The sequence below is a fragment of the Chrysoperla carnea genome, chromosome 5 (assembly GCF_905475395.1).
Source record: "Chrysoperla carnea chromosome 5, inChrCarn1.1, whole genome shotgun sequence".
NCBI lineage: Eukaryota > Metazoa > Arthropoda > Insecta > Neuroptera > Chrysopidae > Chrysoperla > Chrysoperla carnea.
Window position 1 is genome coordinate 59,607,684 of NC_058341.1, and position 72,089 is coordinate 59,679,772.

Consider the following 72,089-nt stretch of genomic DNA (forward strand, 5'->3'; position numbering starts at 1 on the left):
GTGTAAATTCTGTGTTGTAAATTTATTTTTTTAAAGTGTAAATTATACATTGAACTGTCACCAATTGACAGATCACGTACATATACGTCATCAACAGAAAGCGCCAAAAAACTGCATTTAAATATCTCAAAATTATGATGTATTTTAAATATTTTTTTACACTCAATTACAGCATTTTTAAGCAGTATTTATATTTTTACTTTGTTATAACGGTGTAAACAATGAATTAAAAATATTAAAAAATACATGAATATTCCCTATTGAACACACAAAAATATATACCAGTTCAGCCAAATAAATATTTGTTTTAAGTTGGTTAAACATGGAATCTTGGGTGGTCCCTGAGGTCCCCATAATATTATTTTTGGACTGTGGTCATTGCAAACGAAAAAGATATGAAACTCTTGTTATCGATTTTCGAGATGAAAACAATAAAATTATATCATCTCGATTTGTTTATATGTGTATATGCATTGCATATATGTATACATTTATATACAATGAATTAACAAAAGTGGAAATATGATTGACATATACATTTTAGTTGACATCTGTCATAATTCAGAACAATAACAATTTTCTATGCTTATCAGATTTCTCAAAACGTTTTTATATTTATGTAGCACATTTAAATAACATCTACTCTTCTTAATTCGTACATCATATACCGGGTATTTCATCATAGCTAGTCTAAGGCGTCTTTTAAGGAGGTGTCATAAGATAACATACAACTATATTTTATACCATGTAAATGAAATACATCAAGGTATGCTAAGTTTAGTACCAAGTTGGGCACGCTTAAAAATATTGATACGAACAAATATTTGGTAAATGTGTTCATAAAATCACCCAAAGAATCCATTTCCGGTTGTCTGTCTCTCCGTCTGCCCGTCCGTTAACATGATAAACTCAAAAACGAAAAGAGATATCAAGCTGAAATTTCTATAACGTGCTCAGAACGTAAAAACTGAGAGTGAGTTAGTAAATGAGCAACAAAGGTCAATTGGGTTTTGGGCCCGTACCAATCTTGTAAACCGTTAGAGATAGAACAAAAGTACAAACTAAATAAAATTTTGTTCGAAATTTTTATTCGTAAACATCACTGTTTGCCCGTGAAGGTTATAATATTATATAGTATGTATTATATGAGAATATCAGGTACAGTTATATATCTTTCTTTACTTACATGCCGTATAAAAAAAACAAACGATTGCGTAATCAACACTGTCTATACATGGCATTTCTACAATTAACTTAGTCAATTGTTTGTTTTCCCTTATTTTTATTATATATTTACATTGCAATGTGTAAAAAACAAATCATGTAATACAAGCTTATAAAAAACTGTAAAATTATTTAATTGTTTGGTCAAATACCACTTTTTATATTTTTGCAAGAAAACATTAGATTATTAGTAAAAACACAAATTACGGCACAATAGGTGTGGGTTGTTTTGTTTACGTTAAATTAAAACCATGCCTATAGTGGCGTAGTTTGTTTCTTACTAATAATCTAATGTTTTCTTGCAAAAATATAATAAGAATATAAAAAGTGGGATTTGACCAAACCAATTATCTAATTTTATAGTTTTTTTTAAATATTTTCTCAAAATAATATAATCCAATGAAATCAATTTAGGAGCTCACGGGTAAACAGTGATGCTCTTGAAAAACTATTTCAAGCGAAATTTGTTTATTTTTTTATAATAACATTTCTTGCATTTAAACTTTTGTTCTATCACTAAGAGTTAACAATATGGGTCCTAAGGACCCAAGACCCAATTGACTTATGTCGCTAATTTGCGAACTCGACCTAACTTTTCACGTCCTGAGCACGTTGTAAAAGTTACAGCCTGATATCTTTTTTCGTTTTTGAGTTCGTGATCGTGTTGTCAGGCAGACAGACAGATAGACAGAGAACCGGAAATGAACTAATTAGGTGATTCTATAAGCACCTATACCAAAATTTTGTTCGTATCATTAATATTTTTAAGCGTTACAAACTTGGGGCTAAACTTAATTAGTATACCTTGGTATATTTCATATACAGGGTGTAAAAATATGGTTTTATGTTATCTTATGACGCCTCCTTAAAAAAAACGCCTCAGGCTATAGCTATTGTGAAATACTCTGTACATACATATAATACACATTTGATTTTTTAAACTTAAATGTTATTTATTGTACTTATGCTTCACGCATGCATTTGATTGAATGATTATTTTTATGATAGCTCAATGAGAGGGGTGAATATGAACTACTAATAAATAAATGAAAGGACTGCAATATTCAGTTATGTGTATATAAAAAGTCGTATAGCTATGTTCTCAGAGGACCTTACCTTCGAACTTTCTGATCAATCTAATTATTTTATCCATTAAGTAACGGTTATTGCAAAAATCACTTTTGAGAGGAAACAGTCAATATATACAAAAAAAGTTTTCGAAAAAAATAAAAATAATGTCTTTATCGTTGGATAATTCGAAAAAAAAATAAAGTTACAAAAAAAAGTGTAGTAAATAAAATATTTTACTAGAAATTTTTTTCTGTAACTTTATTATTTTTCGAGTTATTTAACAATAAAGAAATTTTTTTGTATTTTTCGAAAAAAATTTTGGTCTTTTAGTTGCAAAATTTGAAAAAACATATTTATCCAAAACTGCTAGAACTTTTTTATCGAGTTGCCAGTACCTAAATAAAGTTAATTGGTAAGCAGCAAGCATTAATTTTAATTCCTGTGGTAAATTCATCATTTTTTGTACTGAATAAAACATAAAAAGAAACGTCCGATAAACTTTATTTTCATCGTAACTCCGTTAATTTTCATTGCAAATGACTTGCAACTTTTTTTCATTTTCAAGATTTTTTGAAGTACTTAAAAAATTGTACGATATACTTTATACTCAAAAAACGTCAAATTTTTATATTATTTGACGTTAAATACTCCGAATTTCAATCGCCAATAACTAAAAAAAGTATTGACATTCGAAATATGACACATTTTGCTTAGATTTCATTGACACATTTTGCTTAGATTTCATTCTTATATCGATTGCCGTTGTCATTTTCAGCATAAATATTTCCATTGCTGAGAAGGGGTGGCATCCCCCCCCTGGGCAAGATCGCACAAATTTTGACCCAAACAGATGAACGCACATTTATACATCCCTATATATTCTAAATGTGAAAGTAAGCACGTTTGTTTGTTTGTTTGTTACGCTTTCACGAAAATTTCACGCATGATTTTTAATGAAGCAATATAGCTCATACATCAGAATAGCCCCGGAGCTATAAATTATAAATAAAAAATAAAAAAATTAAATTTAATCTGACATTTACTATTTTAAATTTTTACAGAAATCTATAATTTATGGTTCAAAATTATGATCACAGATGGAGCAAAATGATCATCATTTTGAACGAAAAATTAGAGATTTCTGTAAAAATTTAAAGCAATAAATGTCACAATTCATGGCCACCTTTCTGATATACTCAAAGAATTGTGACTATTTTACAATTAAAAAAATTGAAAACTGGAGGCTAAAAAGCGGTGGTTTTCACTTTTAAGCCCAGTGAAGCAGGCGAGTATGAAGTTAGTATATGTATAACACGCGTATAGATAATATACTTTCAACACATTACAAATTGGCCATTAAGTTGTTGTTATTTTTAGTTTCATATTGGGCGTGGCTGTGTACCAACACATTTTGTGTCAATTTATACACATTATAGACACGTATGTACGTACGTTACGTTACGTCTGTGCTGTGATGCGTAGATGATGATGGAAAATTAACAATTTGTCGTCTGATCAAATGTTGATCACACACATAACTCGTTAAAATTATTTGGTTAAAATTTATTTTATTTATTTTGTATGGAAACTGTACAGAATGTATTAAATGAAGACAATGTTATGTTATAAAGTGAAATCTGTGAGAGTCCTCCGTAACTGGAACTCATACTGAGGTCGCAACACTGGCACCTTTCTTAGTACGACGAAGCAAACCTCTATATCTTGGATTCGTTTTTTCGATTTTATCGTTATAGTTACTTCTATAACTGAGACCGCGATAGAATTTTATATGCATTAACCTCTGTAACTGAGAACTGAGAGAACATCGTTTTGTTTGTTTACTTCCTTATTTTATTATCGCAAATTCCACACTTAACTAATTTTGAGCCTCAATAGCCTTTAGTTTTAGTATTGATTTACTATATAATACGGATGTTTATTTGAAAAATGCCGAAACGAAGGCTCAAATCGTTATCAATACGTAAAAAAATTGAAGTTAATATCCGTTTATGAAAAAATTTACTTTTTGTAGAATAATTCGGAATAAAGAAAAATTCCGTTACAATGTTCTGAAGGACAAGGAAAATTAAAACGTGTATGTTTATCAGAATATCCTGAACTTGAACAGTGTTTGCACATGAGTCAAGCAACTTCATTACAAAGACGTTCCGGTAAATGGACCGATTATAAAAGAAAAGGCCCAAGATTTGGCGCAAAGACTCGGTATTAATAATTTTTGTAGCAGCAATGATATTGATCATACGTTATTTTATTTAATAATCACACCTTTTTAACTGAAAGAACCTGCAAGATATCAAGTTGAAATTTTTACAGCGTGCTTAGGACGTAAAAAGTAAGGTCGAGCTCGTAAATGAGCAACATATGTCAATTGAGTTTTTGGTTCGTAGGACACATCTTGTCCTAAATGTTGATGCTTAGATACATAACGTACTCTGCAATATTAGATGTTTTTATAAAAATTTATTACACAATATTATTTTATGCGATACATTCCGTACTAAATGTGTTAAAGTTATGTAGTCATTTTTTATATTCAAACTATTAAAAAAAAGTGTAATTTTTTTTTAAATTTATTTATGAAGTGTAAGAAGGTTGTAAGTGTTTGTCTGTTGTAATTACAATTTGTATAACAAATATTTTAAATGATCATCAACAACAGAAGAGATCAAACGAATATCTTATTAAACATCTTACAAAAATACATTTTGACAATGTAATTTTATGGACCAATAAAAAAAATTTAAAAATTACTGCATATAATTAAATGTACAAAGTCTCCCATATGACAATATTGTATTCCACTACTTTTGAAAAAGTACTTCAAAATGTTGATTTTGCTAATAAAAAGCCACCAAAGATTTATTTCGGAAAAATACACACGCTTTCTTGTCAAAAACTTAAATTAAATTTTAAACTGTCAAAAACGCGGGAATCCAATTTGATGACGTAATATCGGTATCATTATACGAAATAACACAAATAAGTTTGACAGGTATATTCATAGACATCTGATTATAATAAATATAAATACTTATTATCTAGGGATATATTATACCCTGCTGTCTACACTGAACTAACTGATGGTCTATGGTTCATACCGATATGACATCACACCAGGGCTTACCCGCGTTTTAGGTCACGTGATATGCAGTTTAAAAATTACGATTTATAATTTTAATATCATAAAAGAAAAGTGATAAGTGCTTTTATGACTCCAAATCAGAATATTTAAGTTTATTTTTACATAAATTTTCACTTTTTTCAAATTTCATAATTTATTTTTGACTAACGATAATACCCTATTGACTCTAAAATAACGGTAACCAAGCTTGTAGCTTCGCAAAAACTTTTTCATTCGATAGTCCGAAGTTTCTACTTTAAGGTATTTCCAGTATGAATGCACTTGTGGAAGATTTTGCCCATTTTTTTTTCAGACCCAGAATATTGTTAGCTATGAGATTCCGAAGTTAAAACAGTTTTTTTTGATTGGTTCTATCACTTATAAATATTATAACGAAGTAGTGATGTGATTGGGACTTTGAATCAAATTTTTTTGACAAAAATGGAAAGGAAATTTTAAAGTTACAAACAGTTTTAAAAGAGCTTTTCATAAAAGAAACGAAAACGCCCGACAAAAAGAATGTTCTTAAGACATCGTTGTGACGTAATAATGTTAATTGAATAGTAACTATACACAGTATACAATTTATTAATTAACATTATGACGTTACACGATCTTTTGCGAACATTTTTTTTTGTTGGGCGTTTTGTTTCTTTTTTGAAAAGTTCTTTTAAAACTGTCTGTAACTTGAAAATTATCATGAAAAAATAAAAAATAAAAACAGTTTTGTTATAAAACATATATGATATTTCCATTTTCGTCAAAAATGTCAAAAATCCCAATTTAAATTATATTTCTATCCTTGGAATAGAAATTAGGATTATTTAAAAAAAATTAGATATCTGTCGACTTAAAATAGCGACCTATATTTGATTTTAGTCTCATGGCATCAAAACATATAGAGGCGTAAGTTTATCTGTTTCTTCTGTAATGAATTTCGTTTCTGAAGCGGAACTCAGAGAAATGATTACAAAAAGAATCCTGATTCACGAAGTTTCTCTTTTTTCGAAGTTTATGGTACACACTGTATATATATGAAAATAATCGTTTCTTAGTAATAATTTGATAGCGATGAATAATAATGTTTATTTCTTGTTCGTTAATTCATTTATTCAAGTTCCAAAAAGTTAAACAACTGATGAGTCTTTTTAATTACTTGGTATGCAAAATTCTACGGTCAATATCCTATATCGTTAATTTCAAATCAATGATAGTTTTCAAGAGTAAATAGAAAAATGAAGAAAAAGTTTGTAAATGCTGTAATCAAAATCTGAATGTATAATTATTCTATTACTACCTACAGAATTATTTTTAGAGCATAAACTTTATTGGCTGGACATTTCAACTAAACCATTGTTTTAGTAATTAATTACTTTTTAATTACTTAAAATTAATGAATAAAAGTACAAATTCAGATTTTTAAGCGGACGTGACATCATAATACTGGCTTGTCAAATTTGTTGCCATACTATATGGCATTAGTTACTAACATTTTGCATGGTATTACCAAGTATTATATTGATTTCTATTATTCTACGGCTTTTTATTAGAAAACTTAATGATAACGAGTGTTAATTCTGTGTAGTAAATTCATTTTTTTAAAGTGTAAATTATACATTGAACTGTCACCAATTGACAGATCACGTACGTCATCAACAGGGAGCGCCAAAAAACTGCGTTTAAATATCTCAAAACTATAATGTATTTTAAATATTTTTTTACACTTAAATACAGCATTTTTAAGCAGTATTTATATTTTTACTTTGTTATAACGGTGCAAACAATGAATTAAAAATATAAAAAAAATACATTAATATTCCCTATTAGGAAGTAAGACTTGCACGTAAAAACGTTAAACAAAAATCTGAAAAAAGTTTTTATCATCACCTATGTAAAATCTTTATTCAAGATTTAAGTAACAAACTGTCTTGTCTCAAATGGTTTACATTGTACGAATATCAATCCATGTTTATTATACCATGTATATATGAAATATACATAGTATTATAAGTTTAGTCCCAAGTTTGTAACGCCTAAAAATATTGATGCTACAAAAAAAAATTGGTATAGGTGTTCATAAAATCACCTAATTAATCCATTTGCGGTTGTCCGTCCGTCCGTCCGTCTGTGATCACGATTACTCAAAAACGAAAAGAGATATCAAGCTGAAATTTTTACAGCGTGCTTAGGACGTAAAAAGTGAGGTCAAGTTCGTAAATGAGCAACATGAGTCAATTGGGTCATGGGTCCGTAGTACCCATCTTGTAAACCGTTAGAGATAGAATAAAAGTTTAAATGTAAAAAATGTTCCTTACAAAAAAATAAACAACTTTTGTTTGAAACATTTTTTTGTAAACATCACTGTTTACCCACGAGGGCGTTAATTAGGTACAAATTTTATAGTATGTATTAATATAGGAATATCAAAGTGAATATCTTTTGTTATTTACATGACGTCAAAAAAAACAAACGATTGCGCATCAACACTTGCGCATTATATGAGAATATCAGTTAAATATGTCAGATATGTATGTATGTGAAATGTGACAGAGTTATCAACACTGCCTATACATGGTATTTCAACAATTAACTCAGTCAATTGTTTGTTTTCACTTGTTTTATAATCATTTCAAATATTTTAAATTGACAATTATATCGATAGTTAATTTATTTTTTATAATTATAATGCCAACTTCTTGTTAATTAAAAATTAAATAAATTAATTACTAACTACTAAATGTACCAACCTATGGTACTGCAGTAAACAAAAATAAAATGAATATTATCATAAAATGGAGGCCAATGGCCATTTAAAATTATTTATAACATTTAATTATCATTAATTATAATTACTTTCTGTAAATACGTTGTAGATAGTTAATGTCGTTTAAGTTTTAATGGCGATCGCATTGCAACGGTGGCGGTGCTGATACGATTAATTTAATGTTAAAGCACCTGGTGTTTTCAAGTTAAATAAATATACAAAAATAAATTAAATTTAACGATTAATTAATTTTCTAATGGAAAGTTGTTTTCACATTGAAAACCGAAATCAGAAATTGTATTAACTTTTCTTTTTATGTCTACAATAGAGAAGTTGCATTAATTTTTATTTGCCACAAATTCATTATATGTATAAATTAAATAACAATTCATTAAAAGTATATTTAAATAACTTTTTTCTTTTTGTTAATTAATTAATTTTTTAATTAATCCCATTTTTTATAATTTATTAATAAAAAATAGTTATATTTTTGTATAAAATATTAACTTGTGATTGGTTGTAACGTCTTTGTATCGGTTGAGGCTGTGAGCCAATCGAAATCACGCTAAATTCACATTTTTTGGCTTGTTTCCATGTAAAATCCTGATATAATTTAGTGAAAATAAGTTGAGAGACAAACCGTTTATCATCCTGCATGTTATTTTGTCATTCGTCACGTTTGAATATACACTTAAGAAAAATCATTTTCAATATTAACTAAAATTAAATGAATTTTTTTTTAAATTTTTATACCATGCATATGCAAGCTATACTAAGTTTAGACCCAAGTTTATAACGCTTAAAAATATTGATGCTAGGCACAAAATTTTGACATAGGTGTTCATACAATCATCTAATTAGTCCATTTTCGGTTGTCCGTCCGTCGGCCTGTCTGTCAACACGATAACTCAAAAATGAAAAAAGATATAAAGCTGAAATTTTTCAAGCGTACTTAGGACGTAAAAAGTGAAGTCGAGTTCGCAAATGAGCAACAACGGTCAATTGGGTCTTGGTTCCGTAGGACCCATCTTGTAAACCGTTAGAGATAGAACAAAAATAATTCTTATAAAAAAATAACCAACTTTTGTTTGAAACATTTTTTCTTAAACATCACTGTTTACCCGTGAGATCGCAAATTAGGCGTAAATTTTATAGTATGTACCAATTATATGGAGATTTCAGTTATATATGTGTGACATGTATATATGTGTAATGCGATAGAGTAATCAACACTGTCTATGTATGGTATTTTAACAATAAACTCAGTCAATTGTTTGTTTTCACTTGTTCTTACTAATATTTAGTAAGCTTTCGAAAAAAAATTAAAAGACATGCAACTCCTCTATTAGTATTAGAATCCTTGGAAATTGTACGAAAAAGTTTATTTCATGATGTCTGAATTTGATAGAGATGAGACATACGACTATCACGTGAGAGCACTTACTACGCTTATTTGTGTACATTTAATCTTCACCGCTTTGCTGATTTTAAAAACCTTTTAAGACAATTTTTAAAACAATCAATTTTCAGAAAAGTTTATAATTTTACAAAAACTTCTTCAGTTTTGTCCAATTGTTAACACGATGCAAAATTTCTGAAAATTTTAAGAAAGATAAAAAATTTATGTAATTTATAATTAATTTCCGGCATGTAACCTCTCAGAAATAAGAAAACCCCATGGGCGGGGGGGGGGGGATGTTGTGTGTTGAAAATTATATGTTTTGTTTTAACCTTAATGTGAAACGCCATAAAAATGGAATACATAGAAAGAAATCAAGAAGGATAATTTTTTGGATGTTTTTCTAATTTTCTACTAAGCGCATTTTCCGGTATAGTGTATCCGAAAATAAATTGTGGGCAATTTTTTTTTTTTTTTTTGCTTGAATATAACGTCTGAGTACAAGAATATGATTTCAATTGATTGAATAAAATTTCTAATCAATTAAGTTATCTTTTCCATTTAAGCGATCAAGGAAATTTTCAAACGATGAATCGATATTAAACCAAATATGTAAAAATATACTCTAGTGTAAGTTATTGATGTCTCATTTAATTTGATTTTGCATAAATAATCATGAAGAATTTATTTAGTATGTATAATGTATATCAAATAACAACAAAAAAAACCTATTCCAGACAGGGTACGCCTTATAACTAGAATATTATAATAAAAAATATGTTAAAAAATTTAAACAAACGGTTTAGTAATGAGTTAATTATACATTTATATCCATCAACAATATAAAAATCGCATCTGTTTTATAATTGGAAAGTAAATTCGATAAATAATTTACACTTTTAATTATAAATAATGATGCTATTAAACAAATAAAATCAATATTAAAAATTTTTAATTTTACAAACTATAATTTATATAAAAAGTTGAGCAATAATAAAAAATAATTATAAACCAATTACAATTATTTTAGTAATATTAATATTGGTGAAATGTTTTGTATTTTTACCGACGTATTGAATAATAGCCGTTTCCAGCTTACGTCGCTAGTCAAGTCTCGAGTTGTTAGTTCTACATCCTTCCTAGTAGGGTGAACATAACACTACTTACTCCTTCCCTTTTCGCGGAGACTTTCAGCTTCTGCCTTCCGGTTTTAATGCTTCGATCGAAAGAGGTTGATTTTCCTTAACGGTCCCTTTTGCTCATCCTTACTGGTGTGTACTCATAAAAGGATATACCTCTAAAAAGTTTTTTAATCTTTGCATAACACAGTGTAATATAGGTAGTCATTCCTATCTAATTGGGTGAAATTTTTAATTTTTATCTTTTTAATTGCGGAAAAATCAACGATTTTCAATGTTTTCCCACAATTTTTGCAATTTATGCTTTTATTATACAGTCCAGAATTGCGGAGCGTAAAATTTCCGATCGATTTGAATACAAACTTTTTATTATCTTTCATATTTTCAAAAAAATCTACATCAATGTACAATTTTCTGTGGTTTGGTGTTTTTATACCATGCATATATATGTAATATGCAAGGTATACTTTAGCCCCAAGTTTGTAACGCTTAAAAATATTGATGCTACGAAAAAAATTTTGGTATAGTTGTTCATAGAATCACCTAATTAGTACATTTCCGGTTGTCTGTCCGTCTGTCGTCTGTCTGCCAACACGATAACTCAAAAACGAAAAGAGATATCAAGGTGAAATTTTTATAGCGTACCCAGGACGTAAAAAGTGAATCGAGTTCGTAAATGAGCAACATAGGTCAACTGGGTCTTGGGTCCGTAGGATCCATCTTGTAAACCGTTAAGGATAGAACAAGAGTTTAAGGGTAAAAATGTTCCTTATAAAAAACAAAACAACTTTTTTTTGATACATTTTTTCGTAAACATCACTGTTTACCCGTGAGGGTGCAAATTAGGCGTAAATTTTATAGTATGTATTTGGGAATATCAGTTATATTAGTTATGTATGTGTATACCTATATATGTATATGTGTAATGTGATAGAGTAATCAACACTGTCTATTCATGGTATTTCAACAATTAACTCAATCATTTGTTTGTTTTCACTTGTTTTTTCTTAAAAACCGTACATTTTAGGAAAAAATATACTTTGAATAAAAGTTATTAAGCACGAAATTTCAAACTGATCTGTATCTTTTGATTGTTTCCAATGTTTCAAATAGAAATAATAGAAACTTCAATGGTAATGAATTCTTTAAAGTGACAACTCCTTCATGAAGAAGACCTAGTAAGTCACTTCAACGGACGGAACATTGACTTCAATGTTACATATGTTAACTTGCTAGAATACAGTTACTTATTTCAAAACGCAACAACACAATTTGCTACTAATAAATAGTATATTATACATCTAAAGAGCAAAATTAAAGAATGCCTCGAATCTCATGTTCATGATCTGAGACATTTTTTACTTGCTCCCGTGGTGTGTATACTATTTTTCTCTCCGACGGAGGCAGAGAGCGGCAACTTCGTTTTGCAAAGCGGGATGAAAAATGACACTTTCTGCACTTAGGGTATAGAAGTAACTTGACAGGGGTCTCCAAGTTATAACAGCATAACTTCATCAAATGGTAGATAAATAACAAAATTATACACTTATAGTCCGAAAGGATAACTTTTTTTTAAAAAATATCCTTTTTTTCAAAAATTTCACCAGCTTGTATTTAGAAAAGAGCGCGCTTTCCCATGTATTGAGAAATTATCATTATTTTAATATTATCATTTGATGTCCCTCTATTATAAGTAAGACCACCCTGTATATTATTATCTAACTAATCACATGTATTATGTACTTAATGTCTATTAGTTAAAAAGCTTTAGATGTAAATCTCTCCACAAATATGTTGTGTTGTATATCTATCTATAACTTACTGGGGTTACCATATTTACATATAAAATAGATTAATAATAATAATAATAATAATAATAGTGATAATAAAGTAATGAGCACGGCTCAAATAAACGTGTCTGTATCATAATATTATATACCATACAAAGTGTTGCATAAAAGCGAACAAAAAAGCAAAAAATTAACTGATTATTTATGTATGCCTCGGTTAAAAAAGAAAAATCTAAATTATTGACCATTGTTAAGGCATAGTAACGTAAAATTAAACAATTTTAATGCTGTACAGAAACAACTATATTAGAACATTGTGGTTGTGGCAGAAATAAATATAGTAGAAGTTAATAAACAACTAATTCCTCACTAAGTATTGTATCTGTACACACTTACACAGTTATGTGGTACAGTATACACAAAAAGTATACTTGATTTCCTCCACTTCAGCATAGTTAAGGATATACGAGCACAGGGCAATTTTGAATAAAAGGCTTGATTTTTTTAAAATATGAAGTTGGAAGTTGGATTAAAATTTGAAGTCTAAATCAATTCTGAAAATTTTAGAGATGATTACCCGATTATTTAAATAAATAAATGACATAGTAGGCATATTTAACATTGGTCTTTTTTTTTTGTCAATTTTGTTTTTTTAATCAAAAAAATTTCAAGGAGTGGTCGCTGCTTTTGCAGGTAAGAAGGCAAATTATTCATTGCTAATTATGTCACTAACATTAACTTTTTTTATATATTTCTAGAATTTTTATCATTGCGCTATGTACACTTCTTTTTTATTAATCTTGCACCCGGTTTTAGAAAATTTATAGATTTAAAAGTTAAGATATTATCATTTTTTTGTTTAAACAAAAATTCGAAGACATATCGATCAAACAATCAATAAATAAATCGTTATAGTCGTATAAGTCATAAAATATAGGTATTTGTCCATTCTTTATATTCATTTCGATCATTATTTTGGAAGTAAGAATTTTCAATCGGAGCAGACCAATAACAGCTTGTCATATAATAATAGTAGCTATAAGTAATGTAATGGTAATTGATATAATAATCAAAACATATATAATATAATACTATTTAATGGTTGTCAAACATTTTAATATGTATAATAGAATATAATATAAATATAATTCAATACAATACCTATACTACCTCATATAATAATATATAACAAGTAATTTTAACTAAACGGCTGCTGACGAAACATATCATATAGTATTTATATTGGGTGCTATAAAAAAAATATGTTTAGTTCATAAAATGATAAAATTGGGTAAATGACTGATACTAAATTTGATGACATATCAAATTGTAAATCTAGACGAAGGATATACGAAGAAGTTGCTATATATCTGTCTTACGAAACGAATTTTTATATGATGTCTTTATGGCGATTTGTTGAAGTGAGATCAATTCTATTATATCGATGCCTTTTTTCTAATCCAGAAAAAAGTTAGGATCCAGAAAAAAGTTAGGACATTAAAGGTCAAGTGCCTCCCGAGTAGGTATCATTAATATTCCGGTTCGGTTTGGGATGTGAAATACAAATCATACTTACAGAATTCCCTCAGACTTCTGTAACTGAAATACGAGTAAGACAGTGACAACCTAACCAGTAACAACCAAAAATACGAGTAAGACAAAGAGACAACATTTTTTTTTCTATTTATCTCATTACTATTAGAATAACCGAGATAGGTAGAAGAGTCGTATACTCGTCTGGCTTCCTCCTGTATGAGCAAGGCGGACTTGGATAAAGAGACACACAATAAAGTTTATGTCACACAATAAAGTTATAACAATGGCGACTTCGACTTAAAATAACTCGCCCATACCTTACTTAGATGAAGTATATACATAAAATTCTAAACTGTACTTTAGGTACGTAAGTAAAGCTAAAAAATTTTCTTAGTTGAATAGATATTTCACTATAGTCCAATAAATTAACTTTTAAACAACCAGGCGCAGAAAGTAAGTTATTTTTGTCTTCTTTCGAATAAATTCTTCTTACTTTCTTGTACTTTTAGTAGGCTTCTTTCCATAATAATAATAATAATAACTAAGCCTATTAACTATTGAGCCCACTACAGGGTAAAGACCTCCCCCAAATCTCGCCACTTGTCACGATCAGTGGCGAGTTTTTTCCACATTCCTCCTGAGTAGCTCACAAAACTATACCTCCATCGTTTAATCTGGCGTCCCTTCCTTCTTTTGCAATTGTATGGCGTCCAGTTTGTGGTGCGCACTGTCCAGTGATCGTCTACCAGTCTAGCTATGTGCCCAGCCCATTTCCACTTTAATTTGTTTGCGCAAACCGTAACGTCTTTTAGTTTGGTTTTGCTGCGTATAGATAACGATCTTATTTTGTCCCTCAGTTTTATTTGACACATGCTCCTCTCCAGGATTCGCTGACATGTTCTAAGTTTTTTAAAGTCAGAGGTATTGTAAGCTAGGGTCTGAGCGCCGTATGTGAGGATTGGGAGAATGCAACTGTCAAATACTTTGCGTTTCAGGGCCAAAGGTAAATTGCTCTTGAAGATGTAATTCAAGGACCAATACTTTCGCCACGCATTAGTTGTTCTTTGCTGAGCCTTCATAGATGTGCTATTCTTGAAAGATACCAGCTGTCTTAAGTATTTGTAGCTGGTTACATTTTCGATTATTTGACCATTGAGGGTAATAATTGAGTGTTCTCCTGTATTGGACATTATCTTAGTCTTCTCGATATTTATGTGTAGCCCGACTCGGTTACTATAAGTATTTAGTTTATCGAGTGAAGTTTGGAGTGATGTGATGCTCTCAGAGATCAAAACCATGTCGTCTGCAAAACGTAAGTTAAACAATTTTTCACCGTCAATTCTAATGCCAACATCTTCAAGATTCATTAAATGGAAGATACATTCGAGGACAGCATTGAACAACTTGCGACAGTGGATCTACCTGTTTGACTCCTCTTTTGACTAGAAATACTAGTACCAAACGTTCTAATTTTATTTGCGTTGTGTTATTGTCATACAGTGCTTTAATAACGCGTATAAATTTGTCATCAACACTAAAAAATTTAAGCGACTGCCAGATGTATGCGTGTTCGATGGAATCAAATGCTTTGGTATAGTCGATAAATAACAAGAACAGCGGTTTTTGGTATTCATTGCACTTTTCGATTAGTTGGTTTAGTGTTTGTAGGTGGTCCATTGTAGAAAAGCATCGGCGGAAACCAGCTTGTTCTATCGGCTGATGAAAATCCAAAGTTTTTTCAATTATTTTCAGCAAAATTTGAGAGAAAAGGTTGTATATGTTTGACGTGATACTAATTGGTCCGTAGTTATTAATTGATGACGCCCCCCCCCCCTTTCTTGTATATTAAAGATATTGATGCGTGCATCCATTGTTGAGGGAAGCATTCTTCTTTCCATAGCTTTCTGGCAACTGACCAGTTTGCTTTTAATATAAGTGTTGTAGGTGCTCGTCTGACAACCAAAAATGTGAAAATCGGAAAAATGCATGTATCCATCTCTGTTTTCTTTAAGTGGAGCGGGTAGTCGCCTTTCATAATTTTCTCATTCTTCGCATCTGTCTTCGAATGATAATTCTTTTCCTAGATATATATATTGATTAACATATTAAAGTGTCATTCCTTTGAGTTTTATTGTAAGTTCATGGCTGTTTGTCATAAGTTTTTTTTAATCATTTTTTCTAGTTTACTGCTGCTTTTTGCAAAAAGGACTATGTGATCCGCAAATTTAAGGTGACTGAAATACCGGTTACCCAATTTGTTTCCCTCATTTTCTCATTTAATCCGAGATCTCCTTGCCTCACTCTTCGTTGAATTGATATTTCTAGTCCTTGTTTCTCTAGTTTCTTACAATGTTTTTGACAGGATATAATCCATTTCATTTTTTGTTTTTTCGTTTGGGCAGATTTACGTTCAATTGCGATTATGTGTCATTTTGAAATATGTATTCATATGCTGCAAATACACATGTACAAAAGTTATTATTTACAATCCAAAGGAAACCGGTTTTTAAAGAGCACTCCATACATAAAAACTGACACCGACAATTTACACACAATTATAACAGAACACCACTTTCTATAATACATGAACTCCTGCAAGCATATCTCCCAATACAACTGTATATACAATCATTGGCTTAATAGCACAACCAATCGTGGCACGATTCAGGCGGAGTTTTATGAAAATATATCAAAATAAACTCCACCTAGAATATAATACTTCAAGCATTCTACTGTTTTCTTGTACCTATCTATATCTATCTCTTGTAAACTACAATCTACGAGTTCCCCCAAAAAAAATTCAGTTTACCATGAACATTTGTTCCATCATCAACCAAAACATCATTAAATCCATAAACGGCGCAAAGAAATTGTATTTATTTTGTAAATCTATCTCGTGTTTCTCTATTGTGCTTTTAGTGCGTTTTATCTAAAACAATCGTGACTCTTTAAATTTTTTTGTCAGTCAATATTGTGTGCATTTAGTTAATTAGTTCCAAAAATGTCCGAGTGTACGACGGCAACAACTGGACCCGATGAAATAACACAGACTAAACAAACAAAAGTGTTACCGAAACCTTTTTCAATTGAAGCAATTATTTCAAAAGAAAGCTCAGTGGAAACTCAACAAAATACACCTAGTGAAAAATTATCACCAGCTACATCCTTCAATCATTTATTAAATCAATTAAGTACCGTGGATCAACATCAGAAACAAACAAATTTTTACGCTCATGCTCAAGTTGCACAGATTAGTGCAGCCATGCAACATTTTTATCATCATCCATGGATGCAAGCTGCAGCTTTAGGACATTATAATCGTGCGGTGTTCGAACAATCATTGCCCGGATTATATTTAGATCCATCTAGTTTAGCAGTGGCTGCCGCCGCAGTACAGGGTGCTACAGGATTTAATACAACAAATGTGAACAATAATAATAATAATAATAGTGTTGATGAACAGAATTTGTTTAATGCTGCAGCGGTATTTCGTTCGGCATCGTCGGCGGGTGATTCGCGTGCAGGGGATTTAAGTCCAAATCGTGTAGATGGACGGCGTGATTTAAATCGTGATCAAAACGATTTATTAAGTGATGACGAATCGATTGATGGATGCAGTGATGATCATCGTAGTTGTAGTTTATCGCCAACGGTACATGATTTATCGGGGAAAAATAATCGTATGTATTTATTTTTAAACAATTTAGTTTTATAAATGTATATAATACGTCAGTCCGATTCTTCATTAAAAAGCTGCTTTTTTGGTGCCTATGGTATTTGAAACCTTGGAAAGTGGAGTGTAAAACTACGTTTTGCAAGAAAAAAAAATTTGTGCTCCAAATTTTCGGACTTTTTTCTGTTTTTCACCTATTACGCAGGTAGCATAACTTTTTTATGCTTAAAACTTGGTTTCAAGGTATTTTCTAGAAAACATTTTATTTTCTCAAAAAATTGTTCACAAGACTCACTAGTTGAAGCTACATACAAATTTTCATCACTCTATCTTTTATATTTTTGGAGGAAATGAACACCAAGTGTAGCCCTAATATGCCCCCTCATGAGAAAACAATGATATTTATGAAAAATTGTTTCAATCAATCAAAGTTTTTTATCTTTTTATAAGGAATAGTTTTTATATTTAAATTTATTTCTATCTCTAACGGTTTAACACAAGCAAAACTTAAAATTTTATCATTTCTGAAACCATGTAAATTTTTCAAGCATCATATCTCAAAAATTATAGACATACATACGGTTCTGTGGTTTGACTTCAATTGTTTCAAATGTATTATACTTTCAAAATGATATAGTGGCAACTAATGTCAAAGAGTCGTAGTTTTTTAATTATCCTGCAAAAACAAAAAAGTCCGAAAATTTTGCAGCTTTTCACGGATTATGAAGGTAGCACAACTTTTTTTTGTTTGCAAAATGTGGTTTCACACTCCTCTAAGGGGTCCAAATAACATTCCAAAAAAACATCGCTTTGCATCGCGTTTTGCGATAGTTGTTATTTTTGTTTGCGATGGTTGAATTTTACTGGCGCATAATTTATAAGCCTTGATGTAAAATATTTAACTTCGGCATTAAAATTTTTTTATATTTCTATGAAACAAAATGGAAAATTATCAATGAATAAATTCGATATACCTACTTACTTCAATTTATTGAATTTAGAATTGAAGAATTATTGAAAAGTTTCTATTCTTATACATATAAAAAACTTTGCCCTATAAATGACTGACTGGCGGAACAACGCACAGACTGAACCGTTGATCGTAGAGACCTGAAACTTGGAAGGTATGTTATGTGTATGACGTAGGCATCCGATAATAAAGGATTATCCGAAATTCTACCAACAACGGAGTAAAAAAAGCAAATTTTGTATGGGATAACGTGATTTCTTGGTCTAGTATACTTCAAATTTTGCATGAACATTCTTTAACAGAATTGATGTGAATCGTGTTGCGTATTTTATTGAAACTCATCGCCTAACGGGGTTGAAAAGAGGTAAAGTATATTGTTGGGGGTGATTTGCATCGAAGTTGATATCAATACTCCATAGGAATTTTGATTTAAATTACAGGCGATAACGCAGCATTCATTGTTTTCTAAGTTGAAATTACCCAGCGAAGCGGGTGAAAATTGTTAGTATTTTCATAAAATTGGTATTGTCATATTTTGATTGTTAACAGTTAAAATTCACAATTGCTGTTGCCATAAACCCTGTGTTGTATTTAAGTTAAACAAGTTAGATATTATCGCTTAAAACTTGTAATCCTTTAGTAATATATTTTCGGGACAAGCTGTATACATAATTCAATTATTCACAGTTGCAACAAGAAATTATGCGCCACTTTGAGAAATAATGTGTATAAATTGCGACTATAATTTCAGAAAATACAGAAAATACCTCACGAAAACCGTGAAGTTTAAGTGAGGTAAATCTTGATGAAAATTTATTCTGAATGTAGAACTCGAAAATGAAATAATAAAAAGGGTTCATTTAAAAAATTTCAACTTTGATACATTTCGCGTTTTCCGGTCACTCTATATATCATGAAAATAATTTTAAAATGTTCAGACAATAACCCTCTATCTATTCCCGAAAGAAAATTTTGTTAAAATCAAGCCGTTTAGATATTTCTTACCATAGCAACGTAATGGTGCGATTTAGGAAATTTCATTGGTCGAATGCAAAACCGTCGGAACTTTGTGAACGTTGGATTTATAAAATATTTATGGGTATTATGAATTTTTTATGAGAATTAAAATATTTTTAACCAAATATCTTAAAAATCAAAATTAATTTTCTACTTAATTATAGCATTATAGAAATATCATAGAAACATTAACTATATATTCAATTTTTCCCCAAAATACATTTACGATCTATGTAAAATTTTAAACAAGAACAAAATTTTTTTAAATCTTCGGCGCAAACTTGTTAAAATAAAATGAACTAACTAATATTTAAGAATCTAGCGAAAAAAAATACCCGAAGAAAGTAGCGAAGAAAAAAGTAAAAAAATAGACCCGGAATAAATAACGACTATTTTTGCATACAAGAGCTAAAAGCTTCAGAATCCAATCAACTCCTCTATAGGTGTATTTTTTCCGTCGCTATTATTGCAGGGACTGTTTTTCCCGATTGCCAATATTTTAACATTTTAGCATCATTGTAAGAAACTGTAACACACAATTGTTTATTCAAAATACAATCATGGTTTGTAATATTATTGAAGTTTTTAAGCGCAAAATCCAGGTAGTTAATATATTATACATTTTTGTTGGTAAAACTTACAAAACTTTCCATATAAAAATACTGCAATTTTTTCTAAATTATTATGAAATATATAATATCAAGGTTTACTAACTTTAGTCCCAAGTTTGTAACGCTTAGAATTATTGATGATACTAATAAAGTTTTTGTATAGGTGTCCATGAAATCACGTAATTAATCCTTTTCGGTAGGCCTGTTCGTCTATCAGCATGATAACTCAAGAAGAAGGAAAAGATATATCGAGTTGAAATTTTAATAGCGTGCTCATGACGTTAAAATTGAGTTTGAGTTCGGAAATGAGCAACATAGATCATGTGAGTATTGGGTCCTTAGGACCCATCTTGTAAACGTAAAAGGTAGAACAAAAGTTTAAACGAAAAAAATGTTCGATTTGGAAAAAAAAACTTTATCTGAAATTTTTTTGTAAATATCATTGTTTTCTCATGAGGACGTAATTTAGGTCCAAACTTGGTGTCCATATTCTCCAAAACTATATAAGATAGAGAGATGAACATTTGTAGCTTCAATTAGTACGTATTGTAAAAGGTTTTACAGTACAAACTCTTTACAGTGAAATCTACACATATCTACCTTGAAATTACTAAACACCCAAAACCAAAAAGGAATAGTTGCTCTATTCGCGATTTTGTTTCTCAAACTCTATATCAGAAAACCGCAATAATGAAAGATGGTGTGGTCAGCATGATGATGAGCATTTGTTGCTCTAAGATTCCGCTATAACATTTCCTCAAGTGATATTTTTTGTTTAACTTGCGCGGATAATTTTAAAGCATGTTTCATAGAAATATTTAAAAGTATTTTATATTTAAGTATTTAAGGCTTTTTAGGCCTTTTATACTTCTGATTTTTCTTGAAATCATTTTTATTTTATTTTTCACATAAAATTTATGAGATTGTTTCCTGAAATATCTTCATATATACAGTTAAAATTTTAAATTTATTTGACAAATATTTGGCCAAAGATGGTTTAAGTTCGCCGTGCTAAATATCGCAAAAAGTATATATGAGAATTAGTTGTTATTTTGTTGCTATAAGAATACACCATGCAATTAAACAAACATTTTTATAGCTTTTCAAGCATTAAAAATATCATATAAGTGAAATTTACAAAATTTAAAAACCTCCCGACAAATGCGATTTATTTTTTATAAACCGATTTTGAAAAACTTAGCTATAAATGTTCTCAATCAAGTCAGTTCGACCGTTTAAGATAACGATGTCACTAAGAAACACACGGACGCACACATAAATACTTTAAACTCCTTCTTTAATCAATATCAAAGTGATGGTTAAGGACATCAGATGAGATGAAAAGGATACTTAGAGAGCTATCATTTTTTGGGTGAAATTTTGGAAATAATATTTTAATTGAAATTGTTGAGTTGACTTAGTTCTTGAATTATTGTTTTGAATTACCTTATTGTTTTACCATTTCTTAATGAATTGAGTCATGTTTATTTCACCATTCATTTCCATAGTAATTATTTATATGTTAAAATTATATATGTCATGCCTTTTCCAAACTGAATCGAATTTGAAGATCATCGTCAATTTTTTAATTTTTTTGGGTACAAAACTAAAAGCTCGCACTTGAATCATGGCTAAGAACACTCTCCGTTAAATTACCTTTTCAATGAAACCCAAAAAATTAAAATCAGTTCATCCGTATAGGCGCTACGATGCCACAGACAGACAAACACACAGACACACACAAATAGGGGTCAAACTTATAACACCCCTTATTTTAGTTAAAAAGAAAGAAAAACAATAACTTTATCAGTTAAGTTAAAAAGTAAAACTTTGTGGACAGGCTCATTTAAATACCCCGTCAGTTTTGTAAAACATATCGCTGCTCTGAGTTGTATTTAAATAACATTATTGAAATCATCCAAGAAAATAAAAAACCCATTAATATTTCATCATAAAAACGATAAACACAATTTTTTTTTGCATATCTGTAATCAAATTGAATGGTATACTAATGAACCCCTTAATAAAATAATGTCATATTATTAACAATAGCCAAAAAAGAAGCCTTAAGGGGTTGTTTAAATACAAAAAAAATAAAATTATAAGAAATTATTGGTTTATTTGGGGGTGTATGTGTGTGTGTGATATTAATAAAATATTTAAAATAACACAATCAATTTAAATTCATTGATATGATACCATATATTTAAGTGCAGTTATACAATTTTATATGGGGTTCATGTTTGAATAAAAAAAAAATGCGTACCACATATAAAACGATACTTTATACCGGGTGGTCATATCAAATTGATACAATTTGCATGTAGCTTTAGTAAAAATATTTGTTAATATTTGAATGGAATTTTAATGCTAAGATGTCAGTGCCACCAACAAAAAATAAAGATAGTCTGTCATGGGGATTGTCGACGGAATTGAAAACTTAAAACTTTGAAATAACTAGCCTTTAGCCTGCCAGGAGATTCCAGCAGTGGAGCTCACTGCGCTCGCATATAGCTCTAATAAATACCTATTCAACCTATTCAAATACTTGAATAATAGTCTAGATATCTAAATACTATTCAAATAGCGGTTGACAAATGTAGATAAATATGGTGGGAGCGCAAATAAATACATTTGAATAGTTAGATTTAATGTAATATTTTTTTTTATATTTATATGCTCGCATCCACACACACAGTTTTATCAAAATCAGTCCATCCGTTTAGGAGAAGTTCAATTAAAAACACCGATGACGCAAGTTTCATGATTTTTGTTCACCCAATAAGTGCTCAACATGCCAAAAAAAGTTTTCACTTCAAAAAATGTAAACCAATTTGGTTAGACTCAGGTGATTTTTTCATTGAATTAAAAGACAAAAGAAAGCTAGGGTAGACCGGAGCTAGTTTAGCAGGATTTGGCTTTTAAAGTTGTACGACTAATCATACATTTATTTCATGCATATATCGATAAATAGTCAATCTCTGCCTTAAAAAAATGCCTTTTGGGCCAATTTCAATATCTTTTATAGTTTAGAAGAGAACTAACTTTAAGTGACGATGGTTGTAATTGCTCAACTTACCCCACTATTGGGTCCGATAACAATAAGTCCGATAGCAAAAATTGTTTCAAACAAAAGTTTGATCATTTGAAAGCGTCGATCAATGGAAATGCATGTTAATTTTTAGGAAGACAGGTTTTAGGTTAAATGGTGGTTAACTTCTTTTTTTCAAATGGAATCCTATATTTTTTTTGTAGGTGATTCGCATTTTATTGGGGAAAAAATATTTGTTTAATGTATCTGAGCAAAAAATAACAAATATTTTGATTTCTTATGCAAGAACCATTGTTTTTTAAAAAAATTTTTAGAATGTGAAGAAGTATTTTTAAAAACACTCTATAAAGAGTATATAAAAGTAAGTGGACCACTTTTGAGAAAATTCTTGTAGATTGTTAATAATTTATACAAAATACTAACAGAATTTGTGGTTTAAGCGAGCTTTTGATGTGACATATTCCATTTATGTTGAAAAATACTTATACGAATTATATGGGAATCGTCAGATAAAGGCAAAAATAGTCTATTAGTAGGTATCCATCTGATAACCAGATGAGACATATTTTTTATGAAATTTGACTGATTTTTAAACACGCCTACCATAGGTTTCTATCGAAAAATGTTCATGGCTATATTTAATTCAATTAATTTTAATCAATTTTTTCCCTCAACGGTTTTTTTCAGGCACGACATTACTTTTATTTTCGTAATTAAATTATTATCTTTCTTCAGATATTAATTTCGATTGGCCATATGACCAAGAAAGTCAATATAGGTAACCACACCGATATGTTAACCAATCGAAATTGGTATCAAAAGGAAAATGATTCAATTACGAAAATAAAGAGATAGGCCTGCCGGAAAAAAAACCGTTCATGGAAAAAATTGACGAAAATTAATGGAATTAAAAATAGCCATGTGCACTTTTCGATAGAAAAACTATGATAGGAGTGTTGAAAATCAATAAAATTGCCTAAAAAATATGTCTCATCAGATGGGTGAAAATCGATCTTATGTAGTGTCGGCCTCGAATCTGTTATTTTATTTTCGATTTGGCTGGCCGTACCAGCCTCCTCCAAACCTTTTATTCAGAGAGGTCAGACACATCGGGTATGGTATCTAGCAGATTTTTGTATTGCGTCGTAGGAAAGGACTTTTTAACAGTCAGAATATTTGTCAATTTCATATTATTATTCTTGATATTTAAATTGAACAGCGCGCGTATTTTCACCAGCATGGATTTCATTTGGAAAGGACCACTTTGTCGATACGACCCTCGTATATCATATGAAATCACCCCCGTAAATATTGAATGTTTATTGTTAAATGTACTTATACATTAAATCTATAACATACATGCATAACAATATTTATATCTGTACTAATTTAATTAAATTAAGTAAAAATTTTTATATGATAATTTGTTTAACATTATAAAAGTCATTTTCATAACATTACGAATGGGTTTAAAGGGCTTATCAAAATTTGATTTAATGTATGCTAATACTTAATTGAATGTTATTTATTATTATATGATATAAATGACAATGTGTTTGAGGATAAAGTGCCAATATATTTCAGTACATGGTAGAAAATTATCGAAAGTATTGTCTAGAATATTTTTTTGCGTTTTTAGAGAATGTTTCACAATATCACTAGTTGAAGCTACCTGCAAATTTGAAGCTACCACTAGTTAAAGCTACCTACAACTGCCTATCATTTATAGTTTTGGAGAAAATCGACTACAAAATTTTGCCCTCATTGGCACCCTCATGGGTACACAAGTAATGTTTACGAAAAAATGTTTAGAACAAAAGTTGTTTATTTTATAATAGGAAACATTTTAAACTATTATTCTATCACTTACTAACTAAGTTGGTCATTTACGAACTCAAACTCACTTTTTCGTCTTGACCAAGCTATAAAATTTTAGGTTGATATCTCTTTTCGTTTTCGAGTTATCATGATCACGGACGGGCAGACGGACAGATTGCCGAAAATGGACTAATGAGATGATTTTATGCATATCTTTACCATAATTCGTAGCATAAATATTTTTAAGCGTTACAAACTTCTAGCGGGACTAAACTTAGTAAGAGATAGAATAACACTTATGATGCTGATCTTCATAAAAAAATTAACATCTGTTATCTAAACTATTTTTTCGAAAATCGTCAGTTTTCGGAGAAAATGCGATTTAAATATATATTATTATTGCATCGAAAGAAAATACGTAAGCTACGTAAAAATGCTTTAGCCAAAAGTTGTCAGGGACAATAGAGATCATTCACCTGTATCCATGACTTTCACCTACAATAATCGATAAACTTTAAGCGTATATTCTTTCGATTAAATTCAATAATAACATATTTTTCAGTCGTATTCCGACCGAAAGTTAATTGTAATTTAAAATGTTATTCTATCTCTTACCGATTAGGATCTAAATTGACTATTAAAGCAACCCGAAGAACTAAGTCCAATCTAATGTCAAAACTTGAAGGCCAACATCAAATTCTTTAAAGTTTCTTCAGTTATTCTTTTATTGGTTAACGTATGAATTAAGGATCCTTTATGATTTAAAACTTATGATCAGTGTTGCCAGATCTCCCGTTAAAACGGCAAAATTACCATGTTTTGATTAATTATATCGTTATGCCATATTTTTCTTCATCAAACGATTTTATTATTTCTCTCATCATATTGTTTGGAAATTTTCCGTTTTTCATTACTTTTCGCACGTTGACGGATATTTCCATTTAAATTAGGTAAAAATAATTTTTGTAATTTTATAGCATTAATTTTTCGAATTATGAATTTTTGAATTCGGTAAAAATTCGAGTCTATCGTACATTTACCGAATCTACCGTTTTTTATAGGTACCATCTACCGTTCTTCTTGTAAATGTTCTGGCAACATTACTTATGGTTCTAAATTAAAAAACCAGCGGTGGAGAAATAGGTGTTCCTTAACCCTATATCTCCATCGCTGGTTTCTCAGTTTCCAATTTTGAGTGATGTAATAGATTTTTGAAGCTGGGTTAAAAAACACCCATATCTACACCACTGGTTTTCGATAGTTATGACTTAAAGTTTTAAGTACATGAAGGATGCTTAGAGGTCATGGGAAAGAAAGGGTGTTTTGTTAAATGATTTATACATACTTCGTTAGTGACCTTTTGGAAAGTCCGCCAAATTTTCTCTGAACGACTTTTCCCGAAAGTGCTGCGTTTTCAAATGAGCAAGATAACGTCATACTTAAGCTATCGGTCTGAGAAAACGCAGGAGGTAATTTGTCGGACACATGACCACTTGATAACAAGCAATAAAATATTTTGTCCGACTAAAAGACCAATATCTTAAATATGTCGTTATCATGCTCATTTGAAAACGTACCACTTTCAGAAAAAGTCGTCCAGGGAAAGTTTGGCAGACTTGGCAAAAACAAGTCACTTACGAAGTTTCAAGTATGTATTAATCATTTAACAAAGCACCTTTATGAGAATACTCATAAAAATGTAATTTATTTTCCAAAATTTCAATACCATGTATTTACAAAATAAGGGTTTCCAGGCTTTAAAAGTATGAGTAATTTTCATAATTTTAACCTTATTTACCATTTGCTGTAGTCCTGCTGTTATAAATTGGACTACCTTGTATATTGGCAAAGATAAAATTCAAAAATTGTCAGTTTTAGGATTAGATGTCTAAATAAGTTATTTTTAATATTTTATGGCAAGCATCCAAAATAAATGGTGGAAGCGCATTTAAGTATAATACAGCATTTTAATAGGGCTATGTAAGATCGATCATATACAGGTGCTTTTTTTAAAGGTTCCGCCCTTATATTTCCATAGATATTTGCACAAGGTGTGTGTGTGTAGCACGAGTTCGTAACTTTCGAACTAACTTTTGAATCAACAAATTCCCAACAACTTTTACTATTAACTTTTTTTCTAAAATTAATATTTTTGAAATAATAACACGTTCAATATTGCATTACAACTATAGGTAATTGAGAATTTTTTCTTGCACTAAATTACAGGAGGTTTTATTATGAATCTGTTTAGTATCTCCTACTGAATGTAAGTTACAAAATCCTAACAAATTTGGAGGGCGGAAGTGCCGCCGTTTTGAGAAAAACCATTTCGCCCTCCACTTGTCTTCTGCAGTTTAACTCGATTAAAATAATAAAGTAGTTCCCCTAATTTAGTGAAATGCAAAATTGTCAATTCGCTGACATTTTTGCAATTTTTGTTTTTTAACGTCTAAAATTTAAATGAAATTGTAAGGATTTCGTACAGCCCTTTTTTACCTGACTATCATTTCATGTTTTTAATATATGGAAATGAGCTTCTATTTATATTTGACACAAAATGAAATCATTACGAACCGATTTAAAAATCGCGCACAATCAATTTCCGTACTTAAATAATAATTAATTTCCTAGAAATATTATTCATATATTATGAAGTTATTGGACGCGGTACCTTATTTGTTAAACTCGGAAATAATAATTTGCAATAAGTATAATAATTATTTTCAATCAGTTTAATAATATAATTATATTAATTTAATTATATAATTAGTATAATTAATAGAAATAGATTGTTATCAAAGCATTACACACATTTGAATCACATAAATTGTTTTGAAATACATTGGATTCCAAATTTGGAAATTTTATGTAACAGGTTGGTTCGAAAAGCTCCAAATATTACTAAAAATAAGTTAGAACAGGTTTAAGGAAGCCAGTGATAGTCATGTTTTCGACAATACTGAAAAGTAAAGGATTTTTAAGCTTTAATATTAATCCATGATGTTAAATTTTGGTTTTATGCGTAACCTAGTGACTTCAATTATCCAACCCGATCCTAATCTACAGGACATGATACCACACAAATTCTTTAAATTTTCACAATTTAGTAGCATTGTTTTGGTGGCTAAGGTCTATTTGTGGTGAACATAGAACAAAATCACTCTCTGCCCATTATTCAAGTCAGTAATGATGCTCACATGCCCAAAATCATATTTAAACAGAAATGCGCCGCTTTTGTCAATCTTTTCAGCAAGTTTTGATTCGTGTAAATATAGAATTTATTACTTTTCATTCATGAGAAATCGTGAAAAAAAAATGCGTCCGAATTGTACCTACGCACAAATGTAAATATACGTATACAGACATCAATCTAAAAGTGGTCTTAATACATTGTCTTGGCTATCAAACGTAAAGAGAACTAACCTTTGAGAAATGAAAAAATCATAACAAAGTTGTAGAAAATAAATTTTAATATTAATTTATTATAATAGAATAGTCTAAACTTTTTGTCTGCATGTGGCTATTTGGTGCAGAAAATAAGTACTCTCTTCCGGTTTTTCAACGGGATATTTAGTAGAAAAATAGTAGGTAGTTTTTAAAGAAATATATTTGGGAAAAATCGGTGTGTAAGAAGTTGCTTAAAAAGAATAAAGGAAAAAGGATTTTGAACAGAATAAATAGAGGGTTCTAGAGCTAAAACAAAAAGTGAAAAAAATTAAACTAGCTGCATAGTCTAATACGTTCGAAACTTTGCAAGAAAACACGTAAATCCGTTCGAGTCTAAAATTTTAGCTTTCAATGGTAGGTTTCTTTGTGAAAAAAACTTCCGTAACAAAATAATATGAGGTTACCGCACAATTTGCGAAAATGCAAAAATAGGTACGTCGTGCACGATTAGTAACGAATCATTCAATGGCAATTTAAGGACGTTCATGCGTCAACGATATTAGTAGAGAAATTAAAAACAATATGATAAAGCGATAGTTTAAATGATTTTCTATGATTTAAAACAGGAAAAATATCCTGTTATCGAATTAATTTCATTAAATTTTAAGTTTAAAAAGTGACTAAAAAGTAAGGTTTAACATGAGACTAAATGGAAAATATAAATCGATATTTTTCAAAAATTATATCGATAACCATACTTGAAACTTTTACCAGTTAACTATTATTTAAACGTTTAATAGAATTTCAAAAAAAATTTCTATTTTCTACTAATTTAAAATTCTATAAAATTTACATACTGTTTCCCTATGAACGCACATAACAAAACAGGTACAGGCATGAACGTCCTTAAAAAAAACTCTTCTTCATTATGAGTTTCGCGTAAATGCGTGACGAAACCGTGAAAACTCAAAGAAAAACGATAATTTACCAACTATAATGTATAACACATACAATATAATTATACCATGCATATATGTAATATGCAAGGTATACTAAGTTTAGTCCCAAGTTTGTAACGCTTAAAAATATTGATGCCACGCAAAAAATTTTGCTATAGGTGTTCATAGAATCACCTAATTAGTCCATTTCCGGTTGTCCGTTCGTCTGTGGACACGATAACTCAAAAACGAAAAAATATATCGAGCTGAAATTTTTACAACGTACTCGGGACGTAAAAAGTGAGATCGAGTTCGTAAATGAGCATCATAAGTCAATTGGGTCTTGGGTCCGTAGGATCCATCTTGTAAACCGTTAGAGATAGAACAAAAGTTTAAATGCAAAAAATGTTCCTTATCAAAAAATAATCAACTTTTGCTTGAAACATTTTTTCGTAAACATCACTGTTTACCCGTGAGGGCGCCAATTAGGCGGAAATTTTATAGCACGTACCATACTTGAATATCAGTTATGTATGTGTCACATGTATGTATTATGTGTTATGTGATAAAGAAATCAACACTGACTGTGCATGGTATTTCAACAATTAATTCAGTCAATTGTTTGTTTTCACTTGTTTATTTTAATTTTTTTAGTTTTTTTAATTTTTTTAAAATTGTGCCAAAGTTCGTATAATAAATTTTTCTTTACTCTTATTATTGAGAATATGTAAAATATCACTAACTATAAATAAAGGTTGTACCCATCCACTTTGAATGGATGCTTGTTTAACACAACTTTCCTGTTATAATAAATATTATTAAAAATTATATTTAAAAATAAATATTTACATATGAATTAATAATTATAGAAGTTACACGTGCTTTAAGGTATATTAAATTACAAATTGGTTTATAATTTCCTAATTCAAACACTTAATTGCTATGTAAACAAACAATAATGTATTTAATAGGTACATATATTTTATCTTACTCATTACACCCAGTGTTGCAAAATTATACCATTGCAAGGGCAAAAAATATAAACTAACTATAATTCATTAGTCGCCCTATTAGCTCAGTTGTTTAAGACGTAATCAATTTCGTCCGCGGTATGATTAGGGTTGCGGGTTCGATTACACACGATATACATGAAGGAGGTGCACTCAGCCTCTGAAATTGAGGATCTGATAAATGAAATTATCAGCGGAAAGGTGGTAAAACACATATATGGTATCACAACGGGCTCTATAGCCTAAGTGTGTCCTTCGTGGACAGGCAATATACCTAGCCTAACCTAACCTAGTGTTTATACCAAAAAAAAGTTTTTCAGTTTTATGCACAGCTCTTAATTTTGGTATGATTTTGAAGCTTCAAACTTGAGGAATATTGATACAAGTTTTTTATGTAAATGTTAAAACATTTTTGAAAACGCTTATTGATGAAAAAAAATCAATATTTATGACGGCTTTTTCATATACCACCTTGTAAAAAGGGCTCATTAATACTCATGAATTGACACAAAAAATTACAGTTTTTTGGTAACACTTTCGTTTCGTTTTTGGAAAGCCTTAAGCGTATAAACATTTGCAAGATTCCATCACAAGTACCTAAATTCTCCCTTACCACCTATGGAAGCCTATTATGCAATTAAAGCCGTATGTCGTGACGCATATTGGACGCATGCGCAAATAAATAAAGCCATTGATCGATTCCTAAATTCATTTCATGTTCATGATCAATTCCTATATTCATTCTATATTCAAAAGAAACAAAGTACATTGAGAAATGATATAAAAAATTTATGATTAGCAATTAAATGAAGTAAATGAAGAAAAAAATAATTTAACATAATTATTCAATATAATTGAACATCATTATTAAAAAAAAAAAAAATATTCCCAGATATTATCCATAATTTTCATTAATTAATTAACCATATTATACAAAAAAGTTTTATTAGTAGAAAAGTTTTTTTATATACATTTTTTCTAATTTTCTGTATTGTATTTATAATATAAGGTATAATAATTGTTAATTAGATGTATTTAATTATTAATTCTATTAATAATGAATTGAATTGTTAAGTTAGAAACGTACTAGCTTACCCGATTACGCGTTGCCGTGGCTCATACTAACGCGGCTATAGCCTTCACTTCCTGCCGTCACCAATCCATAGGTTTTAATTTTTTGGTGCGGAATCCTACTTTTTATGTGATATTAGCCCATGTTATTTCTTGGCAATGTAGCATTTTATAAACGAAGGAATTTTTAAAATCGGTTTAGTAAAGAGATTCAAAATGATTTATGGATTAAAGGGATTTATGTCATCTCTTTTTGGGGAGAGGTGGTAAAAAATTATTCTATATTTTAAGTTGGACCACATTGTTTTTAATGACGAAATTTAATCAAAAGCGGCTTTGAAGTTTCGGAGTTCATTCCGAATAAACTTGTGACACGAGATTTTTATATATATATAAAGGAAGATTATACAATCAAAACAGGTCATAACAAAAATGAAAGGTTCATACCTAATGCTTCGGGTATAATGACATCGATTATAACGACTATCGGTTAAAGCGATCACTTTTGTTACATGTACCATCTAATTTTTCAGTTAATTTGATCATAATAAACTTTATTATGAATATTATTGAATTTATTTTTCAACTTACTCAAATATCGGTTATAGCGACCATTGTAATTAACCTGAAATAACGACTAATATGTCGCGGAGTGCTATTAAATGAGAGGATGGAAATTGAAGATAGGAGTTAAAAAGTACTTCTTTTAGTTTTTTTCAAATAGCTCGTAATTTGAGGAAAATTGCGAAAAATTTTACACATAAATTTTTGTAGAGAATCAAATTTTCCATCATGCCAAAATAGTTGAAACAGGCAGAAAAAAAACGAAAATTTCTATTTGTTTGCCTGTATCTTTTTTTTTTCGAACTGAGATAGGTATCTTTAATTGTTTATAATTTTTGCAAGTTTTTATGTGTTGAAAACGCTTCTGGCACATTTTCTAAACATTGTCCCAAATCCAACAAGCTGTCCCACGTATTTTTACGACCATTATATCTATGTTTCACCAATTTGAACTTGTTGACTATACTAATAGTTAACTTGAAAATAAATTAATAGTAAAATTAAAAATTTTTACTTTGTAAGAATAAATAAATTAATTTCTATTTTACTTGAAAAAAATGGATATGGGTAATCATTATCTCGGTAGGTTTCTTCAATTAAGTAAAATTTTTCTTTTGAAATATTTTCTATCTCATAGAAAGTATATATATTTGTCAAGAAACCATTAAAGAAACCAATGGATGAGTGATTCTACGTATCCGGGGTACCACAAATTATTCATAATAAATAATGCCAATAAGCTGGGTTCACGTGGACCTCTACTGGTAAAAATCTACTAACAGACTGAAGGAATCTTCATCACAAAAGTGGATGATCTTAAGGTGAAGGTGAAATTCTAGTCACTTATAACATGTTTTCTTCCGTAAACATTTTTAATTGCCTGCTTTATGTTCCCTTTTTCCACGCTCAGAACTTAATAAACTTCTGTAAGCTATAATTCTACGCCAATCATGACTGCTCAGCATCGTTTTAGCCAAAACACAACATTGAAAGCAGTTAGCTGTGATTACACTCAGCTCTTTTGAAATACAAACTGGATAATTGTATGTCCAGATTTACAGGTACTTTTGCAGGAAAGTAATTAACTTATACACTCAAGTAGCTAGTAGAAGTATTAACTGGCTGGATTTACTCATATACACGTACTCACGTAGGTACCAGTTGGCTTCCATGTCAGCTTTATAGATCCACCATTAAAAAGCAAAAATATTAACCAAAATTTACTATTACAAATGTATTTAACCCAATTTTTAACATAAAAGGTCTATTGTTTTTGTCGACATAATATGCGGTTTTTTGTTTGATAAATGTTACAAAAGAGTGAATTATTTTAAATATACGTTAATTAATTTTTTTTTTAATATTATATATTTATTTATAATTTATTTTATTTTATATATTTTATTATTGTTAGGTAAACAAAAAAGACAAAATGTAGTCATAATTTTTTTTAAATAAATAGCCCTTTTAAAATTGTTACTTTTTAATAAAATTAACGATAATTTAACAGTTGTAAAATTTGTGTTTTCTATTCAAAACCGCGGAGCATTGTTAATTTATTATGGAAAAAAACACCTTCTGACTGTTCTACATTTGTCTCGTCTTAAATGTCTTCATTTTCTCCTCTTTTCTCCAGACAGACAAACAGATAACCGAAAATGGACTTTTAGGTGATTTTATGAAAACCTATACCAAAATTTTGTTCGTAACATCAACATTTTTAAGCGTTACCAACTTGGAACTTAACTTTATGTACCTTGATATATATGACAAATATGCAGGGTATAAAAATACAATTAGTAGCAAAATCATTAAATTAAGTATAAATCTATGATCTTTATATTCAATGAAAATGATCAGCTGAGTAACCTGATAAAATGTTTACTTTTTTACTACCGCGACGCTGAAATCTTAACAATAATCTCGAATAGTTATCATATTTAGGCGGAAGACATTTCAGTTTTTCATAATACCAATGAAACTTTCTGTCTAAATAATTAATTAAGGAGATTTGCAAGGATTGAATAATACTAGGGATTTCAATAAAATTTTATAAATACATTTTTTGATTAACAAAGTTTCCAAAAACCACAAAAAATTCCTAGGTCATCGGGCTTTTTATTATTATTTTATCGTTCAAAGTTGGCTGAAAAAATAAAGAATAATATAGGTTATCATTTTCAATTGGATATTTCGATATCAAAAAATCTAGAGAGTGTGATAAAAGTTATCTAAAATATTTAGACAATCTTGTAGTTTATAATAATACCATAAAAATATAAGGTTGTCGATGATATAAAAATAAAGTTTTAATTTAATTATGAGTTTATAGAAGATCCATTATCAAAGAAGAAAGAACATTTAGGGAAGATCGATGTCTATATTATCAAATTTATAAGAAGCACTTGCACACAATATATTATATATTTTTGTTGTTGCGTGGTATTGTAAAGCTAAAAATAACACATTTCTTGATGTATTTGGTTTATATGTATGTACCGTGCAATAAGCCAAAACATTTTTACGATAGATATTATAGGTTTACAATCTCCTTAACCTTTTTTTACGTATTCGTCTATTTTACAGTTATTATCGATAATTTTGACAGGCACAATTTTTTGAAGAAAAAATGAATTATACCAAATAATAAACGGTAAATTAAAAATAATTATCATATAATTGAGAATAAGTTTAGTAAAACAAACGTATAGGTATAGTAAATAGTATTCTCCTTGAATATAATTGTACAAAATTAAAATTACTGTTTTTAGAGTTAACTATATTAAATATGTACAAACAATAATGTAAAAATAACATATGAAACATAATAACAAGATACCTACAATTTATTTTATAATAATTTTTAAATATATTTGTTATAAACTTAATAATCAATTTATTTTCATTATTTTTTTGTTATTTCCCATATTAATAATACTTAATACTGGGGTTTATGTATATAAAAATATATATAATAATTATATATTATTGAACTATAATATTATATTATAAGTTTTGCAATTAATAGTGGGGTAGTTAAATTTAAATATGGGGTTGAATTTATTATTTGTAAGCAATAACCAACTTACTTAAATAGATACATATTTAATTCAATTACATTTTCATATTTGTTAACACGCAATATATTTGTTTAAATATAATATGGTCTGTAGACTGTATATAATAGAGTTCTTTTTGCTTTGGTGTACACTCAATGGAAGTAGGAAAGAATAGTGATATTACCATAGAATATTTTCATAGAGAACGCCATGACCCAAAATTTGCGATATGATGAATGAGAGAGAAGACTGCCAGTTAGTTCCTATGTGTCCTTATATAATCTATATGTCATTGGCTAGATGTTGTTTACATTAGACGAAATTTCTATACATCATATGATCATATGACATATGACTATGAAAAGGACACATAGGAACTAACTGGCAGTCTTCTCTCTTATTCATCATATCGCATTCACTTACAGGCTAGTTATCTATGTATAATATTCGATGGTTATTACAACAGCATCGTCTTTTTATACATTGTAGGTATTTAGGAAATATATCAAGGTATACTAAGTTTAATCGCAAGTTTGTAACGCTTAAAAATATTGATTCCATGAACAAAATGTTGGCATAGATGCCAACATTTTCCTAAAATCGCCTAATTAGTCAATTAGTCCATTTACGGTTGCCTGTCCGTCCGTCAATGTGCTAACTCAAAAACAAAAAGAGATATCAAGCTGAAATTGTAATAGCTCAGGGCGTAAAAAGTAAGGTTGAGTTCGTAAATGAGCAACATAGGCAAATGGGACACATCTTGTAAACCATTAGAGATAGATCAAAAGTTTAAATAATGTTCCTTATAAAATAACAAATATTTTTTCCTAAACATCACTGTTTACCCGTGAGGGTACAAATTAGGTCAGAAACATTTTATAGTCGCAACAGTCGTGTTATATATACACGACTGTGGCTTTCTAAGAGTGACTTTCTTTATATACTTACATGACGTAAACAAACAAACGATTGCGTAATCAAAACTGACTGTACATGGTATTTTATCAATTAACTACATCAATTGTTTGGTTTTACTTGTTATACTTATTCTCAGTGTAAACAATGTGCACATAGTACCTTTAAGTAAGCAAGTACCTTTTTAACTGTCTGATAAAAATCACTGTTTTCCTCTTGAAAATCGAAATAAAAATTTATGAACGTTTCGAGATATCCACAACATTTGCGGTATTTGTTACTGCCTTTGTTACTTAAGAATGTCGCCTGCTTAGCGACAAGTTACATATCTCTTAGAAAACAATGACGGTTAAATAATGAATACTGAGAGTGGCTACATTGCAGTCGAAATACGTATTTATAATACAAAAAATTAATCAATAATTGTCTTTAATAATTTAATATCAATTATGTTTTAAAGTGATTTATACAGATGCTGCATTCTAGTTTGTCGCAATCATTAGTCATTCTTATGCCCATTGTTGTTATTTGGCATATATAAAACTCACAGTTGAGTAATTCAATCTATGTTGAATTCAACTTCAACTTTGATGGGCTCTCGGTTGTACCTACAGTTTTTTCTAGGGTTCTAGTCTTTAAAATGTAAAGACCAAACTTCAATAATTGAAGTTATTCGTACCTCTAATTCCCGTTAGGAAATTGGAAAATTTGTCTGCAGGAGACTAACATAGCTTCTACCTTGACCGTGACATTCACAAGCATCTTAAGTCTTAGCCTATCCTTAATCTCTTCAGTCCGTTATTATCTGAAATTTTCTTATTCCAATCGTCCTTTAAGGAATTCAAATGTTGGAATATATTTATAAAAAAGTTGCAGGAACCATAAAGCAAAAAAAGACTTAGATGGAATTTTGAAAACATTTAGGTACAATTTTTCCCGATTTGGAAAGTGTAGTTTTGTTTTATATACGACTCAAGTTTACAAAAAGTGTGGTAGGTAGCACATTATGTTGCCTTATTAAGAATAAAATCATCATAACTTATCTTATACCTTTACTTTGAAACATTTTCAGCTTTTGATAAAGCTAATTATTTCCTCAGTATGCATTTTTCCCGCTTCTTGCAGATCATTTATAAAACCTGGCTCAAAAATTTTAGAGCACCGATTTTCAGTGTCTGGATCAATATAGTAGATGCTTTATTGTTTCTTCTTTTTCATCGCATTATCTACAGAAATTATCATTTGTAACCCCTATTTTTCAGGTAGATCCTGAAATCATAGTTTCCTACATAAACTCCAATGGTTATGCAGATTCACGTTCTTCTTATGATTCAGCAGTCCTTGTACATATGATATCCATTTACAATTAAAATAATTGATATTGTCACCTTTGATTCAATGCACTTTATTGCAGTCTGGATATCTAAGTAAAGCCTGCCTGCCTCCCTAATTGCGAAGATATTTAGTCTAGACAATTATAGTCTAGACAATTCTTAGCATCGGTCCTGCTGGGGTTACAGAGGTATCAGTTTACAATATTGATGCCTCTTGTTCTGCAACTTCTAAGATATTTTCCTAGTCCTCTTCTGGCCATATCAAACATATTGACGATTTCCTCCAGATTTTTTCTGAATTAAGAGACTTGGCTTTTGAGCTTCTCATCTTTCTGTTTCAAAAAAGAATCAAGTAACATTTTGACACGTTGTTATTAAAGATCATTTGCGATTGCATATCAGCCCGCTAGCAATAAGAATACATATGATCATTATACGTTTGAATATTATATATTTGATCGAGAACGCTCCATTCTAGATTCCGTGTGAACAATGAAATTAGCTCTGTATATTTCATTTTACACATAGAATACATCAAATTCATTTTTTATACAATTCTTTATATCACATTCTTAAAAATACTTTGAGACAAAAGCAAATTAGCCAAAACTTGACTTTTAACAGTTGAGAAGATGAACTACTTAACTCGGATTGGTTAATCTGCTTACGACTTACGAATTTGTTCACATTTATAGATAAACGAACTGGTCCTCTTCGTCATCATTATATAAAACATTTACTCAAAATGTCTGTCAATGTATATTTGGCCAATAACTAAATACAAATTTTAGTGAATTTGGAATATTTAGAAAAAAAGATCATCTTAATGACTTTAAGCGTTTTCCAATGATGAACAAACACAGCAAAAACATAATACTGTTTTGAAAAAATATTACAAATTAAGCAACTATTAATATCACACTTTTTAAAAATAAACTATTAATTATTTGACATAAAACATAACCACAAATAAAAAAGAAATACACATAAATAAATATGTATTAATTTTATGAATATAAACACATAGTAAACAAAAAATGCTAAATACATTTATTTTTCCAATAATAATGTAATTTGTACTGATCTTTCTTTAAAGAGTAAAACCCCCTAATATTTTATAAATATGTATGTATACATTTTTCTAAACTTTCGTTATTAAATGTCACATTTTGTGTGGTTATGTTAACAAATAATGCCGACAACACATTAGTAATAGTATTATGTGGACACAAATAAAACCCGACATACATAGTCATTATTATTATTAGTGCTACCACACACTGAAAAATTTTATTACTAGAATATCTGAAATGATATATTTGAAATAAAGATAGATCTATTTAATTGTTATGCAAATAGAAAGAATAAGATATAGTATTAAACACACATGGTTTTTTGAAATGGGTTATAAATCACAAATTTAAATAGATTTTTTCGTATGTTGGTACATTATATTGAAAAACAAATGAATCATTTAAGGTTTAGTTTTTAATACGGAAATGAATTATTACAAATTATACACTTTTAGAAATTTTATAATTAAATTATTTGTGCGTACAGATGTATTGCCGAACGGATATCATTTAAATGATGATTGGTTCGTAGAAGATTTTGTGTTGTGCTCTTCACATATTTCTGGAAAATTTTATGTAAATAAATTTTATTATTATAACTTCTTCCGAAGGAAAGAAAGGCTTAAATATAAATATTTTATATTGATAGCCTGCTTCACAATAAATATTTGTCAGTATTGAATGCTACTTTATTGAAGTGTTAAGTGCAAAATTTTGTAGTCTAATTTACCAGGGAAAAATTCAAGATGGATTGACTTGAATCGCATTCTCTATTCGTGTTTTCCCAAGAAGAGACGAAAGGAGAATAGCATCTATTTTGTATTTTCTTGACTTAAAACTTATTTATTGCCTCGTTTCTAAATTTGAAAGCTTTCTATATTCTCGTTTCTATAGTTAAAGTAAAAAAATATTATTTTGTACCCCATTTTTGGCGTTTTGTGATTATTACTTTAAAAGTTATCAATCTATAAATATTGAAATCTATTAGATTAAAAAATCTACCATCTTTCTTATTCTACTTCTCACCCCCCCCCCCCACATAAGCATCCCTAGGTTCAAATTATTGGGGGGGGGGCACCACTTGTTTTTGTGATGTTAGATATTTCAAAACTTTTTTTATGATGTTAACGAAAATGTAAAATTTCACATGTTGTAAATACGTAATTTCCATTTTTTTATTACGGGTTGAAAGAAGTCTAAACTAGTAAGGAAGTAAATTAATTATGTCCATTTTTATTGTGTTTTCAAAAAATTCAAAAATTGGGGGGGGGCACGAGCCCCCTACCCCCCCTACCCCCCATAGACATATCATGCTGACATTTATTTAATCGGGTGGTCAGGACGTAAAAAGTGAGATCGAGTGCGTAAATGAGCAACATAGGTCCATGGGATCTTGGGATCGTATGGCACATTTTGTAAACCGTTGGAGGTAGAATAAATTGTTTAATCGTGACGGGGCAAATTAGGTTAGAACATTATATGGTATGTATACACGTATTGTATTAAGTATACGTACATTTATTGTACATATGCATGTGTTTGTTTATTGCATATAATATGCCCACTGAGGCAGTGAGAAGAAAGATATTACTTTGTATGTAACAGTGTCTATCTTTCTTTACTTACATGACGTAAAAAACAAACGATTGAGTAATCAACACTGTCTATACATGGTATTTCAACTATTCACTCAGTCAATTGTTTGTTATCACTTGTTATATACAATGTTTGATTTAAATATTTTGATTTAATGTATTTGACTGATTTTTGGAGATAGACTTATTGATTAATTAATCTGAAGAAATAAATTCATGATTATCCAAAAATTTTTTATTAGTGCTCTTTCCGAAAAAGTTCAGCTTACATGTATTTAATGTAAAATAACCACTGCTGGTGGCAAATGTGTTGACAGTTTGTAATTAGGTAAGAATTTTGTTTTCCCTACACTTATTAAGTAACCCAGCCATTTTCAAGATACTATAGGGCTTGTGGTGCTGGATAGGGGTTAATGAAAGAATTATTGCCCAATGAACCTGTTACCAGACCAGCAGAAAAATATTTTAATAGATTTTTCAATATTGAATATAACCTAATAAAGCATTATCGGTACAGTTAAAACTGAAATAATTTTGTACTGGTTCGGTAACAGATTCATTCTATTACAACTGATAGATCTGGTCAAACCAAATTTTAACTTTTATAAAGTACAAACTAGCAGACAGGTTAGATGAAAATGAATGAAACCGCCCCTCTTCCGTTGGGACTGGACTTGGCATAGATTTGGCTACATAAGACATTTTTAGGCCAAAAATTCCTACAATATTAATCCCGCTCCAGATTAAAATTTCTTATTAAATTCCCATTGTCCCCGCAATGACCAAAAGCTGGATATGTCCATTTGTTATACCATGCATATATGTAATATAGGTATACTACGTTTAGTCCCAAGTTTGTAACGCTTAAAAAAATTGCTGCTATGAACAAAATTTTGGTATAAGTGTATACCAAGTTAGTCCATTTCCGGTTGTCTGTCCGTCTGTCTATCAACACGATAACTCAAAAACGAAAAAAATATCAACCTGAAATTTTCACAGCGTACTCAGTACGTAAAAAGTGAGGTCGAGTACGTAAATGGGCAACATAGATCAATCGGGTCTTGTAAACCGTTAGAGATAGAACAAAAGTTTAAATGTAAAAAATAATCTTAATAAAAAAATTACCAACTTTAGTTTGAAACATTTTTTCGTAAACATCACTGTTTACCCGTGAGGGCACAAATTATATCAGTTATGTATGTGTGACATGTATGTATGTATCCATGGGATCTTGGGATCGTAGGGCACATTTTGTAAACCGTTGGAGGTAGAATAAATTGTTTAACCGTAACGGGGCAAATTAGGTTAGAACATTATATGGTATGTATACACGTATTGTATTAAGTATACGTACATTTATTGTACATATGCATGTGTTTGTTTATTGCATGTAATATGCCCACTGAGGCAGTGAGAACAAAGATATTACTTTGTATGTAAGAGTGTCTATCTTTCTTTACTTACATGACGTAAAAAACAAACGATGGAGTAATCAACACTGTCTATGCATGGTATTTCAACAAATAACTCAGTCAATTGTTTGTTTTCACTTGTTAAATCTTAAATTTAAATATTTTGCAAAACTCATTGGTGGTATTTTAAAAATTCATTGTGAGAAAATTGTTTAGGAAATGCACATTTTTTTTATAAATATTCCAAAATTTATGTTCATAAATATTTTGTTAACAAACGCAAAGCAAAGAGAAATTATGAACTTCCTGTTATTATTGTAGGTAGGTGTAGGTATGTTTATGCTGTAGTAAGTACCTAACAACGATTGAAATAATTATTATTCATATTTCATAATAACAATAATTTTTCGTACAAATTCTAAGTATTTAATTCTTTTATGTCTGGGCCGAATTAATGAAAGATTTGTTTTTTTGTTTGTCATTGACAAAATATATATTATAGGATATTTGTAGTAATAAATCTTATTATTCATCATTAACTAAATTATTTATGTGTCATTAACAAGAAACAAAAATATTTTCAAATCAATAAGTTTTTTTTTTTAAGTTTCTAAGAATGTATATTTTTTTAAAAATATTAGACTATCATATATATTTTTTTTTATTCATAATACGTGTTGTTTATTATAAATTATAATTGTTTGGTAGTTTCCGAAAAGATTGAGAATTATCGAAATTTTAAACAAATTCAAAAAATCAAAGATCAATTCGGCTGTATTTATTTTATTAAATGTTGTTACCTCAGATCTTGCGACTGGGTGAACCGACTGTGATAATCCTTTATTTATTTCAAAACTGGTGCTTCCCGTGTGATCCCATTTCAATTTATAACCATATTAGTTTTAAATTTGCATTAAGTATGTGTGCGACAAATGGACGAATAACTCAATATCACGCCAACCGATTTCGATGATTCTTTTTTAGTGACAAATTAGTAAGTGTACTTCAGATTCACTAAAAATCACAAAATAAAAAAATTTTTACAAAAAAATGACTTCTAAAATAAAAAACTAATCCAAAAAAAATTAATACGAACTAAAAAGTAAAAAAATAATGTAGTTACAACTATTGTTATTTTTGCAGGCGGTGTCAGCCAAGGAAATAACTATGACAGAACAGTTTGCAAAATTAACTTGGCTGACATCGACTCTAAAAATAACAATAATTGTAACTACTTACATTATTTTTTTACTTTTTAGTTCGTAATAATTTTTTTTGGATTATTTTTTTGTTTTAGAATCCTTTTTTGTGTTAAAAGTTTTTGCGATTTTTAATGAGTCTGAAGTACACTAACTAATTTGTCACTAAAAAAGAATCATCGAAATCGGTTGGCGTGATATTGAGTTATTCGTCCATTTGTCGTGTACATACTTAATACAAATTTAAGACTTATATGGTTTTCTCATGGATGCCACGGTGTACACGGGAAGAACCACCTTTCAAATAAAAAAAGAATCATCAAATTCTGTTCATCCAGTCAAAAGATCTGAGGTAACAAACGTTAAAAAAAAAAATACAGTCGAATTGAGAACCTTCTCCTGTCTTGAAGTCGGTTAATTAGTTAAAGTAAAATGAAATTTTCAGCATGAAGATAAGCTTATGATAGGCCTAATAATATAAAATAAATTTTTCCTTGATAGTGCCAGCTGAACTCACATGGGACTATTTCTATCATTCTTAATTATTTGACTACAACAAAATCTTTAGACGCTTATGTTTGTAATTATTTTATCTTTTAACTTCATTGAACTAGCAGAAAATAAACGATAAATATTATTTAAAATTACCAACCTAGTGCGGTAATGAACTGTTTTTCCCTCGCATACTCAGTGAGAAAAGTAGGTACTTCTTATCTCACGGACGTAGATAAAATTTGTTCCTTAACCAGTTAAAGTCGGCAGAGGACACAAAAGAGGTACGTCACTAAATAAAAAAGCAAACGTGGTGTCGTTGGGCACCCGGTTATAAATTATGTATTATTGAACAACAAGCACAATGAAAGAATGGTTATAAAATTGTATTTAATAATTTTTTTTTTCAACTTTTCGTTCATCAAGTTATGGAAATATACATTTTATTATTATTACTTTATGTTTTTGTTGTTTACTTTTAATCATGCATACGATATTTATTTACATCATGGTCTCTTCGATTATACTTGATATTTTTAATATGATGCATACACAGTGTAAGCTAAATTGACAAATATCTTGTCTTATAATCTTAATCAATGATAATCGAAGAGATCATGGTGTAAATAAATATCGTATGCATGATTAAAAGTAAACAACAAAAACATAAAGTAATAATAATAAATAAATGGATAACCAAAGTAAAAGAATATTCAATGAATCCAAGAAGTACGGGTTTGAGTCCTGGTTCGAGTGTATTTTTTCAATTCTTTTTAATTAAGACATTTTTTTGTTAGTGGGGTAAATCTATCGAATTTTCAATTCGGAAAATTTTTGTAGTAGATTAATATTTTTTTAAATAGGTTTCTTTTGTTGTAAAACATACAGAAAAGATGTTTTCCGGTTCCAGAACGATACGCACGGCTTTCTGCACGTAATTTTAGGACAATGTGTCTATAGGTACATTGTTCCCTGTGATTACTTTTTCTTGAATATCTCTGCTTCTATTGATCGAATTGAGACGAATAAAACAAATTGTTTCTTAAGAAGTTTTGCATCGACCTTGCGCGCTATCGAATTCTGAACACAGCAAAATAACCACAATTTTAAAGAAAACCGCAGTAACCTCATATAAATTAGGGAAAAAGATGTAACTTATGATCATAAAAAAGTGTGGTAAATTTTAGCCCGATACATAATCTCAATTTAAAAAAACGAATTCGAAATCATCCGATTTTAACTTTTTTTTTAAATTGTAGGTAGGCTTTCGGATAGTGCCAACGGTTTTTGTCAAAATCTGGTTATAAACCGAAAAATTACAAAATATCAAGTGAAAACAAATAATTGACTGAGTTAATTTTTGAAATACCATGCAAAGTCAGTGTTGATTTCTTTATAACATAACACATACAAACATGTGACACATACATAATTGATAAGCAAGAATAGTACATATTACAAAATTTCCTAATTGGCGCCCGCACGGGTAAACAGTGATGTTTACTAAAAAATGTTTCAAACAAAAGTTGTTTAATTTTTGATAAGGAACATTTTTTACATTTAAACTTTTGTTCTATCTCTAACGGTTTACAAGATGGGTCCTACGGACCCAAGACCCAATTGACCTATGATGCTCATTTACTAACTTGACCTCTTTTTTTACGTCCTGAGTACGCTGTAGCTAATTTCAGCTCGATACCTTTTTTCGTTTTTGAGTTATCGTGTCCACAGACGGACGGACGGACAACCGGAAATGACTAATTAGGTGATTTTATGAACACCTATGACAAAATTTGTTTCCTAGCATCATTATTTTTAAGCGTTACAAACTTGGGACTAAACTTAATATACTATGTATATTTCATATATACATGGTATAAAAATGCAAAAAATCATTAAAAGATACAATTGAAATTTCCATTTTTTTTCAAATTATGAAAAAAACCGTAATCAATTGTTGGATCCTTTGTTGGAGCGCGACAAGGAACACACGCGATAAAAAGCCAATGTGACAACTAACAAAGTTAATTATATCAATATTCTTTATATTATCCTTCTAAATTACAAAAATGCCATACTACCTAACGGTTTTTAATTAGATTTATAGAAGAATCATTGAATGCATAATTGCATATTCGCAAGCCATTAAAGACAATCTTATCAACGAATATCTTCACACACCAAATGATTTGTCCTAAAAAAACAAATATACTACACCTGTGCAACAAAATATGAGACCCTAATCGATCGTTACAAAATGATAAAACAATAATATATTATTTATTTATAATTTATTTGTCTGCGGCAAACAAACAAAACAATTTATTAATTAATACATACCACAAATAGAACACAAAATTAATAATAAAAACGCATTTCATTAAAATAAATAAAGAATTAGATGCATTTTTTTTTGAATAGATTTTTTTTATTTATTTAAATTAAATTATTCAATTATAAACACAATATACATACATACATGCATACATACATGAAGGCGGTATATTTGTCTTTATAAGTATGTATTTAAAATATTGTAAAATTACATGTATTTAACATATCGTGCATTGACTACATACTATCATATTAATTACTCAACAACGGATTCCTTTAAATCAATATTAATCGTTAATATTAAGGTTATTCGATTGTAAAATATAGATAAAAATGTGATGATATATGGAAAAAATTTTAGTTTAATGACTGTTCGTACCATTATGAAGGAAAGATGAAAATTTGATAAAACCAATGAAAATCTATTGATAATCATATAAACGGGCAACACCTTTTTTGGACTTTAGGGCCTCTAAAATGAGTTGTAAGCAAAATAAATTTTCCGAGTCAGATTATTAAGATATTTTTAGCATGAATGGACTTGTCTGCTGAAATCCTTTAATCCGGTGTGTAAAAGGGCTTGTATTAGGTCATAAATATTGAATTTTACTGAAATTTGCCTAATTAATCTATCAAATAATGTTCACCTACATAAAATACTAATTATGACTTTTTTTTTACCCTTTTTTTTATTATATGCTAATTTCTTCCATATTTCGACACTCTTTTGCGTGGAAACCATACGACGTACGAAAAAATGTTGTGGGACATAAATTATAGGAAATTTTTTCTTCTTTATTTTACTATCTAAACACGTTTTGCATAAATTGCTTGCTTTGCAAGTTATAAGCTGAAAACCCCTAAAAGACATGATTTTTAGTGATTTTTTGATGATTTCTCATATTTGCCGAGAAAATCTTTGTTGGACAACTTAAGATTCGTATTCAGTATCCCAAACAACATAGAATAAACCAATCAAAACAATTACACCAAGACTTTAAACTACCGTTTTATTGGGCTAAGTGTTATGTATTCAAATATGTATTTCAATAAACTTGTAATAAATTTGAGTAAATATAAACTTAAAATGCGAATTTTGTCAGAATATTATTATTTTGTCGGTATTTGGGTAAAAAAAAATATTCTAAGCAATTTTTCTAATTGTTTTTTTCGATATCAATTAATAAAACTTTGGTATAGGAGTTCATAAATTCACCTAATTAGTCAATTTCCGGTCGTATGTCTGTCTGTTTCGCTGTCGTCTGCCCGTCTATCATCACGATAACTCAAAAACGAAAAAAGATATCAAGTTGAAATTTTTACAGCGTCCTCAGAACGTAAAAGGTGAGATCGAGTTCGTAAATGGGCAACAAAGGTCAATTGTATCTTGGGTGGGACACATCTTGTAAACCGTTTGTTATATAACAAAAGTTTAGTGTAAAATGGTCCTTACAAAAATATAAACAACTTTTGTTTGAAACATTTGTTTGTAAACATCACCTTTTACCCATGGATGCGGGGCGCAAATCAGATGCAAATTTTATAGTAGGTATGTATTATATGGGAATATCAGTTATGAAAGTATGGCTATCTGTGAATATCTTTCTTTACTTACGGGACGTCAAAAAACAAACGATTGCGTCATCAACACTGTCTACACATGGTGTTTCAATAATTAACTCAGTCAATTGTTTGTTTTCACTTGTTATTTCTAAACTTTTGTTCTATCTCTAACGCAATTGTACATAGGTTCATTTACGAACTCAATCTCTCAGACAAACAACCGTAAATGAACTAATTAGGTGCTTTTATGAACACCTCTACTAAAAGTTTGCTCGTAGCATTAATAGTTTAAGCGTTTCAAACTAGGAATTAAACTAAGTTTCTGGTTACACCGAGACTAAGGCCGAAATTAGCCGAAACCGAAACTCTATCTTCGGTCAAACACTAATTATTATCAATTAAATGTGTTCTGATTGAGTAACCTTAACATATCATACAACACATTATTTAAGCACAAAAAATTATGAATAAAAAAAATTATTGATAGCATGTTGTCACGTACAAACGTAGAGTCTTTTATGTATTTTAAATTTTTATATTGAAATATTTTTTCAATCGATTTTATTGTTATTTAATAAATTGGTTAGATATTAAAAATTTTTTTTTTTATTTAAGTATTTAGCCGAATAAAATTGTATTAATTTTTAGAACAATTGGTAATTAGTGTTTGTATTGGATTTATCAATTGAACACTTTTGTGTGGTAAAATATAATTGTACTTTTGTACAGAGGTGTATACGTATTTGTGTGTATTAAACTTTAATTGAATATTTTTAAAACTAATAAACAACTTCTTAGTGTACAGTTCATAGTTGTACATAAAGTGTTAAAAGACTTTATAGTTTTATATAGACTAAGCATCGCCTGTCTTTCTGTACAGTGAGAAACGTGCCAACAACTGAGGTAATTGATTAGGTCAGCTAAGGATATTTATAAAAAAAATTACATTTACCAAAAGAATATGGGGTCATTTATCAAAAAAATATACATTAAATATAGTGACATTTACCAAAAATATATACATTGAATGTCAAATTTTCATATCACAAAATGTGTTACATAAAACATCGTGATTGCACTGAACTTTTTCGCTTTTTTACTTAAAAAAAATACCTACCACGTATCACTTTACATTTTTTTCTTACAAATCTACAATGGTTGAACCTAAGCAATTACCTCAGATGTTACGCTTAAAATCGTTTGGCACTCAGTCTATATAAACTTTAACGTCAATGAATAGACTGGTAGATTTTAACGGAAAAAATGGAACGCTAGAGAATACAGTCTTCCATTTTTAATACTGAAAATAGAGATAATTCTTAATGTAGAAAAATAAATTTTTTGCAGTCGTGGGTAACTTTTGTTAGACACATTTTCCCCAAAGTTAATACATGTGGAAATTGAATGTAACAAGTTGTTCCATGTGAATGCCAGCCTTGTTATGTCCACATCATCCATCAACTTCCCAAATTATTAATATTAATTATTTTTGCATAATAAAGATGGGTATCTTAGAGTCCAAGCACAATATTTTCGGGGATCTACAACACGTACTTAGTTTTACAGAAAGTACGGTGAGGTTATATTTTCAACCTCCACTCCAACGTCCCAATTTCTACTCACCGTTTTTGTCAATCTATTCAGCACGTGTTGTAGTTATTAAGCTACTATTGGCACAAATACGCGATCTTTATCACCTTTCATTCACGAGAATAAACAATTGCCTAAGTTAATTGTTGAAATACCCTGTAATAGTAAATAGACAGTGTCGTATACCAGACGTTGTATTGTTTTGTAAATTGGATATGTTTAAAACACGGTGACTTCTGTTTACATTTAAATTGCCCCCCTCACATAATCGGACAGGTTTGGTATGAAATAAGAATCAATAAACTAACCACTTGAAGCTACATAAAAATTTGCAACCTTCTATTTTGTCAACCCTATAGTAGCTCAGTTGGTTAAAGCGCAAACAATTCCGTTCGCGGTATGCCTAAGGTAGCGGGTTCGATTCTCGCCGTCCAAACAAAAATTTAATTAATAGTTGTGATGGGCTGGTGTAGTGCATGGTATATGCATGTAGGAGGTGTATCCAGCCTCTCATAATAATTGAGGAACTGATAAATGAAATTATCAGCGGAAAAAGGTGGTAAAACAAATATATGGTATCACAATGGGCTCTATAGCCTAAATGTGCCTTTCGTAGCCCGGCGTAGCCAGCGAATATAACCTAACCTAAAATGGAAATTTATATTCTAGCCTAATTTGTGCCCTCACTAGGTACTACTTTTATAAAAACTATAAACTTACTTTTGGTCTTTTCAAGGGTAATTAACCTTTAAAAGACTAGATTGAGATGGTTTTTTCCTTATATAGCTGCGTTATTTTTTAACAATGTCTAAGATTGCATATATTCAGCCACAATATTCGGGTTTTTGATATTTTAAGGACTGTAACTTTGAAACGAATGGTTTTAGAGGGCTTCCTCCAGTAGACCTTTGAATTTGGAAGGCAACTGTCCTGTATCTAGAGTATAAGGAATTTTTAGCCAAACCTAATCCATTGTTATATGAGCGGGGTCCTTCTAAGCTATTTTTCAGAAGTTCTTTTAGCGATAATAGATAAATATGGATGCAAATCTTTACTGTTGCATTCCTCCGCATTCTTCGAGTGATTTTCTAATGAAATCGTTCTTGGTAATTTGATAAAATTTTTTAAAAATTTTAAATAGATGGATGACTTAAGTTTTGCGAGTAACGGCTAGACTTGCAAACAAAGTTTATTATATAGTCAATCAATTTTTAAATTTGCAAAATTAAAAGTTTATTAAAACATAAATATTTGAATTATAAAAAAATAATGTCTGCACGCATTCATCATTACGTTGTGTGTCGTTCGTTCTTCGTCTCCTATTTATACAGGGTGTTTCAAACGAAATGGTTGAATAAGTATTTATAAAAATCTATGTGTCGTTATTAAAAGCAATAGCATCTGCAGCGATTATATTTTTATCCGACTGTATTAGAAACAAAGAACGATATGACTTTTACACAGTATGGATCTATGCTAATATACTAAGTTTAGTCCCAAGTTTGAAACGCTTGAAAATATTGATGCTATGCACAAAATTTTGGTATAGGTGTTCATAAAATCAACTAATTAGTCCATTTTCGGTTGTCTGTCCAGCCGTTCGTCTGTCAACTCGATAACTCAAAAACGCAAAAGACATCAAGCTGAAATTTTTATATCGTACTCAGGACGGAAAAAGTGAGGTCGAGTTCGTAAATGAGCAACATAGGTCATTTGGGTCTTGGGTTCGTAGGACCCATCTTGTAAGCCGTTAGAGATAGAACAAAAGTTTAAATGTAAAAAATACTTCTTATAAAAAAATAACCAAACATTTTTTCGTAAACATGACTATTTATCCGTGAGGGCGCAAATTAGGCGTATAGTGTATAATATGTATTATAAGGGAATATCGGTAATGTATATGTGACATGTTTGTATGTAGAATGTGATAGAGTAATAATCAACACTGTCTATGCATGTTACTTCAACAGTTAATTCAGTCAATTGTTTGTTTTCACTTGTTTTTACTATGTCTAAGTGGATAACTTTAAAGGTGATGCTAACGTTTGTGACTTCAGCATAAGTTTTTTGACTAGGCTCGTAGCAATCAAGCTACGAAATTAAGAACAATTGCACATTTTAACAAAATATAACATTTTGTATAAAAAAAAATATAGTTCACTTTAAAGTTAAAACTTTCCGTTTACTCGTAGAACACGATTTTTCTTTTGTCGTCACAGTTATGGTTAAAAATCAAAGTGGTCTAAGATATCGATATAATTTCAGAAATTTTATTCCTTCGATTAATACCTGGTAAAGATATCTAAATAGATTGTTTAAAAATTCGAAACCGTTCGGTCGAGCCATTTCAGAGCGTTTTCGGTTTGAAAACGCTGTTTCGAGAAAAACGCGTTTAAATTTTCAAAATAAGTGTATCTTCGTGAATATTTTTTGGATCAACGGAAATTTTCATTGAATATTCTTAAATATATGTACCTTCATTTCAGAAATGCAACAAAAAATCGATTCTTTGAAAATTCTAACTGGATATAATCCCTTAATGGAAAACCCTGTATAATTGTATTAAAGCAGGCTCTATAAAACATAGTTAGGCTTATCATTTTTGGTTCACTCTGTACACCTACCCAATAATATGATGAGATCATTTATATGCAAAACATGAATTCATTTAAAGGAACATTCAAATAAATAATGATTTAGTTGATATGCTGTTTATTAAGTAGTTTTTGTTTCAGGAAAAATTATTGCAAAAAAAAAAAATAAAATAAAATGTCTTATGTTTTATTTTTTTTGTTTTTGCAAATGTATGTTTTATTTATTTTTATTTTGTAATTCTTTCTATTGTTTGTCAAGGAAGTTTACCAAGGAAGAATGTAATTTATTGCCGTGTTTAGTTCTACGAATTGAAAAATGTTTACACACTGCTTTGTTTACATCATATTATGCCTTCGTACTTTTAATTGTTGCATACAATAAATATGTGTAATTGCTATTATTAGCTACTCCAATGAATGAAAGTCAATTAAAGCTTTAAAGCTGTTATGTACAAATTTTGATTGACGTGAAAGTTTATAAATTTTTTAAGAATCCTTCAGCAGTACGAGAATCCTCTTATTTTCAACTTTGATGATGAATTTTGTTAAAACTTCATAAATGTAGACGAAAAATAAGAATACAATTTTTCGGTATTTGACTTGGTTTTCGAAATATCGAAAGGTACATAATTTTAAAAAAATTTCAATTTTCGATATTTTGAAAATTAATCCAGATATCGAAAAGTTTTATTCTTACTTTTCGTCTTGTATTGTCTAATTATAACAAAATTCACCATCAAAATTCAAAATATAAATTTTTTAAATTCAATTGTAATTTTAACCATTCTTATCTGGAAAACTGCTTTTCTTTTTAAATTTGTTTTCAACCAATGAATATTTAAGAAAATTCTTGAAAAAATTATAAGGTTTGACGGCAGTCAAAGAATGTTTAAAATTTGTACATAACAACCTCAACTAAGTACCTATCTACTAGATAGGTAAAATTTTATCCAGAATTCGACGAGCTGTGGCGTACAAAGACACCATTCACACGCATACAAAGATTTACACTACGAATAAAATTATATTGAATTAATTCTCTTTATAATTTCTTCGTCACCTCTTAGAGCATTATTAGCATCTTCGATTCATTCCTAAAATGCATTATGTTGTGGTGTCTGGTAAATCACCGATTTAAGATGTCCCCGTTAAAAATAATCCAAGTTACTTAATTAAGTTTTCTCAAAATTTAATTTTTTTCTCAAATCTGTTGCTTTCAAAAATGAAAACTACAAATTTTGAGTAGGTAAACCATGAGAAAAATCGATGTTGTTTTGTAAGAAAAAACGAGTCATCATACCAAAATTTTGGTGCGTAGAGCACCGTTTGGTATTTAGATAAATTGACGTAAAGACCGTTTAGAGACACCCCGTATACACCAACAAAATTTATTTGAAAAAATAAGGTCTCTAAATGTATTTAATAATATTTTTTCTTTTACAGTATCTGAAGATGGGCATTCGGATATCGATGATGCTGGAATGGACGGTGATGATCCATTGGATAATGTTGGCTCTGGTGGAAGCGGTAATAGCGGTACAAATATTATAACACCACAAGGTGGAAAAACCCGACGACGTCGCACAGCGTTTACCAGTGAACAATTATTGGAATTGGAACGTGAATTTCACGCAAAAAAATACTTATCATTAACAGAACGTAGTCAAATTGCATCAGCATTGAAATTAAGTGAAGTACAGGTGCGTGCGGGATGTATTATTAAACAGAATTTATTGTTTAAAGACGTTTTGTATAAAAACATGTTAAATGCGTATACTGATGAAACAAATTGTTTTGCTCATAAATAATAATTTGAAATTGGTATATAGACCCGCCAAAATCCGGCACTGACCTTGAATAATTCTCGCATGGAAAATTTTTGCAGGATCTCGTTTAAAAAAGTGCAAGCTGCCGGTAGGTTGCCTCGTGGGATATTGTTTAAACAAATAAATTATATTTTAATCGCTTCGGAAATTTATCATATATTTGGGGTCAAAATTAACAAAAGATGTTCTCTTTTCTCTAAGCCCTTCAGTTTTCAAGTAAAATTTTAAAAAACTCTATTTTTACGATTTTTATTCCTCAAAAAGTGTATAAGAAAATCAGATTTTTAATATGTAAAATATTTTTATTTGTAGTGTAAAGCTTACTCAGCAATATCCCGCAAAAATTTTTGACCTAATTGCATTTTAAAGGCTTGATTTTTTTGCTTAACAAAAAATAATAGATATTCTGTTCTATGCATGCTAGTAAGATGGGATTTTCACCTATCGACACGAAATAAAGTCCAATTAATAGAAAAGTTCGAAAAATTTCATTTTTCACAACGCAACCCCCGGAAAAATAATTTAGGTAAAAATTATCAAGGGCAATAGAGGACATTCGCCTGTGTCCATGACTTTGATCTACAATTATCGATAAACTTTAAGCGTATTTCCTTTCGATTAAATGTAATAATGGCATATTTTTAAGTGGCATTCCCTCCGAAAGCTAACATTTTGCGAAAAAATGTGTTAAACAAAAATGATTTTTATGAGAATCAACTAAAAGTGTTATTCTATCTCTTACCGTTTAGAATCTAAATTGGTTATTAAAACTATCCGAAGAACTAAGTTCAATCTGATGTCAGAACAATCCCCCAGCAAACTCTAACTCAATTTTTGTTTGAGTTGTTTTTTGATTGGTATATGAGTGTTAAACATTTTGCTAAATGTCCAAACATAATGTTACTAAAATTGTTTTTTTCTTTTGTTAGGTAAAAATTTGGTTTCAAAATCGCCGTGCAAAATGGAAACGAGTTAAAGCTGGTTTAACATCAAGCAGCCAAAGTAAAAATGGACGAGATTCACAAAATGTGCATCACACGAAAATTGTTGTACCAATACCAGTGCATGTTAATCGTTTTGCTGTTCGTACACAACATCAACAGCTGGAAAAATGTGGTGGCGGAGCTGCAGCCGTAGCAGCTGCGGCAGCCGCTGCAGCTATTGGTAATCCTGGTAACTCTGCAAATAATGGCAATACAACTGTCCTACCACCGAATTTAAATACGATTCCACCAAACACGCTACCATCGTTAAGCTCACATTTTACAAGTAATTTACAATCAAATTTAAATCGGAATTTATTATTTAGTCCACATCACAATCCATTACGAAATGGTTTGAATTTAACACGATTCCATCAAAATAGTCCATCATAATTTAGATTTTTGAAGTTCGTATCAAATCTGTGCAATTATCTGATGAGAAAATTATTGGTGAAAGTTTCTGGTATTTCCTTGTAAAATACTACAAATTGATTACTAGCCAAAATTATAGAAGATGATCGCGACTGATGAACACTTTTTATCTATTGTTTTTTGTACCAGAAATTACAAGAAATATTCAAAATTCTTGTAGGCCAATCGTTTTTCTGGTTTATTGAATCTAGAATCTTCAGTGAAATTGTAAAAATTATTAAATATTATTTAGGTGCATATCTTGGCAATTATAACAGAATTTTCTTAACATTGTATAAAAACAAGGTTACATCAATTGTTGTAAAAGTTTACAAAGCTTTGAAAGTTTGCCTCACTGATACAAAGGTTTCGGTTTTCGATGAGTTTTTTGATGAGATGGATACATGTTATGTGATCTACATTTGCAATTTTTATGTTAAATGCATTTCAATTGGTCTGTATTCTACTTAATTTTTAAACGAAGGATCCCGATTGATTCGATTGAATCATCTTTGTGAAATGGAATCGTACAAAAATATCATAATATATGTCCAAAATAGAAACCTGTACATTTATATAAATTGTGCATTTCCACTTATGATTTATGGAGTGTATAAATTATTTTCTGAAAATTTCTAAAAATTCCTTTAAATTTAGAACATATATGCAAATGTAGGAGCTAAAAACTGATGGCTTTTCTTAGTGTAAGTAATAGAAAAGGATGATCTTATAACACAACACTGTCATTTTCTATTTGTGAAATCTAAAAAAAACGTGACCGAAAACGTCTTTCATTTATAATAATCTTACCCCACTTTTAAAATTTTCTATCCCATTAAGGACGTTCTCACATAAGTCACTGTATGAAAATATTTGAGACTTTACCGTTTCAAAATTTTCAGGATGAATTCTTTTAGAACTTGAAGTAATTAGACAAAATTAAGAGTAAATTTTTTTCGATATATGTATAATATATCATAGTTTTTGAAATATTGATGACTAAAGATTTAGAGGAAATCACAAGTAGAAATACTTATTTTCTTAACACAAGTGCCATTCATTTCATCCCGTTAAATGTAATTTATGGAAAAACAATTTCCGCTTGTTATAATTTTCTTTAAAGGAAAATATTTGTCATGTTTTTAACTATTGAATAATAATTAGTTTTCCAAATTAATCTTAAGAAAATTATCATTGTTATTTGTCTCATAATCAAGCATCTATTTAAAAAAACGTCAATATATATTTATTTATTTATTAAAAACGTAAACTTTAACAACACAAATCTACAAATTTAGCACTTAGCATTTAGCACTGTCTTATCGTAAGAAAACGTGAGTTTGTGGGAAGGTCCTTAATAATAATCTCACTTTAAAAATTTTTTTTTGTAATTTGTGAATTTGTGTGCTTCTAAAATTAGTTTAGAAGCACTGAAATTTCAATGTTATTAAATATTCGGCGCTTTTGCTAAAGAATGGGTACGTTTTCCACATGTATAAGCTGTTAAAAACATTAAAGAATGAATAATTTCGGAATAAAAGTTAATTTCGGTCATTTAACAGTGTCATGATGTAACCTTTGTATAATTTTTAACCCTTCGAATGCTTGATGGAATTTTAGAGTGTCTAAGCAATATCAAATAATATATCTTTTAATTTCTCACATCGGTCATAGTTTAGATCAATCGGGGTAATAGAATACAAGCCCATGCTAAAATTTTTCGGGAGAATTGAACCACCAGGAATCATGTTCAAAAAGATGCTCGTATATTTAAAAGTAAGTCCAGCACCATGACATCAATTTTTGTTTTGCGCTTTACAGATCAGTTAAAGTGAGAATTGTCACACCCTTGACCCAAGAAATATATACGGCTTTGCTGAATACTATAGTTCTGCATAAGTACTCGAAGCAAATTACATAAATGCCATTCAAAAATAAATCACGTAAGGCTTCGGTAATTGACGGAAGGTCAAAAATTTTTTATTAACTTTCGGTACCGAAGTGACCTGATTTATTTCTGTACGCCATTTATGTAATGCGCTTCGAATACTCAGTCAAACCTGCCGAAAAATTTAAGCATTGGCTTGTAGTTTATAAGATACCATCTTCGAAGTTACATCGAGCGTAATATATACCATACCAGGAAGTTTACTATTTGGTATAACTTAGCTTACTCAAAATAATTTCCATTTTCTATTTCATTAAGTACTTTCAAGACTTTTCAGATCTTCGATTTTGTACTCATTACAAAAAGTTACAATAGTAGATCCATTCCAGGTCTTCGATTTTAAACTCATTACAAAACGTTACAAAAGTTGCCACCAGGCATACGAGCGGTTAAAAAAACTAAAATCAACTAATGTAAATAGAACTACTATATTATGTAAATACCTATATAAGTAAGGCCTAACTTTATTTAAACTTAAAAAAAACTAAATTGTATATATACAAATATTTACAGGTTAATAAATTAATTTTATTCTATTAATAAAAAGCCAATTTTGTTATTTTGTTAGATTGTATGCCCAAAATTCAATTTCAGATATATTTCTAAATATGGATTATGGATAAAAAGTTGTTTATATTAAAGGTAGGTAAAGTATTGATGGCGTTAGCGATCATTTTGAGAAAAGAAATGACGAAACTTTTTTTCAGAAACCCATAACATAAACCACATATTCTTTGAATAAAAGTCTGCCTATAAAAAAATGTTGAGCCTTTATATCAAACATTGTTGTCATGCTTGTACATCCTTAAAAGTGAAACATATAAATAAATTGGATTTAAATAAACGGTCCGAAACATCGGACTTTATTATATTATAAAATTGATTATTCTTGTAATATTTTGATTGAAAGCAGCCAATTGTAAGAATTATTTAAAAACAAGGAAAAGCTTTAGTTTCTTAACTTCACTAATTTGGCTTAATTGAGTTTTATTTTTTTTACAAACTTTATGAAGTAATAATTTTTTAGTAAAAGGTAGGCAATTTTTTCATAATTTATTATTTTTCCCAAATTTTATTTTTGTATATCAGCTATAGATACAAGCATAGCGGTATATTTGGTAATCATACGGTAATGAGAAACAGGCTTAGGTATTTATTGGATTTAATATAATATTTAGAACGATGTAGTTTGGTAAGGGTGAGGTTAAGCAAATATTACCAAGTTACAAAAGTTACTTAAAAAGACATTTTAAATAATATTTTATCAATTTTGGGTAGAGTTGATTTAACCACATTTGACGATTTCATTCTCTCCAGCTCCACGGCTCCAGGGGAAGGGGTCCCAGAGGGTAGTTATATCAAACCTTGGACCTTGTTGATATAAACCCTGAAACGAAGTTTCACTGCTGTCCCCTCAGCCTCTCCCTAGAAAATCCCATTTTTTTGTATTTTTTGCAAGTATCTGTATCATCACTTTAGATGATGATACAGATACAAACTTTTTTACTTTATTATATTATAAATATAATAAAGTATTGTGATCGAAAAAAAAATCAATATCGGGGTTTCAACGGAAATACATGTTTTGAGGGTCCCTGATTGCAAAAAGTGATTTTTCAATTTTCAACCGATTTTTCTCAAACTCGGTACATAGGTTCAGTTTGGTCATAATTCCAGACGATTTTCTCATTTTTTCTCTAGACCTTTTTTTAAGGGTACTGCCCTCTAGGCCAAAACAGGATTTTTTGGGTTTTCGTTTAAAGAAAGATACGTGATACATTTAAAATATATCTAGATACAGATAAACTGATACAGATACTTTAAAAATAGAAGTATCTAGATCTACTGAAAATTTTCATATCTAGATACTATAGCTACATATGTTACAGCATTGGAAATAGTATGCCAGTGTTTAAAAGAAGATAGTTTAAGTGTTTCAGTGCGATGATTATTTCAAAAGATACAGGATTTTATATGATTTTTGTACTATAATTTGCGCATAAAGTAAATCCATTATAATTCATAATTACTATTTACAAACACAAACTAAAAAGATAAAAAAAAAATTGTTAATCCCCTTTTTTTATGAGAATCGTTAAACGTTTTGCAAAATCAACGTCGTTTTTCGTCTAAGCATTTCAAAAAAAGTCACATACATATCACAAACGTAAACACAGTAGGGCAATTTAAAAAAAATACAAAAAGGTAACAAAACACAATTAAGTGGGCGTTAATATGAAATTTGTCAAAGTGTGTTATTCTGTGTTTGTATTTGTAAGGTATAACTAACTATAAGTGTACAAAAAATATTATTTTTGACATATGATCCTTTTGTTACACATATTACATAATCTCATTATAATCGGTCCTCTGTTGTGCTAACAAATTGTTTGGATACTTTTAACCAGGTGTTGATCGTTTTATATACGTACCTACAGGGTTTCTATACTTGTAGTCGTAGTGTATGCAGTTTTACAACATTTTTGAATTTAGGATCAGAAATTTTGAATGAATATTCTACAAGTTTAATATTTGTATATGTTTTAAAACTAGGGTTCCCTAAATATTTTAATTTGAAATGTTACCTTTGTACGGGCAAGGTGTTAACCCTGATAGCTCAGTTGGTTAAATCCTAACCAATCCCGTACAAAGTATGTCTAGGTTAGCGGATTCGATTTCTGGCATCACAACCTAAAATTAATGCAATTAATAGTTGTGATGGGCTGCTTTAGTGCATGGTATATGCATGAAGGAGATGCACTCAGCCTCTCATGTCCATAGTTTAAGTGTGTCTTTCGTGAACAGCCAATATTACCTGCCTACCTACCTAAAAGCAAGGTACTGGAGCCATATAAGGACCACTTAACTTCATAAATAAATTTAAAATTATAAGTGACCGGCTATGCTAGGAATCTATTTGCCCAAGGAGGTCCGTTACAAACAGAAAAGTAATATATATTGCACATTTAGGAAAAAAGGAAAGAATGTCCCAGATCATTGTCACCCAAGGCGAAGCCGAAAGACATTTTTTACTTGCTGCCGTGTTAGTAAACTATGTTTATTCTCGACGGAGGCGGAAATTGGCAACTTGGTTTGCGCAATGGGATGAAAGTTGATTCTTTCCGCCCGAAGAGGAGAAAAAACTATGTAAATTTATCAGTTGTCACTATGTAAATATTATCACTATGTTAGTATGTTAGTATGTTAGTATGTAACGGTAACTTTGAACATTATTTTGACCCTTCAAAACGTCGCATTAAGTTGAAATTTGGCATACTTGTACATCAAGGACAATACAATAATTTAATAGGTTTATTTGATTATCATCTTGATCAGGATTTTCAGGAATAATAACTTTTATGTCTGAAAAGATTAAATTTACTTGCGCTCCCACCATATTTATACTAAATTTTTGATAATAATAGTCTTAAAATCTAAAAAAAAAAACACAAAATAAATAATAGTTTTAAAAAACTAAAAAGCATGTTTGTGTAATTAGCTGAACTAAAAGGTGGAAAATGATTTCTTTAAATTCAAAAAAATCGTTTTATTGTAAAAAAGTGTGGGGTCTATCCAAACTCAAAATTGGTACATACAGAGAAAATTTTTTTTCTTAAATCAAAAAAATCACACATGATAAGATATATCATATAAAACACAATTCGATGCTAAAATTTTTCGGATGAAATGACCTACCAAGAATTAATATACCATGGCGTCAGTTTTGCGCGGGATAGGTGAGTATTGGTGAGATTATTTATGTCACACCGTTTTTTGTCTAACCCCATTTTTATGGGAGCCTGTGGAAAATGTTTGTCCGAGTTTCCTCAATGAAAACGTATTCATGAGAACTTGTGCAATTTATGCCCATTGGATGGTTGAGAATTTCCCTACTCCGGTACACACCATATTCTCTTTATTTGACTTGGATGCTATATTTTGGACAATTTTAAGTATTTTTTGACTTGTGACAATTTTCACTAAAGCTCACCGTTTTCGATTGTATAAGCGTTTAAAAAAAATAAATTACGGATTTTTGCCGAAAATTTGTTATTGACGAAAATAAATATTTTGGTTTTAACTTTCAGTATGTATGTAAAATTATTTAAAGTGCGAATGGAGGAAAATGAGCAACCCTAATATAAACATAGCAATTATAGTTAAACTATATAAGTATATAACGATTTCAAAGCAAACATATTATCCCATTAATAGTTTACCACATAATAGCGATTATAATACATTAAAAATGTATATGAGCGTTAAACGTTTTAACTAATTCATTTTAATGTATGTCTACTATATACGTAGTAATAGTATATAAAAATATGGGGCTAGTATTATTAACATAATTAATGTTTTTGTGCGAAACTGTTTTATATTCTAACTTTAGTTCGTTTTTGAAGCAGCGTTTAATAGGCTTGTTTACAAAAAATTTTTTATCTCTTCAGGTGAAGAATTCTCGGTTTTTGAAAATCTTTAGTAGCATATTCATATATGCAACATATGAACGATTAAAATTCCTAATTAAACAAAGAAACTGATTTAGTTTGGTGATGTCATTGATCGGTATCATCATAATAGAGATGACATATTCAACTTTTTGTTAAAGAAGATGGGCAACAATCTTTGAGTGCTTATAATAAAAATTGAGCTATATAGTTTAGTGATGTCATTCACCGGTATAACCATAGGGATTACATATAACTTAAAAGGAAATGGGACAATTTGGAATGCTTTTAAAGATTCCGTTTTTAGAATTAAGAAGAGAAAAGAAGATATTGTTTTGGAATTTAAGTCCAGTTTAACATTTCTATGCATAATATGGTAAATTCGACATCAGGCAAGTACCGTAGATCATCCTTCAAGTGACAGAAATTCAGTATTATATTTCTGGCGAACGCAATGAGTTGATATACGCTCGATTAACTTTGGATAATATTAAAAATTTGTTATTGAAAGTATTGAAATGTTATACACAAACAAAACTTTATTTATTAAAATATTAAATACGTAACTTTGAATACAATTATTTGCGTTGAGTATAGTACAAATGTTATGCTAATCATCCAAAGATAATTAAGGCTTTTATGCACGCAATAACAGTGACTAAGGGATGCTTACATGTAACAGAGGCTTCAACCATTAAAATGTACTCATCATGTTGGGTTGTCTGAATGGCCGCTGCTGCGTATCCAGGTAAGGCAATTATTTGATTGAAATATTATTATATTGCTAATCAGAAGATTCACTTTTGAAAATAAAGTTCTAATTGTTGGGAAATATTTGTTAAATTTTTCCGCTGCATAAGAAAATGACAAATATTTAATTTAGAAAAAACGAAAATGATTGACATTTGATTCGATTTAAAAAGCCATAATTGTACCTGAAAATGTGCAGTAGTGATATTTAAAATAGCATTCTAATTTAAAAAGCGTGAGGTGCTCAAAGCCCACGTTTATTTTAAATATTTTGTATTACATTTAACTGAAATTAAAAGTTATTTTGCGTTTTTAGTGCACAATTCAATAAAATGTGTTAAAGTTTCTTAAAATTATAATTTTTATAATAATCACTTCCTCTATCCATATTACAGTTTTTACTAAGTCTAGTCCTAAGTTTGTAACGCTTAAATATATTGATGCTACCAACAAAGTTTTTGTATAGGTGTTCAGTTGTCCGCCTGTTAGCCCGTCTGTGATCACGATAACTTAAAAATGAAAAAAGATATCAAACTGAAATTCTTATGACGTAATTGGGACTTCAAAAGTGAGGTCGCGTTTGAAAATGACCAAAATAAGTTAATTTGATCTTGGGTTCGTAAGACCTATTGTTATAAACCGTTAGAGATAGACAAAAAATTTAAAAATGAAAATGTTCCTTATAAAAAAATAAACAACTTTTGTATGAAACATTTTTTCGTAAACATCACTGTTTACTCGTGCGAAGTCGCAAATTAAATACGTTAAATTTAAACGTTACATATGTATATTATGTATGTGTTTGTTTATATTACTGTGTGTAAAAATGGCTATCTTTCTTTACTTACATGACTTAAGAAATAAACGATTGCGTTATCAACACTGTCTATACATGATATTTGAACAATTAACTCAGCCAATTGTTTGTTTTCACTTGTTTTATTGTAATTTCGAATTTTGTTAATGTATCAAGTCATCGTTTTAACATGGCTGTGAAATTTTCGACTATTTTGACGTTTGAAAATGGATGAAAATTGAATATAAAATACCTTTTTATATTCATAGATGCCAAGCTGATAAAAGTGTGTTAAAATAAAAAGAGATCGTTTAAGTTAAACATCCTTACATTCAAAATAAAAATAAAAAAAAAAGGAACCAAAAAAATTGCCTATTCAAAAATGCCAAACAATAGAACAGATATAATATTATTATTATAACAATAATGATAATCTATGAATCTCCTCATACCACCAGGGTAGTTTTAAACAAAAATTTCAAAATATATTCAAGGGGTGTTATTTTATATACAGTATATACAAAATGAACAATACTACACATTCTGATTCTACTCATTCATTTATTAGGATTCAGTAGTTAATAAATAATATTTAAAACTATTTCTAATTCAATGATTTGGGTATGAGACATTGTTTTACCTTGAATTAAAATTTATGTTTGAAATAAAAGCAAATTTTACTAAATCATAAGAATGTTAAACTAGACTTAATACCATTACAAAATTTAAAAGTGAAATTAAAATAGATAAAAAAACGATGAACTTTTAAGTATTCAAAGATTGTGGCCCATCTCTTTTTAGCAAAACAAAGTTTTGTATGTGACAATGACGTCACGAATCTATCTTCCTCTTAGTTTAATTGGGAATTTTAAACATTCATATTTTGCGTACTTTTAAAGATTTTCAAAAACCAACTTCACTTTTCTGTCCACGCACTGAAAATTATTCACCTGAAGTGATAAAAATTTAGTTAACATTTATTATTATTTTTTTAATCCTAATAGTACAAGAAACGGTATAAGGCCGAACTTCACCCTTCCGATAACCAGATGAGACATATTTTTTATGAAATTTTATTGATTTATAATCACTTCTATCATTGTTTTTTCTATCGAAAAGTGTTCACGGCTATTTTACTTAAATTAATCAATTTTTTCCATGAGCGTTTTTTTTTTCAGTCAAGCCTTATTTTTGTAATTAAATTATCTTACTTCTGATATCAACTTCGATTGGTTAACAGTCGCATCATCATATTAGTACCTACATCAAACAAATTGGACGACAAATTAACAATATCAATTCGTATAGCACCTAAAATCTATAATACGATACTGCAAGCAACTAAAAAATATTAGTCATGTGTTTGCCAAAACAAAATTGGCGATTTCTGGTATAAGTGTATAGTTTTCCACGATAAGGGGTGGAACACCCTTTAGGAACTATGGTCCTTTCGTTATAAATTATGTATTTTATTGTATTACAATGAAGAAATGGTAATAAAATTGTATTTAATAAGTTTTTATTTATCAACCTATGAAAATAGATATTTTTTATTAATTATTGTAATAAAAATATAAGCAAATCATAAAATTAATCATGTTTTTAAAATTTTATATCAAACGCCATCTATGAACAGCAATCAAAAGTTACCAAAGATCGGAATCACTTAGTTAAGTTCATTGTACAGCATTAATTATTATCATTTTGTCGTCACTTTAACGTCTTCAGAACAAAAAGTGCGATAAGGAACATAATTCCAAAAATAATATATTAAAAAAAATTAAATATAAGTAATAAAATTTGTGTCTTTTGTTGTTCTACTGCACCAATCCCGTGATGAAAACTATACTTCGAACCATAATTTGTGTATGCATGTTTCGATACGCATAACGAACGCATTTGACTTGATTTCTATTTAGGATGAAATGTCAAATCATATACAGATTTAAATTTGTCGAATATACATTATATTGTTATATGTTATATGTTATATGTGAATAGGAAGCAACTATGGTAAATGACACGGCTTTTTGACTTTGAATACGTTTATAATCCGGATTATTTTGTTGAAGTGGATATAAGTATATACACAAATAACACAAATATACATACATGCATACATACATACGCACATACATACAATATTGTTATGATATACATGTTTGTATGAGAGTGAAAAAGGGAGAGTAAAAGAAGACTCACTTTACTAACCGTTTTACACATATATTTAAGGGAAATGTCGAATAATATTCATAATAATAATCACTCATATATTTAAAGATAATAAAGCGTATATTTCAGTGTATTGTTTATTATACTATCTAAAATTTAAATACTATAATTATCCGATGTATAAATATGAAATAGTTAAGTCCCAAGTTCGTAACGCTTAAAAATGTTAATGCCATGAACAAAATTTTGGTATAGTTATTAATAAAATCGCCAAATTAGTCCATTTCCGGTTGTCTGTCCGTCTAGGTCTGCTTGTCCGTCATCACAATAACTCAAAAATTTTAATAAAAAATACTTTTTAAGGGAAAAGCTTTTATTGTACTAAAAAGTAGAAACTCATACCCGACTATTTGTAAAAGCTTGAGGCGGTTAATTTAAAATATCAAAAATGAATCGGAACGCCTCATCTACTCCACATGCCTAATTATTTTTCGATTCATCCTTGATATTAAGCGCCTCAAGCTTTTACAAATAGTCGGGTATGAGTGACTTATAGATAAAATTATTTTCTACTTTTTAGTACAATAAAAGCTTTTCCCTTAAAAAGCATTTTTTAATAAAAATTTTTAATTTAAGACTAGTCATATTTAGTTATATAAAATATGGTGGAAGCGATGGGAAAATCAGGCCGGCACAACCTTACCATGCATTGCCATCCAAACTAAATGTGCATTCAAAATTTCAGCTCAATCGGTTGAAGATATCTACTTCAAAATTGAGTTCAAAGAATCCATCGTAATCAAACTGAAATTTTTATAGACAGCTAATGTCGTAAAAAGTGAGATCGAGTTCGTAAAAGACCAACATAGGTCAATTTTGTCTTGTAAACCGTTAGAGATAGAACAAAATTTAAAATGGAAAAAAAGTTCCTTATGAAAAAACTTTATTAATAAAATTGTTTGTATGGACACATGAAAACTTACGCTTTGTATTTGGCTTACATTAAAATTTTAATACTATTTTATAACAAATTTAAATATGTTACTATGTTAATTTACATTTAAAAAATATTATTTATGCAATTTCGTCTATTATTTTCAAAAATGGAACAAGTTTATTTAAATGTTATTTTTCAATAATTTTAATTTGGCATTTATACTATATCATTTACATGTAAACAATTGAAAATTAGTCATAACAGCTTTCTTTACCCCCAAAAATATACGCTGGAAGCGCTGGCTTCGATCTGATTTTCCCTATCATGACTACATACAGAGTTAAGTACAAAATTTGATTTTTGTCGAAAAATTTCAAATTTTATATATTTTAGAACTTTAAAGGAACCCCCGATGTATAAAATTTGCTTTTTTGTAGCTTTGCTTATCATAAAAATTCAATTTGATTAATCTTTATCGATAAATTTTAAGATTGTAAACGATAATTAAGGAAGTGAAAAGTCATTTGCATAGTGTATATTCATAAAGGTAAAGGACCACACATACTTTGATTTCGCAGTCAGATTTGTCCGCGAGTGAAGACCAAATATAAATGCAGCTAAAGTTTTTTAGTATAATCACAAGATGAAATATAAGATTTAATTAAAATTCAATTAAAATTTTGCGTAAATTATCCATCTGTAAAATTTTAGACTATAATATAAAACAAAGATCAAATGATAAATTGACAATGGTAATACTACAGTGCTCCAACTAACATTTGGCATCATTCCCCCCGAAAAGCTTCAATTCTCAAGTGAAGAATTTATTTTTAACACCCGAACTAAAAAGAAAGGGGTGTTATGCGTTTGATCGCTATGTGTGTGTGTCTGTGTGTTTGTCTGTCTGTGGCATCGTAGCGCCTAAACGGATGAACCGATTTTAATTTTTTTGATTTCATTTGAAAGGTAATACAAGATACAAGATATAAAGGTGACATAGTTATTACTATGGAAATGAATGGTCAAATAAACCTGGCTCAATTCATTTCGAAAATTGAAATGATAAAATAATTAGGTTATTCAAAACAATAATTCAAAAGAACAAAGTCAACTCAGTGTTTATCTGTTCGTCTATGTGTTTCTCAGTTGTATCGTAGTACCTAAACAGTCGAGCCGACTTGATTAAGAATATTTTAACTAAATTTCAAAAAATCGGTTTACAAGAATTCGATTAAATGGAATTTGTCGGGGTATTTTAATCAGTAAAAATCATTAATTTCCTCACAGTCACAACAATTTTTTTTATGTTCTCACAAAAAAATAACTTGACTGAATGAATTTAATTTCGGCATCTTGAGAAAAAGAAAATCAAACTTTCGGAAATCAAAAGCCGATATGAATAATTACTGTTGTTTAAGTCAAATTTTTATCAAAAAAATTTCTGAATCAAATGTAAATAATTTTTCAAAACTCTTATGTCTCAATCTTGCATTCTTGCTGCTACCAAAAATTAAATTTTGAAATTTTGAGTACGCCATGAGAATAATCGATGTTTATTAAGAGCACCTTTTATGTAGTAAACAGTTAACTTAATCATCTAAATTCCACCCTTAGAATCCTATACCTAAATGGGCGTAAAAATTTGGGCTTTCTTTTAGCTACCAAAAAAACCCCATTTTACGCCCATGAATTGTTTGATATTACCTACTTATAAAGTTCATATGATATGTTTTGTAAAAATCGCGCTATCCGTTCTAAAGTTATGAAATTGAATGAATGAAGTTAAGAATTGAATTTCGAATTTAGAATGCTTTGAAATGAAAAACCCAAATTTGAAAGCTAAGCTCGCTTAAAATATATTTCAAATTATTATTATTTTCAAAAATGTTTTGTTATCGTTAAAAAGTATTAGTTGATTATCCGAACACTTAATTAACCGAACCACTCTCCAGTTTAGCTGAAAAGAACGGTAATAATCAAACTTCGAATGATAATTTGTATGTGAACAAAAATCATATTAGTATTGTAATCGTATTAAGTGTAAAATTTTCTCACAGATAATTAATAAAATATAAAATACGTTTTTAAGTTAATAAATAAATCATTCGATTTGCATACATTTATAAATAATTTTAATCTGTGATAGAAATTATTTAATACCTATTTCTATACAAAATAATAGTTAATATGGGAAAGTGTTGTACCTAATATCACAAATTCCATTTATTGTTTTTTTAAACCATTTTTTTTCGATATAACAATGTAAATAATATATGCAAGACTTTAGTTACTATACCCTATACATTTTTTTGAGATCTATTAACTATCCTTCAATAAATACTATATTTAAAAGCTTTTGTTAAGTTTCACCCGCCCGTTATTTGTAATCAAATTTTGCTCCACTTCCCTGTTTCCGATTGATTTTGTTTTCGCTTTCTGAAATTTTTTATCCTTATTAAAATCGGATGACAATGCATTTTTATGGTAAATAATATGACCTGATAATATGAATAATATGAATTGACCGTGTCCAGCTTCTACAAATAGTCATTATTTTAAAAATTATTTTCTACTTTTCAGTACAATAAAAGGTCGTCCCTAAAAAAGTATTTATTTTCTTATATTACTAGTATGTGATTCAATGGTAAACATCTAAAATGTATTATGAATCACAGCCTTATGTACTTTGGGTTATCCACACTGATTGTGTATTTTCCTTTTCCTTCACGCTTCTTTCAATATTCGGTGTTTACAGTTTACTTTACACTCTGGGCTACAGCTCTGTTTACAGTTTACTTACCACTTATGGAATAGGAATGAAGCAAAAATCATACAACTTGTGGTAAAAATCAAAAGCCTAAAAATCGCAAATCGTTAACTACCTCCCTCCCGCCAAAACGATTAGTTTCATTTCTTTATTTGCATTCTTTTACATCTTAAACTGTTTTTCCGGTAATTTAAGAGCAATTGTGAAAGCAGCGAACTCCATGACTAAAGTGGCTTATTGGATAGCATGTGATGTATTTGATGCGAATACATCATTTTCTATTTTACATTTTCTATTTTACAAGGACAAGGAACTTTCTCTAAATGAATCAATTCAAAATAAAACATTATCGTGACCGAAACCGAGGTAAAAGGCTAGACTATACATTTCGAAAAAAATTTTCAAACGATCCCAACAAATTTTCTGTATCTGACTTTTTTTTATTAACGTTGCTAAAAATTTCTGAGGCATACTGTATAACCAATATTTTTCAAGAAACTTAAGGGTAATTCAAGGTAGCTCACTTTGCCCTATTATTTAATGCCTTTTTTCAATCCAAAATAATATAATAGTTAATAAAGATTAAATAAAATAAAAAAATATTTAAACACAAATAAATAAATAAAACTACGTACTTATTTTAATCTCTATTCAGTAAGCATCCTCACAAATATAAATAAACATCTACTATAGTTTATACAAATTAGGGGTACAGGGTAAAAAAACATGTGATGTTACATTTTAGTGTTGTTTTAACTGGAAAAGTCATTTTGTAGTGCAAAGGTAGTAGAATCTTACGGCGTAATCTTTTTTGTGCCAAGAAACTTAGTCACGAAAACATCGACCCTTTTCTAAATCAATCGAAGTTTCTAAATCAATACAAGAACATGCTATGTCCAAGTTTTTGTATAAAACTAACATTAGACTATTAGATATAGACTATGGAAATAAATGAAAAATGATGCTGTTTTTGAAAAAAAATATGGAAACTGTCTATTTCGGGGTCTTAAAAAACACATTTAAAAGTTAAGATTATTAATGCATGCTCTACAAAATGGCGGACAAAAAATGGTCACTTATTTCTGTTTTTCCTGTTTATCTCAAAAACTAAAGGTTCTATGAAAAAAAGTTTCAAACAAAAGTTGAACCAAAAACCTTTAATTTTCAAGATACGATTTTTTCTGTTTTTATGTTCGCGTAAAATGATCAAAAATTCTCATGCCTTATATCACAGTAACTAGAGACGCTACTTATAGCTTATCTCATATCAATCGAAAGATAATTCAACTATCTAAAACTTTTCTTCGTAGAAGCCGTAGTTTTTGAGAAAACCGTAAATTTTTGTCATTTTTGGCTAAAAACGAAAAAAAATCATATTTCGAAAGCTCAAGGTTTCATACAAAAGTTGCATACCTACAACATAACTTTCAGTTTTTGAGATAAACAGGAAAACCCGATAAAAAGACTATTTCTGGTTCGTCGTTTTGTAAGTAATGCATTAGAATGCCAAAATAGACAAGTTTCAATAGTATTTTTTCTATTTTTCAGTCCATTGGCTAATAGAGAAATAAAATGTTTTTAAGGTCGTTTTAAAATTATCTTTGTAACAATTAAAAATTATCGATTTAAAAATAAATAAGCTGTGATTGCTCTTCAAAATTTTTTTAGGACTTTTCACAAATTTTGACAAAGGCAAAATTTTCAATTTATTCAGACTTGATAATGACCATTTTTGAGTTTTCCAATCATTAAATACTATGTAATTTGAAAACGGACAGCTTACGAATAGCAAAAAACTTTCTTTTTTTTTTTGATAAAATAAACCTAAAAACCCGAATAAAATCCGAAAGTGAACTTCTCTTTTTTACGTGTATTTTTTTCGTGTATTTTCTGACTGTACAGATTTTTTTTTTAATTTCACAATATCAGCAAATGTATTTCAAAAGTAAATTAGTACATTTTTTTCTTTAATTCTTGCGCAAAAATACATTTCTTGTTGAAAACCTTTAATTGCAAATACCTCAGTTCAGTCTGTGCAGCATATTATCATGTTCTTCCCCTGAGCCTTTCGATTGATTTACATTTAAGCAGGGTTGGAAAATATCTGATATTTATTATAAATATCAAAATATCGGATATTTTTGATATATATCCGATATACATTAAAATTTTGATATTTAAAAAAAACTATAATGTTTTATTTATTAAGGTACTTAAAATCAGACAAATGAAAGCAAAACATAAAATATTCGTCTAGATCTGGCAAAATCAACTAAAAATCATAAAATTTTATAAATAAAACTCGAACACATAAAACAATTTTATAAATTCTATTCAGTCAATGGTCATATCTACATTTAAGTAACAAAACAATAAATATTACAAATAATAACTTTAGAGTATAATCAGTCTATTACCTAATTATCAAATCAGTCTTCAGTCATTCGTAATAAACTGTTAATTATCAAAAAAAAAAATGTCGTATTCATAATTGTGCTTGGTTAGACTTCAAAGAAGAAAAAGGTAGATACTAAATAATATTAAATATTTTTAATCATTTTTGTATTGATATTGTAGCGGACGCATCTTTCCGTTGACTATTAATTATTCAATAATTAATGGACGAGGAAGGCTGTGACGATGCATTTACCATAACGACATAATTTGTATAACCATTCATTCGATTAATAAATTCTTAACTGTGAAGTCAGATTTATTATTTGCGCGTCTTTCAGGAGAAGGTTCAAGTGAAGTCTTCATATTTTGGTTCCGATACCGGGAATCGAACCCGAGCCTCGTGGGTGAAAGCCAGAACCAGCTCTTACAATATATATCATAAAAATTCATGTGATATATATCGGATATATATCATGATATATATCCATTGATATATGTATATCCTCGAACCCTGCATTTAAGACTATATTTAGTCACATCAATTTACTAATACCACAATCATAAATATGTAATTTATCCCTCTTCTTAATATGTGAATAAATTACATTTATTCCATGTTTTTGGAGAATAAAATAAAATTTTAACACATAAATTAAAATTTAAAGTAACCCTCGGTACAAAATCTGGTCTGATCGATTCATTTGTGACATGGTAGGTCTTAAATGGATGGACTGGTTTTAATTTTTTGTTTGTTTCAAAGACACTTGGATCGAGAATGCTCTATGTTTCAAGAAAATTTGCTCGGCCGTTTGAAGAACATCACCTCTTTTCTAGTTGTTATCGGGTACGGAACCCTTAACTCGCGCTTGAATCGTAGGTAAGATAAGAACACTCTTGATCAAAGCTTTGTAGCCACAGATAGTTGATCAAAGCTTTGTAGACACAGAAACACAGATAAACTGGCACGATAAACTTTTAACACTCCTTCTTTTAGTCTAAATAAGTAAAATTCACAACCAGTAAGTAATTTGACAAATGAGACCGTTTAAAGGATATAAATGGTCAACGGAAAGTGAAAAGTTGGTTGAAAATAGACTTTCGTCATCGGAATCCGAATTTTTCAAAATTGGAATTGAATACTTTACTGAACAAAACGAGTTAGATTCGGCTGTTAAAGTGTTTGATTTGTGGATAGAATATCTATTATCCGATTCCAGAAAACATAATATGGCGTGTCATAACCCAATTGGCAAATGTGAATGGTTCGATAGTGAATGCCTAGCTAAAAGAAAGTTTATGAAAAAATGCTTAAGGG

At 29.4% G+C, this 72,089-nt stretch overlaps 1 protein-coding gene across 1 annotated transcript; it reads left to right on the forward strand.

Moving 5' to 3' along the window:
- Positions 1-17,066: 17,066 nt before the first annotated feature.
- LOC123301264 (homeobox protein GBX-1-like) lies at positions 17,067-54,538 on the forward strand. Its single transcript, XM_044883999.1, has 3 exons — positions 17,067-17,745; positions 52,780-53,036; positions 54,092-54,538. The coding sequence occupies exons 1-3, from the start codon at positions 17,067-17,069 to the stop codon at positions 54,536-54,538; spliced, it is 1,383 nt and encodes a 460-aa protein (XP_044739934.1).
- Positions 54,539-72,089: the final 17,551 nt, after the last annotated feature.

Coding starts and splice junctions, on each gene's coding strand:
- LOC123301264 (XM_044883999.1), top strand. CDS start 17,067: ATGTCCGAGTGTACGACGGCAACAACTGGACCCGATGAAATAACACAG. Junction 17,746..52,779: donor TTTATCGGGGAAAAATAATC/GTATGTATTTAT, acceptor TTTCTTTTACAG/TATCTGAAGATGGGCATTCG. Junction 53,037..54,091: donor TGAAATTAAGTGAAGTACAG/GTGCGTGCGGGA, acceptor TTCTTTTGTTAG/GTAAAAATTTGGTTTCAAAA.